Raw genomic sequence first — 72,089 nt, 5'->3', positions numbered from 1 at the left:
CGTAGGATGAAGCGAACGCAGGTGAGAGTCGCAAATTCTTGCATGGCGCTGAGGAATACTGCGATATTGGAGGAACCTGTGGAACCAGAAGACATCTTTATTAGGCGCATCTTGTGAAATAATATTGGCATTGCGTTTTCCCACACCCGCTTTATATACACGGATTCAGCCATATTCATACCATCCCAACGGTAATGGGAGGAAAGCTGAAGTGGGTGAATGCAAATGGAGAGTTTGCTCCCTCTAGTGGCTGATCAACAATTATCTACTTAATCAATGCACTATCAAAAGATAAAACGACACGCATTTAAAAATGTGAAACTAGTGTAAAAAAATTGTATTTGACTGTAAACAATGCAAGAATAAACAAAAGTATGAACTGAAAATACAGCATGCTGCTCTGTATACCACCCTTTGTCGCAGTTATGTTGCACTTGTTATTGCTTTATTTTGCAAAACAGCTCTAGGTACTAGTCTATGGAGTATTTTCTGTATTGTATTATACTTAAATAAATCAACTATGCACTAGGGCAGACCGTATGTTATTGCTAAGCCAAAGCTGCCACTGAACTAAGCAGTGCAACTGACTGAACTGCAGAGTACAAGACCCTGAAGAGAAGGAAAAGATGAGTGCATGTCTATTAGATTTTAAGCTCCCAGGAGCAGGGCCCTCCTAACCCTCTTGTATTGTTGCTGTATTGTCACTATAGTTAGCACTATATCAATTCTGAATAATAATAATAATAATGTCGTTTGAGCTTCAGAGAGTCTTGTGACCACCTTCATTCAGTATACCACCCTTTTTGTCAGCTATTTTCCACTTATTGCTTTTTTTTTTTTTTTCTAAACAGCTCTATCTTCTAGTCTATGGAACATGTTCTGTATTATTATTATACAGGATTTATATAGCGTCAACAGTTTACACAGCGCTTTACAATATAAAGGGAGACAATACAGCAACAATACAATTTAATACAAGAGGGCCCTGTGCAGCACTTTACAACATCTGCACAGACAGTACGTTTACAATACAATTCAATACAGCAGGAATCTGAGAGCCCTGCTCTTGTATTACACGCCCCATCCTCCCTTGTAATATCTGTCACTGTAGTTTGGCATGGCAGATGATGGCGCTATACACATGCTTTATTATTGTATCAGTTACATCAACTATGCACTATGGGTTAGCATTATACCATTGCTAAGCCAAAGCTGCCACTGAATTAGGCAGTACAACTGGCTAAACTGCACCCTAAAGAGAAAGAGAGGATGACTGTGTACCTTTTGAGCTGCAGAGAGTCTTGTGACCATCCGCTGTAGAAGCTAAACCCCTTTCCTGCACACAGTTATCGTACAATAACCATAAGAACTTACAAAAAAAATAAAATAAATAAATAAAGGAAAATAGACGTTTCATCCAGGTGTTGCCCCTTCTATTCTAGACGCCTGAAATACTGTCTTGTACAGGAGCCGCACACAGGCAAAGAGAGTAGACAAAGCCTTCATGCTCATAGTGTCCTGCTGGGAAATGGCCCCCGGGGCCATAGTACTGCAGATTGATGTTTCATCACGGGAGGAGTCAGAATACTCACTGAAGGCGGAGGAGAGGGTGTCGGGCACGTTCACGAATCCAGTGCTGTTTTTTCTCCATGTGCAGGAGTTGTCGTCACAATTTAAAGCATTGCGTCCGAGATCCACAGCGATGTCTCCTTCATGCAGCAGCGCTTTGCTCTCTACAAACACATAAGACATTTGTATTGCTAACTGGCAGATAAAAAAGCTCAATTCTATTTTTCTGAAAGTCACAATAGGTTAGAAAACAGAAGTGAAAGACAGGACTAAAGCCAACCCCAATTAAAGCTGAACTCCCGGATCAGCAAATATTGTCTAATGACAAGAGCCATGTGTATTCTTCCTTGTATCTCGGTGTACTTTGTGTATTTCTTCCAGTGTGAGACTTCCTGTAATAAAGACCACTCACTGCTGCTCTCTCTCCTTCTGCAGGGTGACTGGTCCTGTCTCCGCCCCCTCCTGCAGTTTTCTGCAGACAGCCCCTCCCACAGCTCTGCTCTCTGCACAGGTTATGTACAGAACGGTGATGATGTCACTGCTACTTTTTACTTTTATCTACTTTTGATAAGGAATTTGGTACACATAAAGTGGGTTTATATTATTTGAGGATCCATGTCTGGTGCAGCTTTAGTTATGGTTTTTAGTTTTAGACAGCATGGGGAATCATTTTCAGATTTTTGTTTGTCACTTCCTGTCTCCATAATGCCTATATGAGAGAAGGAGAGCAAATGGAAGGTGAGTCAGAGCGACTGGTGAGCCCATCCTTAGGCCTCATTTACACTTGTGTTTGTTGGGGAGGGGAAATGGGAAAGATGTGCGTCTACCGCCACCCCAACTCTTCTTACCTTATGCTGCAAAGGCGGGGGGGGGGGTAAATTTGCCACATGGAAACAATTATTCCTACTGTGATGTTCATCGGGCTGTCACATGAGCCATTTAACTAAATGGGGGCACCCCACAACCTTGTGTGATGCATGAGGTTGCGGTACGCTAGTGCCGGTTCAAGTGTTTAAAGCAGATAAAAAAGGCAAAAAGAGCCAAGGAGACAGAAGGAATAACGAGCAGAGGAGGAAGGAAAGACATGCGGAAAGAGCAGTATGCCATCGATTGGTGCAAGTATCAGAGAAGCTGCAAAGAGAAAAGAAAGAAGGCGGCATAGAGGAGGAAGGAAAGACAAATTTGTGGGAGTAGTGGAGAGGGAGCCAAAAAGAAATAAGGAACAAGGAGACAGAAGGGACTAGGAGTAGAAGAATTAGGAAAGATGTGGAGAGTATAGTAGGTCATAGAGTGGTGGGAGTAGCAATTACAGAAAGAAGAACCATAGAGTAGAGGGGGAAAGACGTAAAGAGTACAGTAATCCATAGAGTTGTGGGAGTAGCAGAGAGGCAGCAAAAGAAACAGAAGGAAGAAGGAGTAGAGGAGGAAGGAAAGACAGAATTGTGGGAGTTGTGTAGAGGGAGCAAAGGAAAATGAAGAAACAAGAAGTAGAGAAGGAAGGAAAGACATGTGAGGAGCACAGTAGGCCAAAGAGTGGAGAAGGAGCCAAGCAGAAAGAAGGAACAAGGAGTAGAGGAGGATGGAAAGGCATGCACACACGCAAAGCACAGTAGGACAGTGAACGGTAGTAGTGGAGAAGAAGTGAAGGAAAAGGAAGGAACAAGAAGTAGAGGAGGAAGGAAAGATGTGAAGAGTACAGTAGGGCTATAGAGTGGTGGAAGTAGTGAGGAGGGAGGGAGACAAATAAAAAGAAGGCACACGGAGTAGAGGAGGAAGGAAAGACATGTGAAGAGCACATGTGAAACTCTCCATTCTGATCTGCACCTCCTCTCGCCCCCTACCCTGCTGATTGGATGACATCATTAGCCAGGTGGGCGGAGGTGCTGGGAGAGGATATGCAGGCATGGCCACACAGCAGGAGATGAGCGGCGACCGCAGTCTGCACGGGTCTAACGCAGTCACCGCTTATCTCCTGCTGTGCAGCCGGTCATCAACAGGCTGTGGACCGTCACAGGTCCGTGGCCGGGGTTCACACTGCCGCGACCATAAGTCGCCCCATGTCGGAGCGACTTTTTACCGCGACTTATATGACAGAAGACTTTGTGTTTGGCCAATCAGAATATGATGTGTTGTAACCTGATTCCCCTTTTCTGTTTTTTTTTACTAATTTCCTCATTGCCCACCAGTGCCATGTATGTGTCCACCAGTGCCACGTATCACTGTCCACCAGTGGCACTGCCCACCAGTGTCACGTATGTGTCCACCAGTGCCACTGCCCACCAGTGCCACGAATCAGTGTCCACCAGTGCCACATGTCAGTGCCATGAATCAGTGTCCACCAGTGCCATGTATCAGTGCCACAAATCAGTGTCCACCAGTGCCACATATCAGTGCCACGTATCAGTGTCCACCAGTGCCACGTATCAGTGCCACGAATCAGTGTCCACCAGTGCCACGAATCAGTGTCCACCAGTGCAACGTATCAGTGCCACATATCAGTATCCACCAGTGCCACAAATCAGTGCCACGTATCAGTGTCCACCAGTGCCACATATCAGTGCCACGTATCAGTGTCCACCAGTGCCACGAATCAGTGTCCACCAGTGCCAACGTATCAGTGCCACCTATCAGTGTCCACCAGTGCCACGTATCAGTGTCCATCAGTGCCACGAATCAGTGTCCACCAGTGCCACGAATCAGTGTCCACCAGTGCCACGTATCAGTGCCACTAATCAGTGTCCACCAGTGCCACGTATCAGTGCCACGTATCAGTGTCCACCAGTGCCACGTATCAGTGTCCACCAGTGCCACGTATCGGAGCCACGAATCAGTGTCCACCAGTGCCACGTATCAGTGCCACGTATCAGTGCCACCAATCAGTGTCCACCAGTGCAACGTATCAGTGCCACCAATCAGTGTCCACCAGTGCCACGTATCAGTGCCACAAATCAGTGTCCACCAGTGCCACATATCAGTGTCCACCAGTGCCACTCACACAGAGCAAGCAGAGATAATGGAATATTTATACCATTACATATATATATATATATATACCATATAGGCATGGCTGCAATGTGGGGAATGCCTGGCTAATCTCTTTCTTCTTCCTGGAAAGTCTGATAACAAGTCGCTTCAATTAAGATAAGGAGGCGACTCCCATTGAAGTATATGGGACAGTCGGATCACAGGTCGCCTCAAAGTAGTACAGGACCCTTTTCTGAAGTCGGAGCGACTTCAGTAGTGCCAATTAAGACGGCACTGATTGATTAACATTGCTTTTGTTATATCAAGCGACCTGGGGCTACACAAGTCGCCTCACAAGTCGTGCTAGTGTGAATGGGCTCTAAATGTTGCATGGGAGTAAACTGTGTGTTGCATGGAAAGTTATGTGTTTTATTGACTTTTTTAATCAATAAAGATTTCTAAATCCGGACTACACTATGAGGCATCTGTACCTTCTTTCTCACATATCCACACACGCCTGAGTCCTCTGGGAGACAAGGAGGAAGGAGAAGGGAGAGGAGTCAGGAGAGGATCACAGGAGGTATTGACCAGCTCCCTGGTGGGGGAGACCACCTTAAGCCTGAATGATCCCCTTTACCGTAAGGCAAGAGGGGATCCATCACATCTGGTGAGTTTTCCTGACACATCCCCCGAGCACATAGTGGTGACCCCGATCTTCATCCTCTACATTCAACCTTCTTTCTCCTGGGAGCTATTTGTGTTTTTTGATCACCAATCCTGCATGACATTGTCTATTTGTATGCGGACTTACTACAGCCTGTGAATAACCTTTTTTGCACTCTTGCACAATAGACGTGCTTGAAAATTTGCTATATATATATATATATATATATGTGGGTCATTATAGTCAATGCAATATTTCCTATTCCTTTTATGTATTTCTTTCTAATCTTAATTTGATGTTTTTTTGGGTATTTATCCACTGATTCATATCAAGTTTCCACCCTACCCCTCTACTTAGATCTATTCCCACCAGTCAGTATTTGAGGCTCAGACGAAACTGTTCAGACCTCAAACTGTTTCAAGCGGCTGCTGACGCACTCCAAAAACGTCTGCTACGTAGGGGTTATTCTAAGAAATCGCTAAAACAAGCGTATCAACGAGCCTTACAATAGTGATAGACATGAACTATTAGCTCCAAAAACACCAGTTAGTCTTAGAAAGGAGGACACAATAAGGATTATAACTCCTTACAACCAACAACATCAAAAAGTTAGGCGCATTGTATCCAAACACTGGCACCTATTGACCTCAGATCCTATATTGGGCCAATACGTGTCAGATTCACCCGATTTCACCTACAAAAGGGCTCCAGCATTGAGAGACAAAGTTGTTCGCAGTGAGTTTCGCGACACCGATATGTCCACCTGTTGCAAATACAGAGGGACATATATGTGTGACAATTGCAAATATTGTGGCTACATGTTCACACAAAGATCCCCTATATTGCCCAATGGAACTGTCCACCGACCTAGGCATTTTGCCAATTGCCGCACGATGGGCGTGGTTTATCTCCTACTTTGTTCTTGCCAGTGTTTTTACATTGGCAAGACCAAACAGGAATTCTGGCAACGCGCCTATCGCCATCTTTTAAGCATGAGGAAAGCAGACCCTGAATTACCTCTGGGCAGGCATGTGGCCACAACACACGCCGGCAAAATGCCTAAGGTGAAGTTCTTGATCCTTGATCGAGTCCATCCTGCCCCTAGAGGAGGGGACTGGAATAAGTCCCTCCTCCAACTTGAATTAAGGTGGATCTATTCGCTCAGGGCCACTGAGCCCCCAGGGCTTAATGGATCCCTATCGTTTAAGCCCTTCCTTGAGGGTTTTAACTCTGGAGGAATGGAGATTTAATTCTCCCTCCCAGCCAGACTGCCATCAGTCTATTCACCCTTAGCACAATGGGGCTCTACATACTATTATATTGTATATCGTTGTCTATATGGTTCTATTGCCCTGCTTCCAACTATATATTATATATTGTATAACATGTAATCCTTTAAAGTATAAAGATTATATGTTTGATATGGTCATGTGTAAAAAATACATATATATACTTTTTGATGATTGTTTCATTATCTTATATTGTTCCTTCATTATTGACATATGTTATACGTACATTCTTTCTGTCGCTGATGACCCTATCATTTTTTGTTCTCCTGTGTCTGTAATTGTTTACATCTGTGGGTTGTCTCCTTGCTGACAAGTATATGCAATAATTATAACTATTATTTATACCCTTGATTGTTTCAATCATAGCACATTTTCCGGCATTATAACCAATCCGGTAATATTTTGTTATTGTAAACCTTTTTCAGCATCTTGTTTTGGTTCCGGGTTGTGTCCCTCCTTCACTGGGCGTCCCGGCACGGGGAGATATACACCGCGCTACGTGCGTGGTAGTTTGGTCCTCCTCTTCCATCTTCTGTCCCCCTGTGGTTCAGCCTGGACCAATTATTAGCCGCAGTGTATTCACACTTCCGGCCCTGATCCCCGTGTCGGTGGAGCGCAGATGCCGCTCCCGCCCACATTGTGTCATGTGTGACGCACGTTGTTTGTGGGCGGGTCCGGCACCAGCGTTCCGGGAAGCCCTTCCCCTTTGAAGCCAGCTGACAAACGTCTTTCACTAATCGGCCAGCACTCTTATAGTGTACCTCTCGCAACACACAGCCAACGCATTTGTTTGCTGGCTGTGGTGCAGAGAGGACGCCGTTCACCTTACCACCATTTACCATCCAGGTATTGATCTTCCTTTTTCAATAGACCCGTTTTTCATGCAGTATTCTTAAACGTCCTTTTGGCTTTATACCTAGTCGCTACATTGTTTATCGACCTTATATGCCCTTCTAATGTTGGGCCACTTAGGGCACATTGTTTGTTAAAGTTCCATTAATTAATATATTTTTGCCTTCGTTTATTAATTATATATATATCAACCAATGTAGCCCTGATCTGTCTACTTTTCAGATCGGTGCTACCTATACCCCTGGTATCCTTCTATGCTAAAAGGCTGTCCCTGGCTTCTTCAATTTGAGGACTTCAGACGTCCAGTGATTGTGGGTTACACACCTGACCTCAACAGCCATGGTCTATTGACCAGGATATCCATTTACCATTTCCTTTATTGCATTCTGTCGCAAGGACACTCGCACCCACCAGATGCTTTTAATTTGTGCAGGCTATCTGAGTACAGTTATTTTTCAACCCTGTAAGTACTCGCCAATGTTATTATACTTATCATGCAAACCTCTAGAGTTACGTTGCAATGTTTAAAAAACCTTTAAAATTCATGGTTTTTTATATATCAATTTATCTATTTACTAGAGTACCGTTTGAACCATCCCCTGAAGAAGAAGCAAATTCCCCTGGCTTCGAAACATGTCGGGTTTCAGTTCAGACTGCTGTGGTTGATTTACCTGTCTCTTCTTTTTGCCTGCATTGTTTTTAAACCATTATCATACATGTTTATAATAAAATTATTATTTTTCTAATTAACTTCTTTTCATATAATTTATGTGCCTGTAAAGTCCCAATTAAGGGGAACCCCACTTTTTGCCTATTATCATTAGGGATGTGGCACACATAAAGCGCTAGGCTTAAGCACCCTTCTGATTCATATCACGTGCAGCCTATGTTTAGTTTGCACTGAATGTATGCAGCACATTTTATTGGTTTTTATTGATTTTCTAAGAATGATTATATGCAAATCCTTCCCACCACTCACTTAATCCTTATCCACATTCTACTAATATTTTTAGTACTTAATGGTACTGGTACTCGCAAGCGCTGAACTGGGAGGGTTTTTTTACCCCCTGTTTTTCTCTTTATGTTATCTCCATGGCAGGAGGGGGTTCAGCAGCTGCTTTATATTATATTACATCATTTAGCACTTTTTTAGTAGGTTATACCCACAGAGGTGGTCTGTTGGCGCTGGTGACCCCCCCTTTTTTTAGACACTAAACTCTGGTTAAAAAAAATAAAGATTCTGTTCAGGTATGTGTTCTTAAAGCGTTTGTTACCCCAACACTTCATATTCCTGATATGTCTCCTGTTCTCTTTCTATTGCTTCCTTTATGTGAAATTCCTGATGTTCCTGCCAGTCACTCTGTTTTCCTATTATAAACTGTCCACACTAAGCAGAAAAGCACAGCGTGGCCAGTTCCCTTAGCTGTGCTGAGAACTCAGTGTAATCTTCTCCAATGATCAGACTTGTCCTGACACATCCCCGTCTACATAACAATTCACTGGGAAGCTCAGTGTGCTGTTGTTTCTCCTGCCCCAGCTCATATGAAGCTGAGAACAGAGAGAATGTGATCACTTATAAAAAAAACATTATCTACACAAAAATGTTTTGCCTTTCTTTTTTATTTTCAACTGAATGGGTTGTCTTACTAGGTGATCGTTTATAATCAGTTTAACTTAAAAAAGTCTCTTCTGTTGGTCTCAGCCTCCTATTCTCCAAATTCCTTTGTTTTCCCTGTGATGTCACTTCCTGTTAGAGGGTGGCTATGTTCCTTCTCCATGGTCCTCACAGTAAGCAAGTGCATTGCCTGTGCAATATGAGACTTACAGTGTACACAGAGCACTGTACATGACTGCCAGTAATGTGCACTGCTCATTCCAAACAAACAGATGTGAGAGAGAAAAGGAGAGGTGTCGGAGCTCATGGAGGATGTTACGGATGCAAGGCAGAAAACACAATAAGAAATGACCTCATTGAAAATAAATTACAGAGACATTAGGTAGTGGATGTGTATGGATTATTTAAAAAATATATATATTATTTAACATCACAAAAAAAAACATCCGGCCTCCTCCACCCCTTATAGCCGGCCAATCACACTCCTTTTTTTGTAAGATGTTGAAGTGACACTTAAAGAGGAAGTAAACTCAGCTTTAATAATCATTTGTTTTCTAATGTATGTATAGAACAAACAATGTTAATGAATTGCACCAGAGGCGTAACTAGAACCTTCAGGGCCCTGATGCAAGAAACCATGAAGGGCCCCCCAGACCCCTGGCCGGGGCCCTTACCTTCAAGCCCAGGGCTCTTCCCACTAATCCTGGGGCTCTTTACACTCGTTGCATGGCCTTTTATTACGGTCCCGCAGCAGGATTCTTTCACAGGTTCTGCAGTGGGCCCCCTTCCTGCAATCTTGTGGGCCCCCTTCCTGCAATCTTGGGGCCTCCCCACAGTGGTGCAATGCCAGGGTCCGGTCGCAAGTGTGACCTTTGCGATCCTGGAAGTTCACCCACTGGTTTGCTACCGGGCCCCCTGGAGCATGGGGCCCGGTAGCGATTGCAACCCCTGCAACCCCTGTAGTTACGCCCCTGAATTGCACATTAAATAGTTATATTAAAAAGTTTAGAAAATACCTTTTTGTTGAAGTTTACTTTTAGCTTCTTCCTGGACTCGGCTGCGCCATCTTAGCTGTCTTAGCTGTCGGCTCCCCCTGCGGACGTTTCTGCGATCTGGTGCTTTCCAAGCCTCTTTCTCGACCACCGTTACTACGGCAACCGAGCCCCGCAGTATGGCACTCTGTATTGCTAAAGCTGATGCTTCCCTGATTCACTCCCCCTGTGTGACGTTTCACAGTCACAAGGGGAGAACCAGGAAGCTGAGGAGAAAGGCACAGTATCTTCCTAGCTGTGCCGTTTTCGGACTAACTGAGACCAGTCATGCTGTTGTTATGGAAACGGCACACATATTGTGCCATGAATTGAAAGACAAACTGAGCATGCGCCGATGACGTCATAAATGTTTTCTGGATGAATTGCAGGAAGATTATACAAGTAAGTAATGTTTTATAGGCACCGATCTATAGCTTTGGTTAGGCAGATTAGAATGAGCTAAAGTTGAAATGGGGAGTTTACAACCACTTTAAATTTAGTTTAACCACTTCTGGACCGGAAAGATTTGCCCCTTAATGACCAGGCCACTTTTTTCAAATTGGCACTGTGTGACTTTAACTGACAATTGCACGGTCATGCATTGCTGTACCCAAACGAAATTTACGTCCTTTTTTTTCCACAAATAGAGCTTTCTTTTGTTGGTATTTGATCACCTCTGCGCTTTTTATTTTTTGCGATATTAATAAAAAAAAAGCGAAAATATTGAGAAAAAATGACATTTTCTAATTTTTCTTATAAAAAATATCCAATAAACTAAATTTTTGTGATATATTTAGGCCAACATGTATTTAGCTACATGTCTTTGACAAAAAGAAATCTCAATAAGCGTATTTTTATTGGTTTGCGCAAAAGTTATAGCGTCTACAAACAATGGTGTTTATACTGGAATTTACGCAGCTTTTACTTTCTGACTGCCTATCTCATTTCTTGAAGTGCTAAAATGGCAGGGCAGTACAAAACCCCCCCCGAATTACCCCTTTTTGGAAAGTAGACATCCTAAGGAATGTCCTGAAAGGTCCGTTAAGCCCATTGAATATTTTATTTTTTTGTCACAGGTGTTTGAAAAATGACAAAAAAAAAAAATGTTTGTTTTTACACAAAATGTAATAGAAAACGCATTCAGTGCTACAATCAATAAAATGGAGTAAAAGCTGCTGAACACCAGTACAGGTCAAATCTATCAAATCCCAGTTGAACATAAAATACAAAAGAGGGTGCAGCGCTACAATAAAATAAAAATCAAATATAAATATAAATGTACACTCAAAGGTAAGGATGTGAAAGAGTCCTTGAAAACAATCCAATCACAGATACTGTGTATACATAAATATAAGGAAGAGTCTTTAGATGTCACAAAGCCAAGCTTGAGGATTAAGGGAGACCAATGCTGTAAAGGATGAAAATATTGCACCTCTTCATATGTGACTCCATCACCAGAATATGTGCTAGCCTCTCACCTCAATTACCAGACCTCTAGGGTCATTGCGCAGTGTATTGCCAAACACCGAATGGGCTCCCAATCTCCACAGCAATGCCTCCAATCTCAGACCGTTCATACAGTATTGTATTCCACCATGGAGAGGAAGGAACAAAAGACATCTAGTGCTCTCCGTTTGGTCAAAAAGTTTAATGCATATTAAAAGGTATTGTACTTACAAACATAGCACTTTCCAAGTGCATAACGAACAGCTATTAGCAGAGATACACAGCCGGCTATGCGCTCGATGTGAGATCCCTTCGGAGCGTCGCGGGTGATGTCACAGCTCCTCCCCCGTACGCGTTGCGTCAGTGGGTGTGACTTCTTCAGCGGGGTACCGCAAAGTTGTCATTGAAATGACATATTGCTCACACATGCCATGGGTATATGTGTAATTACACCCCAAAATACATTCTGCTGCTTCTCCTGAGTACAGAGATACCACATGTGTGAGACTTTTAGGGAGCCTAGCTGTGTACAGGACTCCAAAAAACAATCACCGCCTTCAAGCTCTCTAAGGGTGTAAATTGCACATTCTACTTCGTCATCGCCTATCACAGTTTCGGAGGCTCTATAATTTCAAGATAGCACACAACTCTCCCCCAAATGGCCCAATTTTGCAAAGTAGACACTCCAAGCTATTTGCTGACAGGCATGTGAGTCCATGGAATATTTTATATTTTGCCACAGGTTTCGGGAAAATCATTATTTTATTTTTTTACACAAAGTTGTCCCTAAATGATATATTGTTCACACATGCCATGGGTATATGTGAAATGACACCCCAAAATACATTCTGCTGCTTCTCCTGAGTATGTGTGAGATTTTTTGGCAGTCTAGCCGCGTACAGGACCCTGAAAACCAATCACCACCTTCAGGCTTTCCAAGGAGCGTAAATTGTTGATTTCACTCCTCACTACCTATCACAGTTTCGGAGGCCATGAAATGCCAAAACAGCACAACCACCCCCCCACCCAAATGACCCCTTTTTGGAAAGTAGACACCCTAAGCTATTTGCTGAGAGGCATGTTGAGTGTTTTGCAGATCTCACTTTTTGTCACAAAGTTTTGAAAATGGAAAAAAAAAAAAGGAAAAAAATGCATTTTCCTTTTTTCTTTTCTTATTTTCCAAAATAAATGAGAGCTGCAAAATACTCCCCATGCATCTTAGCAAATACCTTGGGGTGTCTACTTTTCAAAAAGGGGTAATTTGGGGAGTGGGGGTTGTGCTATCCTGGAATTTCATGGCCTCCAAAACTGTGATAGGTAGTGAGGAGTGAAATCAACAATTTATGCCCTTAGAAAGCCTGAAGGTGGTGATTGGTTTTCGGTAGCCTGTGTGCGGCTAGACTGCCAAAAGGTCTCACACATGTGGTATCTCCATACTTGGAAGAAGCAGCAGAATGTATTTTGGGGTGGCATTTCGAATATATTCATGGCATGTGTAAGTAATATATCATTTAGTGACAACTTTGTGTAAAAAAATAAAATAAATAATAATAATTTTTCCGAAACTTGTGGCAAAATATAAAATATTCCATGGACTCACCATGCCTCTCAGCAAATAGCTTGGGGTGTCTACTTTGCAAAATGGGGTCATTTGGGGGGGGGGGGGGGTTGTGCTGTCTTGAAATATCAGGACAATTTACGGCATTAGAAAACCTGAAGCTGGTGATTGGTTTTAAGGGTTCCGTACACAGCTAGGCTCCCAAAAAGTCTCACACATGTGGTATCCCTGTACTCAGGAAAAGCAGCAGAATGTATTTTGGGGTGTCATTTCACATATACCCATGGCATGCGTGAGCAATATATCATTTAGTGACTACTCTGTTTAAAAAAAAAATTGTAATTTTCCCGAAACTTAGAGCAAAATATAAAATACTCCATGGACTCAACATGCCTCTCAGCAAATAGCTTTGGGTGTCTACTTTCCAAAATGGGGTCATTTTGGGGGGGGGGGGGTGTTTGAACTGCCCTGGCACTTGCCGACTGCTGTCCGACTCTATATGGCGGCAGTCAGCCCCTCACAGGTAAAGTGACATAGGGGTACGTCACTAGCCTGTGAGGCTATAAGGAGCGAGCGTGCGGCGCCGGATGCGCGCTCCCGCTCGGTCACGGACCCCCCCCGCGCGTGTGCTCGGCGGACCCGATGCTCGTAGCTTCCGGTATCTTAGGCCATAGAGATGATTGGAGCCATTCTCGTCTCCAATCGGCTCTATGGTCAGATAATGGAACCACTGGCTGCACTCTCCGGATGCCCGGTGGGACAGGAGATCCCGAGAAATACCACGGAAGGCAGTGGGGGGGGGGGGGGGTTGTAAAAGCAACTAGCCGCTAGACTGTAAAAGCAGTCTAGCGGCTAGTTACCTGCTAGGATCGCTTTTACATGTAAGCCGACCACTGGCTGTAAAAAACGATACCAAGATGATGCCTAAATCTGCGTGCATCATCCTGGTATAACCACTCAAAGTCCAGTGACGTACCAGTACATTGCTGGTCTTATTTCGGCATATATTGTAGGTTTTTTTTTTTTACATGCAGCCTGTGGGCTGAACGAAAAAAGAGAACCTAACAGATTCCTCCATCCACATCGATCGATGTGGATAAAGAAATCTCTGCCAGAAAATGTGTGGTATACCCATTATTAGACCGCCCAACATCCACCCACTTCTAAGGATGGGCATACATGATGAAAGCCATGTATGCCTTTTTTTTTAAACTGCGGTGGTTAAATCTCCTCCTACAGTGCTGCCATCGTAGATTTACATATATGCTGAGTGCAAACGCTGTTGCTGTCAGAATATATAAATCAGTGTGGCAGCTGATGGGCGTACCTGCAAGGCAAACAATGGTTAACAATAAAAATAAAACATTACATTATAATAGCATGGAATGTTGGTATCTGAAAAATAAAAAATGGTTAACAATGAAAAGCAGCAACAATAAAGTACAGTAAAAGTAGAAAGAGTAGAAGTAAAAGAGCAGAGTAAGAACAGAAAATTAACTCAATAAAAATACAACTATTTTTGGCTTTTTTTATTTAATTTTTTTTTTGTAACTTTAAAACGTTCCAGGTTAGGGTCTCTCAAAATGCGATCGCCATCGAACATCTTTGGAGACCCTGTGTAAGTTTGCCCTAGACTGTGCCGTGCTGTACCCTATAGTAATAATCCACTAGTGTGTGGTAGCGATGGAAACATTCATGCAGAGACCAGGTTGGCCAGGACAGGAGGGACAATAATAACGGGTGTCACGCCTAAATCCGTGTTTCCTACAGACACGACATCTTCTTTGGGGGTATCTTTGGGTAGGAGTTGGGTCGGGAGGACATACGGAAAATGCCTCTTGAAATATCAGGACAATTTACGGCATTAGAAAACCTGAAGCTGGTGATTAGTTTAAGGGTACCGTACACAGCTAGGCTCCCAAAAAGTCTCACACATGTGGTATCCCTGTACTCAGGAAAAGCAGCAGAATGTATTTTGGGGTGTCATTTCACATATACCCATGGTATGCGTGAGCAATATATAATTTAGTGACTACTCTGTTTAAAAAAAAAATTTAATTTTCCTGAAACTTAGAGCAAAAATATAAAATACTCCATGGACTCACTATGCCTCTCAGCAAATAGCTTTGGGTGTCTACTTTCCAAAATGGGGTCATTTGGGGGGGGGGGGGGTGTTTGAACTGCCCTGGCATTTTATGCTCAATCTTAGCCACACATCACCCACTCTTCTAACCACTTGAAGACCAAGCCTTTTCTGTGACTTTTGTTTACCTGAAAACATATTTTATTTTTAACCACTTGCCGACTGCCGTCCGACTATATACGGCGGCAGTCAGCGCCTCACAGGCAAAGTGACGTAGGGGTACATCACTAGCCTGTGAGGCTCTGGGGAGCAAGCGCGCGCCGCCGGACGCGCGCTCCCGCTCGGTCACGGACCCCCCCCGCGCGCGTGCCCGGCGGACTCGATGCTCGTAGCTTCCGGTATCTTAGGCCATAGAGATGATTGGAGCCATTCTCGTCTCTGATCAGCTCTATGGTCAGATAATGGAACCACCGGCTGCACTCTCAGATTGCCCGGTGGGACAGGAGATCCCGAGAAAAACCACGGAAGGCAGTGGGGTGGGGGGGGGGGTAAAAGCAACTAGCCGCTAGACTGTAAAAGCAGTCTAGCGGCTAGTTACCTGCTAGGATCGCTTTTACATGTAAGCCGACCACTGGCTGTAAAAAACTATACCAAGATGATGCCTAAATCTGCATGCATCATCCTGGTATAACCACTCAAAGTCCAGCGACGTACCAATACATTGCTGGTCTTAGTTCGGCATATATTGTAGGTTTTTTTTTTTACATGCTCTGATGCCATTTTTTCCAGGCTTCATTTGCCTATCTGTGAACCCAGAACCTGCATGGTGGGTGCCAATGGGTGGAGAGGAAGAGTTGTGAACATTTGTGTGCTTATCATGGGTCTTTTAGACCCGTAATGTCTTGGTAAAGAGAACATGTCACCAAAGATTCATCACATAGGGGATTCTTTGTCCCCATTTAGAAGAAAATGTAAAAAAGTGTAAGTGTAAGTTATACCCCCGGAAAATGCTGATCCCCCTCAGATGCTCCTTCTCCATTTTTTCCGGGCTCTGTGCGCCCATCAGTAAACCAAGAACCTGCATGGTGGGGTTTTTTTTTCTTTTTCTTAAAATACTAAAGATTATATACCAGGGTTGTATCAGCATTATAGTAGCTCCAAAAGGGCCGGTTTTATCTGTAAGACTAGATATCCAGATCCCCCCCCCACCTTTACATCAGATGTGAAGAGTCTGCTCATCCTCTCATCATGAGACAAGTGTCCCCCACCCACCCTTACATCACATTGCACCCCCTTACCATGTGCTGCTTCCAAGAAGAAGCTGGGGCAGAGCTGGGAAGCAGAAAGTGCAGGGCCTGGAGGAGGAACAGAGATGGGCTATCAGCTGCTGAAGTCTGCTAAATGCTGAGACCATGGGAGGGTGCAGTGGCTGCACAGAGAGGTGCAGGATCTGTAGGAAGACTCTATCCAACTCTAAGCTGCTGACTGCTAACATGTGGGGCCAGAGACAAGCCTGTCCACAGCTGCACAGAGAAGCACAGGATCTGGCAGAGGAGTTCTTTCCTCCTTTTGTTGCCAACTGTTGAGACAAGGTGCGCGCCAGGACCATGGAGGTGTCATAGCTGCAGGAGAAGTGAGAGGGCCACATATTTTGGCCTGGTGGGCTGGATTTGGCCCACAGGCCTTGTGTTTGATACATGTATGTTATACTTATCTTCTCTTTGCAATGGTATTGCATAGATTGTCCCTAAATCTTCTCTTCTGGGGTCCCACGCCAGCAATCTTGGCTTCTCATCCACCGGATTTCTAGACTCCACGACCATCGAAAAAACCTGAGACCAGCATGGTGGGTGCCAATGGGTAGATAGGAGGGAGATCAGTGAACATCCATTTGCTGATCTTCCCTTCCTGGTAATGACCCAGAAATGACATGTAAAATGTCACTTTCGGGTCTTTATGTCACTTTTCCAAGCCAATATAGCTAGAGAAAAAAACAAAAAACAAATAGAATGCAATCTGCACTCTTTTATTTAATTGGAGGAAATGTGTCTTTTAGACCAGCCTTTTTCAATCTGGTTCCTGGGCACCCTGGGGGACCTTTTAAGTTCTTCAGGAGTGCCTTGGCAAAATGCCCAAAAATTGCCATCAAGGAAGCTTTTTTGTTACTCAAAGCCACAGGTTTTATAGTGCAGCATTATAACTTTAAGCACCATATGGACCAGCCACTGGCATCCTAACAACAACATCATATGATAAGGATGGACATCGGGCACCTGCACAGCATCCTTGTTTGCCCCTCTCTGTCAGCACGTTGGTCACATTGGCAAAGAGAAGGAGAGAAAGTGAGGGAGAAGATAAATACTAGAATACTAGCCAGTACCAGCTTGCAAAGGTGGAGGAATAAATCCCCTCTAATGTTGGGTGGCCCATATGTGTAGATGTTGCTGCGATTTGTAAAACGTAGTTTCGTTTTTTACATTTTAGAACGGGATGCCTCGAGATTGTGCAAAATTTTAAAGTGTGTATTGACTGAAAAAAGCTTGAGAAGCACTGTTTTAGACACCTGATGTCTCCTTAAAGAGAACCTGTCATCAAAAATGTATCACAAAGGGAACTTTTTGTCCCCATGGGATGAAATAAAAAGTTTTGAAAAAAAATGTTTAGAAAAAAAATGTAGTGTCAAAAAAAAAAAGAAGTGCGCCTGCCAGATTGCTTCTGCATACCCCAGAAAATGCTGGTCATTCCACCCTGAATCAAGGGACCATCTTTTGAAATCTGCCACGAAGTCCTCAACAGGTCTCCTTCCTTGTTTTAAAGCCCTCAATTGGGTATCAGCAGTACTCTGCTTATTGGGGTCTTCATATAAACTAGCGAGTTGCGCTAGGAATAAAGGATAGGAGTTAAGGAGTGGGTCATCTTTCTCAAAGAGAGAGTCTGCCCAGGCCCGGGGGTCACCCGTCAAATAGGAAATAGCGGTACAGACTTTGATTTGGTCGGTGAGATAGGTATGAGGTTTCAACAAGAAAAGCAATCGACATGCGTTTTTAAATTCACGAAATTTACTCCGATCACCAGTAAACACTAGAGGAGGGTTTACCTTAGGTTCACGGGGCTGGGCAGCAGAGAGCTGCGCAAGACGGCCAACCTGCTGTCTTAAAGCCTGATTTTCATTTTTTACCTCTGTAAGAGCAAGTATCAATGCATCTACTTGTTGTTTTAGTTGCATTACTTGAGTGGACAAATCTGCTGAATCCATATTTTTTTTTTTTTTTTAAGGCTCGATCAATCTGTAACGCTCATGCGTTTTTTTTGTTAATGAATGGATTTGCAGCTGCAGAATTGTTACACTCAGTAGTCGTGTAGAGATTCTGTTGAACAACATATCCAACTCTCAGGACTTCATCACCGTGCACAGCCTGTTATGCAATATACAGTACATACACTCAATATGATGTTCCTGGAGTGATAGAATATATGATAGTATAGAGGTGAGAGACAGGCGATAGTATGGTGAGCACTCAGTAATAGTATTCAGGAGAGTGGTAGGTGATGGTAGTATGCAGATAGGTTCTAGCAATCATGTATAGTACAGATGGTAGGGGACAGCAGAATGTATACAAGATAGAGTAACCTAGTGCAATGATAGATGATGGTAGTCCCAAGAGCTAACAATCTATGCAGATGATAGGAATAGATTAGATAGTAATAGTCTTTGTAATATGCAGTAGATGATAGTGAAAGTATAGGTTAGGAAGGAATCCCCTGCGGGGTACTTATCACTAGATAGTTAGTAGTAGCAAGGTCCAGTAGTAAGGAGTGATCCGGTAGCGAGATACGGGATCGGCAGCGAAGTTCCGGTTCAGTTCAGGCAAAGGGTATAGCTAGAAGCTCCGGCAGCACAAGACAAGGTAAGGTGAACATGCGGTTTGATCGAGCAATGAGTGAGAGCAAACCGGCGATTGAAATAGCCGCTCATAGCGGCGCTCGGCGATGATGTCATTGCCCTTAAAGGTGTATGCGTTCCATTTGGATAGCAAGATGGGACGCAATGTTAGGAGAGAAATTAAAATAAGGGTACCATAGGTACCAGAACATTACAACCACCAGCTGAAACAAAAACCACTAAGATGATGCCTACACCTGAATGCATCATCCCGGTATAACCACTCAAAGTCCAGAGACGTAGCAGTACGTTGCTGGATCTTGTTGGGCATACATGCAATATTTTTTTTTTTTTTGTATGTTTTTTTTATTGCAATCTGTGCAAAAAAGAGTAAAACATATATGCCAAAGCATAGGGGCGATCCACCCTCTGACCACCCCAGCCCCCATGCTTCGGCATATACGCTCTTTTTTAACTGCGGTGGTGAAATCACCTCCTACAGCGCTACAGTCACTGATTTATGTATTCTGAAATCAAACCCTGTTGCTGTCAGAATAAACAGATGAGTGCTGCGGCTGAATGGCGTTCCTGCAAAGCAAACAATACAACACAGTAACAACAATAAGAGCAGAACATAAACTCAATAAATCGAATACCCTAGAAAATCCCCCCCCCCCCCACATGCTCTGTGGCTATTTTTCCCGGGCTCCATATGGCCATCCGTGAACCCAGAACCTGCATGGTGGGTGCCACCGGGTAAAGGGGAAGCAGGTCAATGAACATTTGTTTGCTTACCATGGGTTTTAGACCAGTGATGTCTTGTTAACCGCTTGCCGACCGCCGCACGACTATTTACTGCGGCGGTCAGCCCCTCACAGGCAAAGCGACGTAGTAGTACGTAGCTAGCCTGTGAGGGTCTAGGGAGCGAGCGCGCGCTGCCGGAGGTGTGCTCCCGGGCCCCCCCGCGCGTGTGACCGGCGGACCCGATGTCCACCGGTCACTCGCGATCGTCGGGTGGAGAGGGAGAAAGGCAGGCGGCTAATGTAAACAAGCCGCCTGTCATTCTCCCCTGTGTAGGAATAGTGATCATACAGTTCTACTATGTAGGACCGTTGATCACTGTTCCTACACCTCAAGCCACAACCAATCACAGTTAGAATCACACCCCTAGGGACACACATAACCCCTCCCTCTCAAAAAGTTAACCCCTTCACTGCCAGTGTCATTTTACAGTAACAGTGCATATGTATAGCATATAGCATTCTGTGGGTGTGTCATTTTTAAAACGTAACATGTTGGGTATCTATCTACTCGGCGTGACATCATCTTTCATAATATACAAAAAAATGGGCTAACTTTACTGTTCAGTTTTTTTAAATGCATTGAAATATAATTTTTCTGAATTTTTTTTAAAAAAAATGTCTTTTGAAAGACCGCTGCGCAAATACCGCGTGACAAAAAATATTGCAATGACCGCCATTTTATTCTCCAGAGTCTTTGCAAAAAAATATATATAATGTTTGGGGTTTTAAGTAGTTTTCTAGCAAAAAATACTGATTTTAACTTGTGAACAAAATGTGTCAAAAATGGGCTGGGCTTGGGGCTAAAGTGGTTAAGGTTAAACCGCTTCTCTTCTAATTTTAGCGAATGGCCACGAGTCCTTTTGTATTCCCTTTCACTGAATAGTTTGTTCCCTTTGCTAGGGTCACCGGTACAGAATTTGTACATTGTTATCATATCCCCTCTCAAGCATCTCTTCTCCAGAGGGAATAAGTTCAAAGCTTGCAGTCTTTCCTCATAGCTGAGAAACTCCAGTCACTTTATTAGCTTTGTTGCCCTTCTCTAAACTCTCTCCAGATCCAGCACATCCTTCCTGAGGACCGGTGCCCAGAACTGGATGGCATACTCCAGATGTGGCCGGACCAGAGTCTTGTAGAGTTGTAGAATTATCGTTTTATCTCTGGAGTGAATCCCCTTTTTAATATATGCCAATATTCTGTTGGCTTTGCTTGCAGCAGCTTGACATTGCATGCCATTGCTGAGCTTGTCGTCTACTAGGACCCCAAGGTCCTTTTCCATCTTAGATTTCCCGAAAGGCTCTCCCCCTAGTGAGTAATTTGCGTTCATATTTCTGCCACCTAAATGCATTACCTTACATTTTTCAACTTTAAACCTCATTTGCCATATAGATGCCCACCCCATTATTTTGTTTAGGTCTTCTTGTAAGGTTTCCACATCCTCATGATCCCCTCCCTTTGGAGACTGGGCAGCAGGGCAGTATTCCAACATGATCATGGCCCCAAACACACCTCCAAGACCACAACTAACCTGCTAATGAAGTTGAGGGTAAAGGTGATGGACTGGCCAAGCATGTCTCCAGACCTAAATCCTATTGAGCATTTGTGGAACATACTCAAACAGAAGGTGGAGGAGTGCAAGGTGTCCGACATCCACCGGCTCTGTGATGTCTTCATGGAGGAGTTGAAGAGGACTCCATTCGCCACCTGTGAAGCTCTGGTGAACTCCATGCTCAAGAGGGTTAAGGCGGTGCTGGAAAATAATGGTGGCCACACAAAATATTGACACTTTGGGCCCAGTTTGGACATTTTCACTTAGGGGTGTACTCAATTTTGTTGCCTGCGGTTTAGACATTAATGGCTGTGTGTTGAGTTATTTTGAGGGGACAGGACATTTACACTGTTATACAAGCTGTACACTCACTACTTTATATTGCAGCAAAGTGTAATTTATTTAGTGTTGCCACATGAAAAAAGATATAATAAAAGTTTAACAAAAATGTAAAGGGGTGTACTCACTTTTGTGAGATACTGTAGATACCAACCACGACATGCTTTAAAATTGGGCATGCCCATGCAGCGGCAACAAACTACGTACATTTTTTAAAGGTTTACAGGTTACCACTTCAGATTGACAGAGGTGGTCTAATGCTAGATCTACTGCCCTCAATCTGATGTTTGCAGTGATACCTTGCATGTATGGTGCAATTGCTGTTTACATACGAAACGAGATCGATGCTTGCGTTCACCTTTGTGCGCGCCTTTGTTTTTTAAATGTATTTATTATTTTTACACTGTACCTTTCTTTTTTTAGGTAGTGACAGGTACACTTTTTTTGAAAAATGTGGGGTCTATTAGACTCTAGACCTCTCTTCTGCCCTTAAAGCATCTGACCATACCAAGATCGGTGTGATAACATGCTTTCACAATTTTAAAATGGTGCTGTTTATATCGGGCTAAACTGAAGTGATGAAATGCTTGTAGCTTCCGGTTTCTTAGGCCACAAAGATGATTGGAGCCATTCCGGTTTCCCTTCAGCTCTATGGTCAGCTGGTAGAACCACCGGCTGCTTTCTAAGGTTCCCCGGTGGGACAGGAGAGCCCGAGAGAACAGTGGAAGGTGGCCTGAGGGGGGGGGGGGGAGAAGGAATGTCCCCTCCCACTGCTTGTAAAAGCAGTCTAGCGGCTGATTAAACGCTAGTATTGCTTTTACACGAAAGCCAACCACCAGCTGAAAAAAAAACACCAAGATGATGCCTACACCTGCATGCATCATCCTGGTATAACCACTCAAAGTCCATAGACCTAGCAGTACGTTGTTGGTTCTTGTTGGGCATACATGCAATGTTTTTTTTTTTTTTTTTTTTATTGCAATCGGTGCAAAAAAAGAGTAAAAAATATATGCTAAAGCATAGGGGCGATCCGCCCTCTGACCACCCCAGCCCCCATGCTTCGGCATATACGCTCTTTTTTAACTGCGGTGGTAAAATCACCTCCTACAGCGCTACAGTCACTGATTTATGTATTCTGAAATCAAACCCTGTTGCTGTCAGAATAAACAGATCAGTGCTGCAGCTGAATGGCGTTCCTGCAAAGCAAACAATGGTTAACAATACAGCACAGTAACAACAGTAAGAGCAGAACATAAACTCAATTAACCACTTAAGCCCCGGAGGATTTGGCTGCTAAAGGACCAGGGGTTTTTTTGCGATTTTTTACTGCGTGACTTTAACGGACAATTGCGCGGTCGTGCGACGCTGTACCTAAACGAATTTGACGTCCTTTTTTTCCCACAAACAGAGCTTTCTTTTGGTGGTATTTGATCACCTGTGCGATTTTTTGATCACGCGCTATAAACAAAAAAAGAGCGTAAATTTTGCAAAAATAACAATATTTTTCACATTTTTTTATATGAAATTCCCCAAAAAAAAAAGTAAAAATCAAAATTTTTTAACATTTTTCGGCCAATTTGTTTTATGCTACCTATGTTTGGTAAAAAAAAATCGCAAAAAGCGTATTTTGATTGGTTTGCGCAAAAGTTATCGCGTTTACTAACAAAGAGAAAGATTTTTGTCATTTTTGGTGTTTTTTTTTTTAACGCGTAATGGCGGCGATCTGCGATTTTTTTTTCGGTACTGCGACATTGCGGCGGACAGATCGGACCCTTGACTGACATTTTTGACACTTTTGGGGTTACCAGTGACATTACTGCAGTAATCAGTGCTATACATATGCACTGTTACTGCAAAAATGACACTGGCAGGGAAGGGGTTAACTTTATTGGACAGGGAGGGGTTAAGTGTGTCCTAGGGGCGTGCTTTCTACTGTGTAGGGACATTCCTATTGGTGTAAAAGCAAAGATCAACCGTTCTACATAGTAGAACGGTCAGATCTTCACTTTTACACAGGGAGAACTGACAGGCAGCTTGTTTACACAAGCTGCTCTGTCTTTCTCCCTTCACAGGAGCGATCGCAGTGTGACTGGCGGACATCGAGTCCGCCGGTCACACGCACTGACTTGCCTGTGAACGAGCCGCGGCGGGCGCGCGCCTCGGCGGGCGCGCGCCCGCCCGCGATAGGCTCGCAAGTCAGTGACAGGCGAGTGACGTACCGATACGTCACTCTGCCTGGCCGGGGCTGACCGCCGCAGTATATAGTCGTGCGGCGGTCGGCAACCGGTTAATCGAATACCCTAGAAACCCCCCCCCCCCCCCACATGCTCTGTCGCTTTTTTTTCCCGGGCTCCATATGCCCATCCGTGAACCCAGAACCTGCATGGTGGGTGCCACCGGTTAAAGGGGAAGAAGGTCAATGAACATTTGTTTGCTTATCATGGGTTTTAGACCAGTGATGTTTTGTTAAAGAGAACATGTCACCAAATATGTATTGCATAGGGGACTTCCTGTCCCCATATGATGGAAAAAGAAAAAGTTTAGAAAAAAAAATTTAGGTGTAAACAATTAAACTTAAACCCAAGCGCTTCAGTCGCATCACCTCCACATACCCCGGTACCTGCCGTTTTCCCCCATGGTTTTGTCATTTTTTTCAAGTCTCCATTGTCCATCATTAAACCCAGGACAGGCACAATGGATGCCACTGGGTGGGGGGATCAGCGAACGTCGCTTTACTAATTTCCCTTTCCTATTAAATATCTGGAAGTGACAACTGACAAGTAAAGCGCTACTTCTGGGTCCTGGTATCTCTTTCCCTAGCCAGTATGACTGGGAAAGAAGCTAGTGAAGCACAATCTGCACCCTATTTGTTTTATTGGGGGAGGGTGGGGACAGGTAAGACATTAGGGGTCTTTTAGACCCCTAAAGTCTCATTATAGAGAACCTGTCACCAAAAATGCATCACATAGGAGACTTTGCCTGCATGTGATGAAAAAAAGTTTAGAAAAAAAATTAGCTACACCAAAGTGCTTCCGCCGAATCATATCCAGATACTCCGTAGAATGCCGGTGCCCCTTCACAGGCACTGTTTCCATTTTTCAAGGCTTCAAGTGCTTATCAGTGAACCCAGTACCTGCATTGTGGGTGCCACCATGAAGATGAGAAGAAGATCAGCGAATGTCTATTTGCTTATCTTCCTTTCCTGTTAAGGCGGCTGTAAAGTTTGTTTTTTTTTAATTAAAATAACAAACATGTTATACTAACCTTCTGCGTGCAATGGTATGGCACTGAGCGGCCCTGAACCACCTCATTTGGGGTCCCTCACTGGTTATCTGGGGTCATCCTACACCAGGTTTCCAGGCTCCATGCCCATCAGAAACCCTGGGACCAGGTAGATGAGGGAGATCGGCAATGTCCTGGTGTCACTTTTCCTGGCAAATATGGTTAGAGTGCAATCTTTCATTGAAGAATAGGTGAGACATCAGGGCTCTATATGACTCCTGATGTGTCATTAAAGAGAACCAGTCACCAAAAATACATGACATAGGGCACTTTTTGTATAAAAAGTTCATTAAAAAAATGTAAAAAATTAAAGTTACACCCAAGCTCTTCCACTGGATCGCTTTCACATGCATCAGAAAAGTCCCCCCCCCCCCCCCTATACATGTTCCGTTTTTTCTGGGCTCCATGTGCCTATTGGTGATCCCAGAACCTGCATGATGGTTGCCACTGGGTAGAGGAAAATAAAATCATTGATGGTAGGTGAGACCCCTAATGTCTCATTAAAGAGAACCTGTCACCAAAAATGCATCACCTAGGGGACTTTTGTCCCCATGTGATGGAAAAATAAAAAGTTTAATAAAGAACTGTAAAAGAAAAAACTTTACACCCAAGCACCTCTGCCAGTTCGTGTCCGCATACCCCAGAAAATGCCCCCTCTCTCCCACATGCTCTGATGACATTTTTTCCAGGCTTCATTTGCCTATCTGCTGTGAACCCAGAACCTGCATGGCGGGTGCCATTGGGTAGAGAGGAAGAGTTGTGAACATTTGTGTGCTTATCATGGGTCTTTTTGACCCGTAATGTCTTGGTAAAGAGAACATGTCACCAAAGATTCATCACATAGGGGATTTTTTGTCTCCATTTAGAAGAAAATGTAAAAAAGTGTAAGTGTAAGTTATACCCAAGCGCTTCCATCACATCACTTACACATACCCCCGGAAAATGCTGGTCCCCCTCAGATGCTCCTTTTCCATTTTTTCCGGGCTCTGTGCACCCATCAGTAAACCAAGAACCTGCATGGTGGGTTTTTTTTTTTTCTTTTTCTTAAAATACTAAAGATGTTATACCAGGGTTGTATCAGAATTATAGTTGCTCCAAAAGGGCCGGTTGTATCTGTAAGACTAGATATCCAGAGCACCTCACCCCCCGCCACACTTTTACATCAGATGTTAGGAGTCTGCTCATCCTCCCATTATAAGACAAGTGTCCCCCACCCTCCCTTACATCACATTGCACCCCCTTACCATGTGCTGCTGCCAAGAAGAAGCTGGGGCAGAGCTGGGAAGCAGAAAGTGCAGGGTCTGGAGGAGGAACAGAGAAGGGCTATCAGCTGCTGAAGTCTGCTAAATACTGAGACCAAGGGAGGCTATAGGGTGCAGTGGCTGCACAGAGAGGTGCAGGATCTGTAGAAAGGCTCTTTCCTCCTCTAAGCTGCTGACTGCTGATATGTGGGGGCAGAGACAAGCCTGTCCACAGCTGCACAGAGAAGCACAGGATCTGGCAGAGGAGATGCGGGCCAGGACAAGGGAAGTGTCATAGCTGCAGGAGAAGTGTGAGGGCCACATATCTTGGCCTGGTGGGCTGGATTTGGCCCACAGGCCTTGTGTTTGGCACATGTATGTTATACTTAACTTCTCTGTGCAATGGTATGGCATAGATTGTCCCTAAATCTTCTCTTCTGGGGTCCCACACCAGCAATCTTGGCTCCTCATCCTCCGGATTTCTAGACTCCATGACCATCGAAAAACCAGCTGATCTTCCCTTCCTGTTAATGACCCAGAAATTACATGTAAAATGTCACTTTCTGGTCCTTATGTCACTTTCCCTAGCCAATATAGCTAGAGAAAAAAAACAAAAAACAAATAGAATGCAATCTGCACTCTTTTATTTCATTGGAGGACATGTGTCTTTTAGACCAGCCTTTTTAAATCTGGTTCCATGGCACCCTGGTGTGCCTTTTGGGTTCTTCAGAATCAGGAGTGCCTTGGCAAAATGCCTAAAAATTGCCATCAAGGAAGCTTTTTTGTGACTCAAAGCCACAGGTTTGATTGTGCAGCATTATAACTTTGAGCACCATACGGACCAGCCACTGGCATCCTAACAACAACATCATATGATAAGGATGGACATCGGCACCTGCACAGCATCCTTGTTTGCCCCTCTCTGTCAGCACTTTGGTCATGTTGGCAAAGAGAAGGAGAGAAAGTGAGGAAGAAGATAAATACTAGAATACTAGCCAGCAGAGGTGTAACTAGAACCTTCAGGGCCCCGGTACAAGAAGCCATGAAGGGCCCCACCCGGACCCCTGGCTGGGGCCCTTCCCTTCAAGCCTGGGGCTCTTCCCACTGATCCTGGGGCCCTTTACTCTCCTTGCGGGGCCATTTATTATGGTCCTGCAGAGGAGCCCTTTCACAAGTTCTGCAGTGTGCCCCCTTCCTGCCATCTTGGGGCCTCCCCACGGTGGTGGAATACCAGGGCCCGGTCGCAAGTGTGACCTTTGCGATCCTGGAAGTTCACCCACTGGTGTCAGTAGTTTTTATTTTTTGCTATTTTAATTGTATTATTTTTTATCATTTTATTTAATTTTTTTTACAATGTCACTGACTATGACTCTGTCCATTCAGAAAAGGAAGGAGCTGGCAAATTACATATTTACCGACCCCCTTCCTGGTTCCCTATTGTGACACATCCCCTGCAGCAGCCGGAAGGAGAGGGAGGGAGCACAGTGGGGGGGGGGGGGGCAGGGGAGCACACAGGGGCCCAGAGACAGCAGGACACAAATGAACTGGATAGGAGGAGTGGTAGGGGCAGCATACAGAGGAACCAATCTCCTTCATTTTCCTCCTGTAGCTACAGGAGGAAAAAGGAGCACAGTGATTTCTCATGCTGCCCCCACCGCCCCTCCTATCCAGGTGTACAGGGAAACCACACAGGCCCCCTAGAGCATGGGGCCCAGTTGCAATTGCAACCCCTGTAGTTACGCCCCTGCTAGCCAGTACCAGCTTGCAAAGGTGGAGGAATAAATCCCCTCTAATGTTGGGTGGCCCATATGTGCATATGGTAATGCGATTTGTAAATCTTAGTTTCGTTTTTTACATTTTAGAACGGGATGCCTCGAGATTGTGCAAAAATTTAAAGTGTGCATTGACTGAAAAAAGGTTGAGAAGCACTGTTTTAGACACCTGATGTCTCCTTAAAGAGAACCTGTCATCAAAAATGTATCACAAAGGGAACTTTTTGTCCCCATGGGATGAAATAAAAAGTTTTGAAAAAAAATGTTTAGAAAAAAAATGTAGTGTCAAAAAAAAAAAGAAGTGCGCCTGCCAGATTGCTTCTGCATACTCCAGAAAATGCTGGTCCCCCACATGTTCTGAAGCCATTTTTTCCAGGTTCCATGTACCCATTAATGAACCCAGAATCTGCATGGTGGGTTGCCACCCAGTAGAAGGGAAATGTGTCCTTCCCACAGGACTTCCTGTGGGGGCTCTAGCTTGCTCGGCGCCAACTGGGTTCCACCCGGCACATGTAGCCCCTTCTCTTGTGGGTTGGGGCTTGGAGGTGTCATTTCGGTGAGTTTCCTATTTTCCGGTCTTCCCTTTGGGGCTACCGGATACCTGTGTCTGCGCTAGTGTTTTTCCCATCCCTCTGCCCTCTTCTAACATGGACGCCCGGCTCCTCTTCCCGCCCTTCTGGGCGGATGTCACTGAACGCATCATCGGCCACGTCAACGGCCGTTCCCCCGGCGTTGTTTTCCAGCCGCGGGTGCCCGTCCCTCTGAGCGGCGTTGTTCTTTGCCATGGATGCCCTATGTCGGCGGCCCCGCAATGTGATGGGTTAACACTGCGGGGGGCAGGTGGAGTTCTTTGCTCCATTACAGGCACCTGGATAGGAGTCTCCCATTCATTGGAGACACTGTGGGGATTGGTCCACTTCCTGTGGGGGTAACCTCCCCCTTCCCTATATACCTCCACACCTGACAGGTAGGGCCATTCCCTTGCTTCAGCTGGGAGGTACGCTTGCTGTGTGACGGTGTGGAGGTAATTATATGATACCTTAGATAGCCCTTATCCTTTTTTATCTGCTATGCTACCCCTATTTAATGGAATTCATTTTACTTTAATACATCACTAATAGTTCCTTTTTTTCCCCTGTTTGGGGACTATTGTTTCTCTTTTTTATCTGCAGAAAGGAGAATTGGTTACAGCTATCTTTTGTGCCAGCAGCCACAATTGCCGCCGGGCACCCACGATCGCTCCCCGTGAAGAGAGAATGGTGGTCTGCTGTTGAGAAAAACACAGCAGAACGTTGTTCTCTCTACTATCAACACAGAGCCCCTGTGTTCCTGCTACTTAGGAGCTCAGGTCTCTGTGTTGATATTACCCCCCCCCCCCACAGTTAGAAAACACTCCCTAGGCTCACACTTAACCCTTTGATCGCCCCTGGGTTAACCCCTTCCCTGCAAGTGTCATTATTACAGTAAAAGTGCATATTTTTAGCACTGATTACTGTAGTAATGTCAGTTTGGGGTCCGATCTGTCCGCTGCAATGTCGCAGTCCCGCTAAAAATCGCTGATCACCGCCATTACTATTTAAAAAAAAAAAAAATGACATAAATCTTTCCCCTGGTTTGTAGACGCGATAACCTTTGCGCAGTCCAATCAAAATACGCTTATTGGACCTTTTTTTACCAAAAATATGTAGCAGAATTAAAATTGGCTTAAAATGATGAAAAAATTAGATTTTTAATTTTTTTTTGGGGGGGGGGGGGGGGATGTTATACAGCAGAAAGTGAAAAATATTTTTTTTTTTTTCAGAATTTGGGGGGAATGTTATATAGCAGAAAGTGAAAAATATTGTTTTTTTTTTTCAGAATTGTCGCTCTTTTTTTGTTTATAGCGCAAAAAAAAGAAAAAAAAAATCGCACAGGTGATCAAATACCACCAAAAGAAATCTCTATTTGTGTGGAAAAAGGGACATCAATTTTATTTGGGTACAGCGTCGCACGACCGCGCAATTGTTCGTTAAAGTAATACCGTGCTGAATCGTCTTGTTTAAGATACGTCATACATTTAACATTTTTATAATTTTTTTTTTTTAACCATAAACCATTACTACTACTACAAGCATACTGTATAAAAAGAAAATATATGTTATACATATATACTTCTATATTATTATAATTTTTTTTTTTTTAATCATAAACCATTACTACTACTACAAGCATACTGTATAAAAAGAAAATATATGTTATGTTATACATATATACTTCTATATTTATCCAATTTTTTTGGGGGGGGGGGGATGGGGTTTTTTCAAAACTACTACAAGCATAAACTCTATCATTACTATAACTACTACAAGTACCCTGTATAGAAAAAAAGATCTGTTATACTATACATTTATACTTATATATTTACACATTTTTTTTTTTTTTTTTTTGGGGGGGGGGGTTTAAATAACTACTATGAAACTACTACATACATGCTGTATAAAGAGAAGAAACATGTTAAATAATTACATTTATACATTGAAAAAAAAAATGTAAAGCATAAACCATTTCCACTACTACAAGCATCCTGTATAAAGAGAAAATATCTGTTATATTATACATTTATGCTTCTATATTTATACAATTTTTTTGTTTGTTTGTTTTTTTTTTTTTAAACTACTTTAAGCCCCGGTTCACACTAGGGCGACCTGTGAGGCGACCTGGTCGCCTCACAGGTCGCAGTAGGTCGCCTCCCATAGGGAAGCTGCGGACCCGTTCTAATAGGAGCGACACAAGTCGCTCCGACTTAGAAAAAGGGTCCGGAGCTTCTTTGGGGCGACCAGGAGGCGACCGCCATAGATTTCAATGCTATGAAGTCCGGAGGTCGCGGTGCGAGGTAGCGTCGCCTGCATGTGAATGGGGGCTAAGGGCTCTTTCACACGGGCGATCCGATCAGATCCGCCTGTCAGTTTTTTAGGCGGATCTGATCGGATCCTTCATGCGGCTCTATGGGGCAGCGGATGTCAGCGGAGACACCTCCGCTGACACCCGCTGCCATCTGCATCCGATCCTGTGCGTGAAATCTAGACGGATGGAAACCCTATTTTTCCATCCGTTCAGTAATCGGATCGGATCGGATCTGATGAGAGCGGACAGGCGGTCCTCTCTCATCCGATCCCCCATAGAGGGCAGCGGGGGCTGAGACACCTCCCTCTCCGCTCTGCTAGCGGAGACAGAGCTGTCATCCGCCGGCTCAGCGGGGATCGCGGATCGATCCCCGCTGAGCAACACGGATCCGCCTACGGAGGCGGACTGTGTGAAAGAGCCCTTAAACTACTTAAAGCATCCTGTATAAAAAAGAAATATATGTTATACATTTTTTGTCAAACATAAATCAATGCCAATATTACAACTATTATAAATGTCATGTATAAAAAAGAAAAGATTGGTTATACTATACATTATATATTTAAACTATTTTTTTTTTTTTTTTTTTAATATCAACTACTATAAAACTACTATAAGCATGCTGTATAAAGAGAAAATACATGTTATATAATTACATTTATACATTTAAAAAAAAAAAAAAACATTTCAAAGCATAAACCATTGCCACTACTACTACAAGCATCCTGTATAAAAAGAAAAGATCTGTTATACTATACATTAATATACTTCTATATTTATACAATTTTAAAAATATGTTACTCTACAGGGAGAGAAGCAGATACAGATCACCATTTTCATCAACCTCAGACACAACCCTGTACTCGATCTCCTCTTCAATGTCAGAGTGATATACATTACCGTTTTCATCACCCTCAACATCAAAGTCAAACCAGTTATTGATCTGATCTTCAATGTCAAAGGGTAATTGGTGGGGCTGTTGCGGGATAGGAAAAGCAGCCCGGCACAGTGGACAGGTTGCGCTTTCCTGAAGCCAATGTTGGATGCAGCTGGCGTGGAACTGGTGAGCGCAGGTCAGAATCCTGGTGTCTTCTCCATCTTCATATCCTGAAAGACAAATGGTACAAATCACCTGCTCCTCACCGCGCCGCTCCATGGCCGGTGGTGGTGGTGGTGCTGGGTGGTGTTCATCGGCCCTGTTGCGGTCTCTTGGCGAACGACTCCTGTCGATGGGCACGTCCTCCTGTCTCCGCTGATGTTGCGCTCGGGACCGTGTCCGATGGGCGATTGGTGACTCTTCGCCTTCCTGACGGGAGCGCCTGTGACGGGATCTGGGACGAGAAGGTCGGGGCATCCTGTTGGTATTGGATGCCCGTGTACCTGAAAACGGCTAAAAAATATATAATATTAATAACAATATTATAGATTATATAATAGTAATAGCGATAAATATCAATAAAAAAGATAAGAATCGCAGTTATTCGCAGTCAGTCGCAGTAAATTGCAGTGAATCGCAGGAGCAAAGCTCAGGCAATGTCACTCCATCAACTCGCAGAGGAGAAGTGACTGAGGACAGCCTCTGCCTTAGGTAAACAACAGCGGGTGACACCAACTGTCATACAACACAGGACCCATATACATTTTATATCATTTTATTGATTTGACATAGAATTATACAGTACTGGGTTATTTTAATGGTTATTCTTAAATTCGGCCCCCAGATGGCAATATGTTGTACAGCTGTAATACCGCTCATCACCATAGATGTCTCCCTTCCCTGCCAACGGTTGCTATGCTCCGGCGGCCATCTTTGCTCTATGAATTCCTATGAGAGTTTGGCCTACAGACTGTCTGTGTGGGGGGAGTGAGAGAAACGGCCCCAGGGCAGCAGAAAAGGCGGCCGGGGAGAGCACAGCTGTGCAGGTGAGGAGGACAGAGAGAAGGAGAGTCGGGGGTGGTGAGGAAAGGCCTCATTCTACCCCCCCCCAGTCTGTGTCTACCAGCCCCCCCCCCTTCAAGCAGGCCACAGCTGAGAGCCCCCCCCCCCTCAGGCCACAGCTGAGAGCCCCCTCTATCTCTTTCTCCCCCCATCATCTCCCCCCCCTCCAGCAGGCCACAGCTGAGTTCCCCCCCCTCCCTCCTCCATCAGGCCGCAGCTGAGAGCCCCCTCCATCTATCCCCCCATCATCTTTCCCCCCCTCTCATCTCCCCCCCTCTCATCTTTCCCTCACCCCCCCATCATCTGCTCCCCCCTCATCTTTCCCCCCTCATCTCACCCCCCCATCTTCCCCCCCCCCTCATCATCTTCCCCCGTCATCTGCTCCCCCCTCATCTCCCCCCCTCATCATCTTCCCCCCCCCTCTTCTTCCCCCCCTCATCATCTTCCCCCATCATCTGCTCCCCCCTCATCTTCTCTCCCCCTCCCTCATCTTTCCCCCTCCCTCATCTTTCCCCCCCTCATCTTTCCCCCCCTCATCTTCCCCCCCCATCTTTCCCCCCCCTCATCCTTCCCCCATCATCTGCTCCCCCCTCATCTTCTCTCCCCCCCTCATCTTCTCTCCCCCCCCTCATCTTCTCTCCCCCTCCCTCATCTCCCCCCCCTCCCTCATCTTTCCCCCCCTCATCTTTCCCCCCCTCATCTTCCCCCCCCCTCATCTTCCCCCCCCTCATCTTCCCCCCCCTCATCTTTCCCCCCCTCATCTTCCCCCCCATCATCCCCCCTCCCCCATCATCTTTCACTCCCCCCCCATCATCTTTCTTATCTTTCCCCCATCTCATCTTCTCCCCCCCCCCATATAATCTGAATGAATCCAGTGTTAGGACCCCCCTATATATACAATCAGGGTACAGCTCATAGTTTTCCTGTCTTGTGGGACAGGCGGGGGGGGGGGGGGGGGGGTGCTGCCAGTGTGGCGATGATGTCACTCACATCTGGTGATTTTGGGTTTGTGGGTGGAATTGGCGCTTTTCTAAATTGCACCGCCATCCTGGCAAAGCGCACCGCGCGTCTTCCTAAGCCATTCATTTCTAATGTCACCTCAAACGCCGTGCAGTTTTGCCGCGCAAAAGAAACGCACGTCAATCTGCTTGTCGCTAAAAAAGGAACAATGGCTTCTCGTGGGTGACAAGCTGCACACAATGCGGTTTGCCGAGTGACAATCTCAGCCAATCGGCTCGTTTTTCCTTTTGCCAGGATTGCAGTGCGATTTAGAATTGCGGTGATTCCACCCGCGACCCCAAATAGCCAGATGTCAGCGGGACCAATCAGCGAATGGCAAGCTTTAACCGCTTCCAGACCGCCCCACGTACATATACTGCGGCAGGGCCAAATCACTTACCTGTATTTCATCTCTATGCCCGGGTCTAGGGTGCGCATGCACGCCACCGGCAACCCGCTCTCACTGAGCCTATCAGCGGGTCTGGCGGCACCCGGCGATCGTTCTCCAGGGGCAGAACGGCAATCTGCAAATGTAAACAAGGCAGATCACTGCTCTGTGAGAGGGGAAGACGGAGATCCTGTGTTTCTACTAAGCAGATCTGTCTTCTCCATTCGAAGCTCCTCCCCCACACAGTTAGCAAGCACTCCCAGGGAACACATTTAACCCTTTGATCGCCCCTGATGTTGCCAGTGTCATTGCATCTTTTTTAACATTGTCACTGTGTCACTAAGTATCTCTAAAGTATTACTAAGTGTCCGATTTGGCCGCCACAATGTAACACAGTGGCGTATCGCAAAAACGGCCTGGCCATGAAGGGGGGTAAACCTTCTGGACCCGAAGTGGTTAAAGTCTTTTCACTGCCACAGATCATTAATACGGGGGGGAGGGGTTACATCACACTTCTATGACCAATGGGGGTAATTTTAATGCCACTGAGTACTAACGTGGTGGGGGGTTATATTTTACTGCCATTGTGGGGAGAGGGGTTTACTAATACTGAGTTCAATCCTGCTCAGTTATTGCATCCGCTGAGACCAATGCTGCGCAGTCATTGCATCCGCTGAGACCAATGCTGCGCAGGTTTTATTGCGTCCGCTGAGACCAGTGCAGCGCAGTTTTTATTGCGTCCGCTCAGACCACTACAGCGCAGTTTTTATTGCGTCCGCTGAGACCAATGCTGCACAGGTTTTATTGTGTCTACTGAGACCAATGCTCCACAGGTTTTATTGCGTCTGCGGAGACCAATGCTGCTCAAGTTTCATTGCAACTGCGGAGACGAATGCTGCGCAGGTTTTATTGCGTCTGCGGAAACCAATGCTGCTCAGGTTTCATTGCATCTGCGGAGATCAATGCTGCGCAGGTTTTATTCCGTCCGCTCAGACCACTACAGCGCAGTTTTTATTGCGTCCGCTCAGACCAATGCTGCGCAGGTTTTATTGCGTCTGCTGAGACCAATGCTGCGCAGGTTTTATTGCGTCTGCTGAGACCAATGCTGCGCAGGTTTTATTGCGTCTGCTGAGACCAATGCTGCGCAGGTATTATTGCGTCTGCTGAGACCAATGCTGCACAGGTTTTATTGCGTCTGCTGAGACCAATGCTGCGCAGGTTTTATTGCGTCTGCTAAGACCAATGCTGCGCAGGTTTTATTGCGTCTGCTGAGACCAATGCTGCGCAGGTTTTATTGCGTCTGCTGAGACCAGTGCAGCGCAGTTTTTATTGCGTCCACTCAGACCACTACAGCGCAGTTTTTATTGCGTCCGCTCAGACCAATGCTGCGCAGGTTTTATTGCGTCTGCTGAGACCAATGCTGCACAGGTTTTATTGCGTCTGCTGAGACCAGTGCAGCGCAGTTTTTATTGCGTCCGCTCAGACCACTAGAGGGCAGTTTTTATTGCGTCCGCTCAGACCAATGCTGCGCAGGTTTTATTGCGTCTGCTGAGACCAATGCTGCGCAGGTTTTATTGCGTCTGCTGAGACCAATGCTGCGCAGGTTTTATTGCGTCTGCTGAAACCAATGCTGCGCAGGTTTTATTGCGTCTGCTGAGACCAGTGCAGCGCAGTTTTTATTGCGTCCGCTCAGACCACTACAGCGCAGTTTTTATTGCGTCTGCCGAGACCAATGCTGCGCAGGTTTTATTGCGTCTGCTGAGACCAATGCTGCACAGGTTTTATTGCGTCTGCTGAGACCAATGCTGCGCAGGTTTTATTGCGTCTGCTGAGACCAGTGCAGCGCAGTTTTTATTGCGTCCGCTCAGACCACTACAGCGCAGTTTTTATTGCGTCCGGTCAGACCAATGCTGCGCAGGTTTTATTGCGTCTGCTGAGACCAATGCTGCACAGGTTTTATTGCGTCTGCTGAGACCAATGCTGCGCAGGTTTTATTGCGTCTGCTGAGACAATGCTGCGCAGGTTTTATTGCGTCTGCTGAGACCAGTGCAGCGCAGTTTTTATTGCGTCCGCTCAGACCACTACAGCGCAGTTTTTATTGCGTCCGCTCAGACCAATGCTGCGCAGGTTTTATTGCGTCTGCTGAGACCAAGGCTGCGCAGGTTTTATTGCGTCTGCTGAGACCAATGCTGCACAGGTTTTATTGCGTCTGCTGAGACCAATGCTGCGCAGGTTTTATTGCGTCTGCTGAGACCAATGCTGCGCAGGTTTTTTTGCGTCTGCTGAGACCAGTGCACCGCAGTTTTTATTGCGTCCACTCAGACCACTACAGCGCAGTTTTTATTGCGTCCGCTCAGACCAATGCTGCGCAGGTTTTATTGCGTCTGCGGAGACCAATGCTGCTCAGGTTTCATTGCAACTGCGGAGACAAATGCTGCGCAGGTTTTATTGCGTCTGCGGAAACCAATGCTGCTCAGGTTTCATTGCATCTGCGGAGATCAATGCTGCGCAGGTTTTATTCCGTCCACTCAGACCCCTACAGCGCAGTTTTTATTGCGTCCGCTCAGACCAATGCTGCGCAGGTTTTATTGCATCTGCTGAGACCAATGCTGCGCAGGTTTTATTGCGTCTGCTGAGACCAATGCTGCACAGGTTTTATTGCGTCTGCTGAGACCAATGCTGCGCAGGTTTTATTGCGTCTGCTGAGACCAATGCTGCGCAGGTTTTATTGCGTCTGCTGAGACCAGTGCACCGCAGTTTTTATTGCGTCCATTAAGACCACTACAGCGCAGTTTTTATTGCGTCCGCTCAGACCAATGCTGCGCAGGTTTTATTGCGTCTGCTGAGACCAATGCTGCACAGGTTTTATTGCGTCTGCTGAGACCAATGCTGCGCAGGTTTTATTGCGTCTGCTGAGACCAGTGCAGCGCAGTTTTTATTGCGTCCGCTCAGACCAATGCTGCGCAGGTTTTATTGCGTCTGCTGAGACCAATGCTGCGCAGGATTTATTGCGTCTGCTGAGACCAATGCTGCACAGGTTTTATTGCGTCTGCTGAGACCAATGCTGCGCAGGTTTTATTGCGTCTGCTGAGACCAATGCTGCGCAGGTTTTATTGCGTCTGCTGAGACCAGTGCAGCGCAGTTTTTATTGCGTCCGCTCAGACCACTACAGCGCAGTTTTTATTGCGTCCGCTCAGACCAATGCTGCGCAGGTTTTATTGTGTCTACTGAGACCAATGCTCCACAGGTTTTATTGCGTCTGCGGAGACCAATGCTGCTCAGGTTTCATTGCAACTGCGGAGACGAATGCTGCGCAGGTTTTATTGCGTCTGCGGAAACCAATGCTGCTCAGGTTTCATTGCATCTGCGGAGATCAATGCTGCGCAGGTTTTATTCCGTCCGCTCAGACCACTACAGCGCAGTTTTTATTGCGTCCGCTCAGACCAATGCTGCGCAGGTTTTATTGCGTCTGCTGAGACCAATGCTGCGCAGGTTTTATTGCGTCTGCTGAGACCAATGCTGCGCAGGTATTATTGCGTCTGCTGAGACCAATGCTGCACAGGTTTTATTGCGTCTGCTGAGACCAATGCTGCGCAGGTTTTATTGCGTCTGCTGAGACCAATGTTGCGCAGGTTTTATTGCGTCTGCTGAGACCAGTGCAGCACAGTTTTTATTGCGTCCACTCAGACCACTACAGCGCAGTTTTTATTGCGTCCGCTCAGACCAATGCTGCGCAGGTTTTATTGCGTCTGCTGAGACCAATGCTGCACAGGTTTTATTGCGTCTGCTGAGACCAATGCTGCGCAGGTTTTATTGCGTCTGCTGAGACCAGTGCAGCGCAGTTTTTATTGCGTCCGCTCAGACCACTACAGCGCAGTTTTTATTGCGTCCGGTCAGACCAATGCTGCGCAGGTTTTATTGCGTCTGCTGAGACCAATGCTGCACAGGTTTTATTGCGTCTGCTGAGACCAATGCTGCGCAGGTTTTATTGCGTCTGCTGAGACAATGCTGCGCAGGTTTTATTGCGTCTGCTGAGACCAGTGCAGCGCAGTTTTTATTGCGTCCGCTCAGACCACTACAGCGCAGTTTTTATTGCGTCCGCTCAGACCAATGCTGCGCAGGTTTTATTGCGTCTGCTGAGACCAAGGCTGCGCAGGTTTTATTGCGTCTGCTGAGACCAATGCTGCACAGGTTTTATTGCGTCTGCTGAGACCAATGCTGCGCAGGTTTTATTGCGTCTGCTGAGACCAATGCTGCGCAGGTTTTATTGCGTCTGCTGAGACCAGTGTACCGCAGTTTTTATTGCGTCCACTCAGACCACTACAGCGCAGTTTTTATTGCGTCCGCTCAGACCAATGCTGCGCAGGTTTTATTGCGTCTGCGGAGACCAATGCTGCTCAGGTTTCATTGCAACTGCGGAGACAAATGCTGCGCAGGTTTTATTGCGTCTGCGGGAACCAATGCTGCTCAGGTTTCATTGCATCTGCGGAGATCAATGCTGCGCAGGTTTTATTCCGTCCACTCAGACCCCTACAGCGCAGTTTTTATTGCGTCCGCTCAGACCAATGCTGCGCAGGTTTTATTGCATCTGCTGAGACCAATGCTGCGCAGGTTTTATTGCGTCTGCTGAGACCAATGCTGCACAGGTTTTATTGCGTCTGCTGAGACCAATGCTGCGCAGGTTTTATTGCGTCTGCTGAGACCAATGCTGCGCAGGTTTTATTGCGTCTGCTGAGACCAGTGCACCGCAGTTTTTATTGCGTCCATTAAGACCACTACAGCGCAGTTTTTATTGCGTCCGCTCAGACCAATGCTGCGCAGGTTTTATTGCGTCTGCTGAGACCAATGCTGCACAGGTTTTATTGCGTCTGCTGAGACCAATGCTGCGCAGGTTTTATTGCGTCTGCTGAGACCAGTGCAGCGCAGTTTTTATTGCGTCCGCTCAGACCAATGCTGCGCAGGTTTTATTGCGTCTGCTGAGACCAATGCTGCGCAGGTTTTATTGCGTCTGCTGAGACCAATGCTGCACAGGTTTTATTGCGTCTGCTGAGACCAATGCTGCGCAGGTTTTATTGCGTCTGCTGAGACCAATGCTGCGCAGGTTTTATTGCGTCTGCTGAGACCAGTGCAGCGCAGTTTTTATTGCGTCCGCTCAGACCACTACAGCGCAGTTTTTATTGCGTCCGCTCAGACCAATGCTGCGCAGGTTTTATTGTGTCTACTGAGACCAATGCTCCACAGGTTTTATTGCGTCTGCGGAGACCAATGCTGCTCAGGTTTCATTGCAACTGCGGAGACGAATGCTGCGCAGGTTTTATTGCGTCTGCGGAAACCAATGCTGCTCAGGTTTCATTGCATCTGCGGAGATCAATGCTGCGCAGGTTTTATTCCGTCTGCTCAGACCACTACAGCGCAGTTTTTATTGCGTCCGCTCAGACCAATGCTGCGCAGGTTTTATTGCGTCTGCTGAGACCAATGCTGCGCAGGTTTTATTGCGTCTGCTGAGACCAATGCTGCGCAGGTATTATTGCGTCTGCTGAGACCAATGCTGCACAGGTTATATTGCGTCTGCTGAGACCAATGCTGCGCAGGTTTTATTGCGTCTGCTGAGACCAATGCTGCGCAGGTTTTATTGCGTCTGCTGAGACCAGTGCAGCGCAGTTTTTATTGCGTCCACTCAGACCACTACAGCGCAGTTTTTATTGCGTCCGCTCAGACCAATGCTGCGCAGGTTTTATTGCGTCTGCTGAGACCAATGCTGCACAGGTTTTATTGCGTCTGCTGAGACCAATGCTGCGCAGGTTTTATTGCGTCTGCTGAGACCAGTGCAGCGCAGTTTTTATTGCGTCCGCTCAGACCACTAGAGGGCAGTTTTTATTGCGTCCGCTCAGACCAATGCTGCGCAGGTTTTATTGCGTCTGCTGAGACCAATGCTGCGCAGGTTTTATTGCGTCTGCTGAGACCAATGCTGCGCAGGTTTTATTGCGTCTGCTGAAACCAATGCTGCGCAGGTTTTATTGCGTCTGCTGAGACCAGTGCAGCGCAGTTTTTATTGCGTCCGCTCAGACCACTACAGCGCAGTTTTTATTGCGTCTGCCGAGACCAATGCTGCGCAGGTTTTATTGCGTCTGCTGAGACCAATGCTGCACAGGTTTTATTGCGTCTGCTGAGACCAATGCTGCGCAGGTTTTATTGCGTCTGCTGAGACCAGTGCAGCGCAGTTTTTATTGCGTCCGCTCAGACCACTACAGCGCAGTTTTTATTGCGTCCGGTCAGACCAATGCTGCGCAGGTTTTATTGCGTCTGCTGAGACCAATGCTGCACAGGTTTTATTGCGTCTGCTGAGACCAATGCTGCGCAGGTTTTATTGCGTCTGCTGAGACAATGCTGCGCAGGTTTTATTGCGTCTGCTGAGACCAGTGCAGCGCAGGTTTTATTGCGTCCACTCAGACCACTACAGCGCAGTTTTTATTGCGTCCGCTCAGACCAATGCTGCGCAGGTTTTATTGCGTCTGCGGAGACCAATGCTGCTCAGGTTTCATTGCAACTGCGGAGACAAATGCTGCGCAGGTTTTATTGCGTCTGCGGGAACCAATGCTGCTCAGGTTTCATTGCATCTGCGGAGATCAATGCTGCGCAGGTTTTATTCCGTCCACTCAGACCCCTACAGCGCAGTTTTTATTGCGTCCGCTCAGACCAATGCTGCGCAGGTTTTATTGCATCTGCTGAGACCAATGCTGCGCAGGTTTTATTGCGTCTGCTGAGACCAATGCTGCACAGGTTTTATTGCGTCTGCTGAGACCAATGCTGCGCAGGTTTTATTGCGTCTGCTGAGACCAATGCTGCGCAGGTTTTATTGCGTCTGCTGAGACCAGTGCACCGCAGTTTTTATTGCGTCCATTAAGACCACTACAGCGCAGTTTTTATTGCGTCCGCTCAGACCAATGCTGCGCAGGTTTTATTGCGTCTGCTGAGACCAATGCTGCACAGGTTTTATTGCGTCTGCTGAGACCAATGCTGCGCAGGTTTTATTGCGTCTGCTGAGACCAGTGCAGCGCAGTTTTTATTGCGTCCGCTCAGACCAATGCTGCGCAGGTTTTATTGCGTCTGCTGAGACCAATGCTGCGCAGGTTTTGCTGCACAGGTTTTATTGCGTCTGCTGAGACCAATGCTGCGCAGGTTTTATTGCGTCTGCTGAGACCAATGCTGCGCAGGTTTTATTGCGTCTGCTGAGACCAGTGCAGCGCAGTTTTTATTGCGTCCGCTCAGACCACTACAGCGCAGTTTTTATTGCGTCCGCTCAGACCAATGCTGCGCAGGTTTTATTGCGTCTGCTGAGACCAATGCTGCACAGGTTTTATTGCGTCTGCTGAGACCAATGCTGCGCAGGTTTTATTGCGTCTGCTGAGACCAGTGCAGCGCAGTTTTTATTGCGTCCGCTCAGACCACTAGAGGGCAGTTTTTATTGCGTCCGCTCAGACCAATGCTGCGCAGGTTTTATTGCGTCTGCTGAGACCAATGCTGCGCAGGTTTTATTGCGTCTGCTGAGACCAATGCTGCGCAGGTTTTATTGCGTCTGCTGAAACCAATGCTGCGCAGGTTTTATTGCGTCTGCTGAGACCAGTGCAGCGCAGTTTTTATTGCGTCCGCTCAGACCACTACAGCGCAGTTTTTATTGCGTCTGCCGAGACCAATGCTGCGCAGGTTTTATTGCGTCTGCTGAGACCAATGCTGCACAGGTTTTATTGCGTCTGCTGAGACCAATGCTGCGCAGGTTTTATTGCGTCTGCTGAGACCAGTGCAGCGCAGTTTTTATTGCGTCCGCTCAGACCACTACAGCGCAGTTTTTATTGCGTCCGGTCAGACCAATGCTGCGCAGGTTTTATTGCGTCTGCTGAGACCAATGCTGCACAGGTTTTATTGCGTCTGCTGAGACCAATGCTGCGCAGGTTTTATTGCGTCTGCTGAGACAATGCTGCGCAGGTTTTATTGCGTCTGCTGAGACCAGTGCAGCGCAGGTTTTATTGCGTCCACTCAGACCACTACAGCGCAGTTTTTATTGCGTCCGCTCAGACCAATGCTGCGCAGGTTTTATTGCGTCTGCGGAGACCAATGCTGCTCAGGTTTCATTGCAACTGCGGAGACAAATGCTGCGCAGGTTTTATTGCGTCTGCGGGAACCAATGCTGCTCAGGTTTCATTGCATCTGCGGAGATCAATGCTGCGCAGGTTTTATTCCGTCCACTCAGACCCCTACAGCGCAGTTTTTATTGCGTCCGCTCAGACCAATGCTGCGCAGGTTTTATTGCGTCTGCTGAGACCAATGCTGCGCAGGTTTTATTGCGTCTGCTGAGACCAGTGCACCGCAGTTTTTATTGCGTCCATTAAGACCACTACAGCGCAGTTTTTATTGCGTCCGCTCAGACCAATGCTGCGCAGGTTTTATTGCGTCTGCTGAGACCAATGCTGCACAGGTTTTATTGCGTCTGCTGAGACCAATGCTGCGCAGGTTTTATTGCGTCTGCTGAGACCAGTGCAGCGCAGTTTTTATTGCGTCCGCTCAGACCAATGCTGCGCAGGTTTTATTGCGTCTGCTGAGACCAATGCTGCGCAGGTTTTGCTGCACAGGTTTTATTGCGTCTGCTGAGACCAATGCTGCGCAGGTTTTATTGCGTCTGCTGAGACCAATGCTGCGCAGGTTTTATTGCGTCTGCTGAGACCAGTGCAGCGCAGTTTTTATTGCGTCCGCTCAGACCACTACAGCGCAGTTTTTATTGCGTCCGCTCAGACCAATGCTGCGCAGGTTTTATTGCGTCTGCTGAGACCAATGCTGCACAGGTTTTATTGCGTCTGCTGAGACCAATGCTGCGCAGGTTTTATTGCGTCTGCTGAGACCAGTGCTGCGCAGGTTTTATTGCGTCTGCTGAGACCAGTGCTGCGGAAGTTTTATTACGTCTGCTGAGACCAGTGCTGCGCAAGTTTTATTGCGTCTGCTGAGACCAGTGCTGCGCAGGTTTTATTGCATCTGCTGAGACCAATGCTGCGCAGGTTTTATTGAGTCTGCTGTGACCAATGCTGCACAGGTTTTATTGCTTCTGCTGAGATCAGTGCTGTGCAGGTTTTATCGCGTCCGCTGAGACCAGTGCTGCGCAGATTTTATTGCATCCGCTGAGACCAATGCTGCTCAGGTTTTATTGCATCCGCTGAGACCAATGTTGCCCAGGTTTTATTGCGTCTGTTGAGACCAGTGCAGCGCAGTTTTTATTGCGTCCACTCAGACCACTACAGCGCAGTTTTTATTGCGTCCGCTGAGACCAATGCTGCACAGGTTTTATTGCATCCGCCGAGACCAATGCTGCGCAGGTTTTATTGCGTCTACGGAGACAAATGCTGCGCAGGTTTTATTGCGCCTGCGGAAACCAATGCTGCGCAGGTTTTATTGCGTCTGCGGAGACCAATGCTGCTCAGGTTTCATTGCATCTGCGGAGACAAATGCTGCGCAGGTTTTATTGCGTCTGCGGAAACCAATGCTGCGCAGGTTTTATTGCGTCTGCGGAGACCAATGCTGCTCAGGTTTCATTGCATCTGCGGAGATCAATGCTGCGCAGGTTTTATTGCGTCTGCGGAGACCAATGCTGCGCAGGTTTTATTGCGTCTGCTGAGACCAATGCTGCGCAGGTTTTATTGCTTCTGCTGAGACCAATGCTGCGCAGGTTTTATTGCTTCTGCTGAGACCAGTGCAGCGCAGTTTTTATTGCGTCCGCTCAGACCACTACAGCGCAGTTTTTATTGCGTCCGCTCAGACCAGTGCTGCGCAGGTTTTATTGCGTCTGCTGAGACCAATGCTGCACAGGTTTTATTGCGTATGCTGAGACCAATGCTGTGCAGGTTTTATTGCGTCTGCTGAGACCAATGCTGCGCAGGTTTTATTGCGTCTGCTGAGACCAGTGCAGCGCAGTTTTTATTGCGTCCGCTCAGACCACTACAGCGCAGTTTTTATTGCGTCCGCTCAGACCAATGCTGCGCAGGTTTTATTGCATCTGCTGAGACCAATGCTGCACAGGTTTTATTGCGTCTGCTGAGACCAGTGCAGCGCAGTTTTTATTGCGTCCGCTCAGACCACTACAGCGCAGTTTTTATTGCGTCCGCTCAGACCAATGCTGCGCAGGTTTTATTGCGTCTGCTGAGACCAAGGCTGCGCAGGTTTTATTGCGTCTGCTGAGACCAATGCTGCACAGGTTTTATTGCGTCTGCTGAGACCAATGCTGCGCAGGTTTTATTGCGTCTGCTGAGACCAATGCTGCGCAGGTTTTATTGCGTCTGCTGAGACCAGTGCACCGCAGTTTTTATTGCGTCCACTCAGACCACTACAGCGCAGTTTTTATTGCGTCTGCGGAGACCAATGCTGCGCAGGTTTTATTGCGTCTGCGGAGACCAATGCTGCTCAGGTTTCATTGCAACTGCGGAGACAAATGCTGCGCAGGTTTTATTGCGTCTGCGGAAACCAATGCTGCTCAGGTTTCATTGCATCTGCGGAGATCAATGCTGCGCAGGTTTTATTCCGTCCGCTCAGACCACTACAGCGCAGTTTTTATTGCGTCCGCTCAGACCAATGCTGCGCAGGTTTTATTGCATCTGCTGAGACCAATGCTGCGCAGGTTTTATTGCGTCTGCTGAGACCAATGCTGCACAGGTTTTATTGCGTCTGCTGAGACCAATGCTGCGCAGGTTTTATTGCGTCTGCTGAGACCAATGCTGCGCAGGTTTTATTGCGTCTGCTGAGACCAGTGCACCGCAGTTTTTATTGCGTCCATTAAGACCACTACAGCGCAGTTTTTATTGCGTCCGCTCAGACCAATGCTGCGCAGGTTTTATTGCGTCTGCTGAGACCAATGCTGCACAGGTTTTATTGCGTCTGCTGAGACCAATGCTGCGCAGGTTTTATTGCGTCTGCTGAGACCAGTGCAGCGCAGTTTTTATTGCGTCCGCTCAGACCAATGCTGCGCAGATTTTATTGCGTCTGCTGAGACCAATGCTGCGCAGGTTTTATTGCGTCTGCTGAGACCAATGCTGCGCAGGTTTTATTGCGTCTGCTGAGACCAATGCTGCGCAGGTTTTATTGCGTCTGCTGAGACCAGTGCAGCGCAGTTTTTATTGCGTCCGCTCAGACCACTACAGCGCAGTTTTTATTGCGTCCGCTCAGACCAATGCTGCGCAGGTTTTATTGCGTCTGCTGAGACCAATGCTGCACAGGTTTTATTGCGTCTGCTGAGACCAATGCTGCGCAGGTTTTATTGTGTCTGCTGAGACCAGTGCTGCGCAGGTTTTATTGCGTCTGCTGAGACCAGTGCTGCGGAAGTTTTATTACGTCTGCTGAGACCAGTGCTGCGCAAGTTTTATTGCGTCTGCTGAGACCAGTGCTGCGCAGGTTTTATTGCATCTGCTGTGACCAATGCTGCACAGGTTTTATTGCTTCTGCTGAGATCAGTGCTGTGCAGGTTTTATCGCGTCCGCTGAGACCAGTGCTGCGCAGATTTTATTGCATCCGCTGAGACCAATGCTGCGCAGGTTTTATTGCATCCGCTGAGACCAATGTTGCCCAGGTTTTATTGCGTCTGTTGAGACCAGTGCAGCGCAGTTTTTATTGCGTCCACTCAGACCACTACAGCGCAGTTTTTATTGCGTCCGCTGAGACCAATGCTGCACAGGTTTTATTGCATCCGCCGAGACCAATGCTGCGCAGGTTTTATTGCGTCTACAGAGACAATTGCTGCGCAGGTTTTATTGCGCCTGCGGAAACCAATGCTGCGCAGGTTTTATTGCGTCTGCGGAGACCAATGCTGCTCAGGTTTCATTGCATCTGCGGAGACAAATGCTGCGCAGGTTTTATTGCGTCTGCGGAAACCAATGCTGCGCAGGTTTTATTGCGTCTGCGGAGACCAATGCTGCGCAGGTTTCATTGCATCTGCGGAGATCAATGCTGCGCAGGTTTTATTGCGTCTGCGGAGACCAATGCTGCGCAGGTTTTATTGCGTCTGCTGAGACCAATTCTGCGCAGGTTTTATTGCGTCTGCTGAGACCAATGCTGCGCAGGTTTTATTGCTTCTGCTGAGACCAATGCTGCGCAGGTTTTATTGCTTCTGCTGAGACCAGTGCAGCGCAGTTTTTATTGCGTCCGCTCAGACCACTACAGCGCAGTTTTTATTGCGTCCGCTCAGACCAATGCTGCGCAGGTTTTATTGCGTCTGCTGAGACCAATGCTGCGCAGGTTTTATTGCTTCTGCTGAGACCAATGCTGCGCAGGTTTTATTGCTTCTGCTGAGACCAGTGCAGCGCAGTTTTTATTGCGTCCGCTCAGACCACTACAGCGCAGTTTTTATTGCGTCCGCTGAGACCAATGCTGCGCAGATTTTATTGCATCCGCTGAGACCAATGCTGCGCAGGTTTTATTGCATCCGCTGAGACCAATGTTGCCCAGGTTTTATTGCGTCTGTTGAGACCAGTGCAGCGCAGTTTTTATTGCGTCCACTCAGACCACTACAGCGCAGTTTTTATTGCGTCCGCTGAGACCAATGCTGCACAGGTTTTATTGCATCCGCCGAGACCAATGCTGCGCAGGTTTTATTGCGTCTACAGAGACAATTGCTGCGCAGGTTTTATTGCGCCTGCGGAAACCAATGCTGCGCAGGTTTTATTGCGTCTGCGGAGACCAATGCTGCTCAGGTTTCATTGCATCTGCGGAGACAAATGCTGCGCAGGTTTTATTGCGTCTGCGGAAACCAATGCTGCGCAGGTTTTATTGCGTCTGCGGAGACCAATGCTGCGCAGGTTTCATTGCATCTGCGGAGATCAATGCTGCGCAGGTTTTATTGCGTCTGCGGAGACCAATGCTGCGCAGGTTTTATTGCGTCTGCTGAGACCAATTCTGCGCAGGTTTTATTGCGTCTGCTGAGACCAATGCTGCGCAGGTTTTATTGCTTCTGCTGAGACCAATGCTGCGCAGGTTTTATTGCTTCTGCTGAGACCAGTGCAGCGCAGTTTTTATTGCGTCCGCTCAGACCACTACAGCGCAGTTTTTATTGCGTCCGCTCAGACCAATGCTGCGCAGGTTTTATTGCGTCTGCTGAGACCAATGCTGCGCAGGTTTTATTGCTTCTGCTGAGACCAATGCTGCGCAGGTTTTATTGCTTCTGCTGAGACCAGTGCAGCGCAGTTTTTATTGCGTCCGCTCAGACCACTACAGCGCAGTTTTTATTGCGTCCGCTGAGACCAATGCTGCACAGGTTTTATTGCATCCGCCGAGACCAATGCTGCGCAGGTTTTATTGCGTCTACAGAGACAATTGCTGCGCAGGTTTTATTGCGCCTGCGGAAACCAATGCTGCGCAGGTTTTATTGCGTCTGCGGAGACCAATGCTGCTCAGGTTTCATTGCATCTGCGGAGACAAATGCTGCGCAGGTTTTATTGCGTCTGCGGAAACCAATGCTGCGCAGGTTTTATTGCGTCTGCGGAGACCAATGCTGCGCAGGTTTCATTGCATCTGCGGAGATCAATGCTGCGCAGGTTTTATTGCGTCTGCGGAGACCAATGCTGCGCAGGTTTTATTGCGTCTGCTGAGACCAATTCTGCGCAGGTTTTATTGCGTCTGCTGAGACCAATGCTGCGCAGGTTTTATTGCTTCTGCTGAGACCAATGCTGCGCAGGTTTTATTGCTTCTGCTGAGACCAGTGCAGCGCAGTTTTTATTGCGTCCGCTCAGACCACTACAGCGCAGTTTTTATTGCGTCCGCTCAGACCAATGCTGCGCAGGTTTTATTGCGTCTGCTGAGACCAATGCTGCGCAGGTTTTATTGCTTCTGCTGAGACCAATGCTGCGCAGGTTTTATTGCTTCTGCTGAGACCAGTGCAGCGCAGTTTTTATTGCGTCCGCTCAGACCACTACAGCGCAGTTTTTATTGCGTCCGCTCAGACCAATGCTGCGCAGGTTTTATTGCGTCTGCTGAGACCAATGCTGCACAGGTTTTATTGCGTATGCTGAGACCAATGCTGTGCAGGTTTTATTGCGTCTGCTGAGACCAATGCTGCGCAGGTTTTATTGCGTCTGCTGAGACCAGTGCAGCGCAGTTTTTATTGCGTCCGCTCAGACCACTACAGCGCAGTTTTTATTGCGTCCGCTCAGACCAATGCTGCGCAGGTTTTATTGCATCTGCTGAGACCAATGCTGCACAGGTTTTATTGCATCTGCTGAGACCAATGCTGCCCAGGTTTTATTGCGTCTGCTGAGACCAGTGCTGCGCAGGTTTTATTGCGTCTGCTGAGACCAGTGCTGCGCAAGTTTTATTACGTCTGCTGAGACCAGTGCTGCGCAAGTTTTATTGCGTCTGCGGAGACCAGTGCTGCGCAGGTTTTATTGCATCTGCTGAGACCAATGCTGCGCAGGTTTTATTGCATCTGCTGAGACCAAGGCTGCACAGGTTTTATTGCTTCTGCTGAGATCAGTGCTGTGCAGGTTTTATCGCGTCCGCTGAGACCAGTGCTGCGCAGATTTTATTGCATCCGCTGAGACTAATGCTGCGCAGGTTTTATTGCATCCACTGAGACCAATGTTGCCCAGGTTTTATTGCGTCCGCTGAGACCAGTGCAGCGCAGTTTTTATTGCGTCCGCTTAGACCACTACAGCGCAGTTTTTATTGCGTCCGCTGAGACCAATGCTGCACAGGTTTTATTGCATCCGCCGAGACCAATGCTGCGCAGGTTTTATTGTGTCTGCGGAGACAAATGCTGCGCAGGTTTTATTGCGCCTGCGGAAACCAATGCTGCACAGGTTTTATTGCGTCTGCGGAGACCAATGCTGCTCAGGTTTCATTGCATCTGCGGAGACAAATGCTGCGCAGGTTTTATTGCGTCTGCGGAAACCAATGCTGCGCAGGTTTTATTGCGTCTGCAGAGACCAATGCTGCTCAGGTTTCATTGCATCTGCGGAGATCAATGCTGCACAGGTTTTATTGCGTCTGCGGAGACCAATGCTGCGCAGGTTTTATTGTGTCTGCTGAGACCAATGCTGCGCAGGTTTTATTGCTTCTGCTGAGACAAATGCTGCGCAGGTTTTATTGCGCCTGCGGAAACCAATGCTGCACAGGTTTTATTGCGTCTGCGGAGACCAATGCTGCTCAGGTTTCATTGCATCTGCGGAGACAAATGCTGCGCAGGTTTTATTTGCGTCTGCGGAAACCAATGCTGCGCAGGTTTTATTGCGTCTGCGGAGACCAATGCTGCTCAGGTTTCATTGCATCTGCGGAGATCAATGCTGCACAGGTTTTATTGCGTCTGCGGACACCAATTCTGCGCAGGTTTTATTGCTTTTGCTGAGACCAATGCTGCACAGGTTTTATTGCTTCTGCTGAGACCAGTACTGCGCAGGTCTTATTGCTTCTGCTGAGACCAATGCTGTGCAGGTTTTATTGAGTCTGCTGTGACCAATGCTGCACAGGTTTTATTGCTTCTGCTGAGACCAGTAATGCGCAGGTCTTATTGCTTCTGCTGAGATCAGTGCTGTGCAGGTTTTATCGCGTCCGCTGAGACCAGTGCTGCGCAGATTTTATTGCATCCGCTGGGACCAATGTGGAGGGATTATTGTCTATTGACACCAATGCTGCTGGTCATTTTACTCCAACTTCTTCTAGTGTGCATTGTAATACGCTGCAGCAAATAAAGTTGGACCAAAGTTTTTGGGCAGTGATTTGAGAAAATTTGCTGCTATTGTGCGTTCCTCTGGAAGCGTCCGGCCACACTTCAGGCCTTCTTACCTTATTTTTGCATTGATGACCACTGTTTGATTATAGCTAATCCCGAATGTAATATATTCCTGCAGTATCACACTTCTATACCGCACTACATATACAAAGAGGAGGCCATCTGTAAAATGCTATTAAGGCCGGTTCACACCACATGCAGTCCAGTGCGTGGTTTTTATGCATCAAAAACACATAGACAGTAGGTTACATGGATTCCAATGGCATATTTCTCACCAGTGCAGTACGTTCCAGTGCAGGGAACAAAAGTACAACATGCTACATTTTGTTTTCTAGGTGGAATGCGGCAAAACACATAAAAAAATGCACTGGAGCCACTAATTAGGCCCCCTAAGGTCCAGTTCACACCACAGGAACACGGCCCGGATGCTTTCTGGGTGCGTTTCTGCATGTGCCTTCTAAATGCGTTTTCAGTGCATTCCATTGTGGTTTTTCCCCTCTCTTGGTTTTTTTTTTCAAACTTACCTGGGGGTTTTTCTACTGTAAAGCATTCTGGGTGTTTTCGATGCATTTTCCTGAGTTCCAGTGCAGTTCCTTGCAGAAAAAAATGCAGAATGTTCCACTTTTTTTTTGACTGTACGAGAATGCACTGCAATGGTGTAAATTTTTCCATTGGAATCCACGTAACCTTCTGTCCATGCGCTTTTGATGCAGGAAATTAAAGCACTAGACTGCATGTGGTGTGAATCAGCCCTCACACTAGTCTTACTTCTGATGGACTTGGGTCGCACAGAATCGCATGACAAGGGAAATCGCATTGTTTGCAATAGTTACTTGCTATTTCAGCCATGTAGACCTTTATATTAACTCACAGAAGTTGCATCAGTGGTAGATACTAAGCAATTCCTATGCGACTTTGGCAAAATAAGTGTTTTTGTGTTGTTTTTTTTTTCCTTTAACCTTGCCTGCTGTGGGGGCACTCGACAGGAGGGAGGGGCCAGAAGAGGAGAATTTGGGCTGCACAGAGGAGGTAAGTATAAGAGCCGGTTCACACTGAGGCGACACGACTTCGGGGGGCGACCTGTGAAGTCGCTTGCACCGCTGTGCACCGTGACTTCGGCGCGACTTGCAGGGACTTCACATAATGGAAGTCTATGCAAGTCGCTCCGAGGTCGCCCCAAAGTAGTACAGGACCCTTTTTCTAAGTCGGAGCGGCAGGTTCGGGGCATCCACTCCTACTCAAGCTTGATCGGTCGTGGTGCTATAAGGCACACATGACCCTCGCCATCCGGTAAGTGATTGAATCTTACCATTGTTACGGTGACATTATAGCTATATGGATTACTACTGAGTGGATTGAGTAATCATCGCACTGAGCACTTGCAGTTTTCGTTTGGAATCCGGCACTGTTTGCACAAAAGACTCACTTTATACTGCATTATTTATTGGACTTTTAACCTTGGAGTGTCCACATTCATAACTTTCATTGTTATATGAAATAAGGTTTATATATATGGAATATATTATTTGCACTCATTATTATATTTGTCACTAATATTTTTTATGAAATTTATTATATTCACCTATATTAATTTATATATTGCAATTATTTAAAGCAAGCGCTATAGGTAGCCACTCAGACTACTTACCTGCATACAGTATAAGGGTCCATGCACACTGGGAGCACAGAAAATGCCAGAACCTCTGGCAGAAAAAGCAGTTTGTGGCTCGTATTGCACAAGAGTTTATGGGCATTTGCTATTCAGTTTCTGTTCCCAAAACATTCCTCTCTGCCCTCTGCATTTATGAGCGTTTAGCATCTTTTCTGCCTAAAAGCTCCTTTCAAAAACACACTTGTGATGGGGCTCTTTTCTGCCTGTTGAAATACGCCTCTAAACGCTCTAATGTGCATGGACACATAGGATAACATTAAGCTGCTTCTAAAGGCAGGAGAAAAAAAACAAAAAGAAAAACTCCTATAGAAGCCGTGTTTTCTAAGTTCAGATGGACTATGCTGCAAGCAGCCTGTATGAATGGTCATCAGTCGTATATCTTCTTAGACTGTATAAATAGATATATACTGTATATATAAGCCCTGGGTGTCAGTGGTCATTTGTTTGTGTTAAAAGCTTAGGCCTGGTTAACACCCAAATGTTTACTTCATTCTGCAGAAACGCACTACAGTCCATTTGACCACTTCTGGACCGGAAGATTTTCCCCCTTAATGACCAGGCCATTTTTTGCGATTGGCACTGCGTTACTTTAACGGACAATTGCCCGGTGGTGCGATGCTGTATCCAAATAAAATTGATGTCCTTTTTTCCCCACAAATAGAGCTTTCTTTTGGTGGTATTTGATCACCTGTGCAATTTTTATTTTTTGCGCTATAAACAAAAAAAGCGGGACAATTCTGAAAAAAAATATATATATATATTTTTAACTTTCTGCTATATAACATTACACCCCCCCCCCCCAAAAAAAAAAATAAATGTAAAAAATCAAATTTTTTTACCCTCTTAGGCCAATTTGTATTCTGCTACATATTTTTGGTAAAAAAAAAAAAAAATCCCAATAAGTGTATTTTGATTGGTTTGCGCAAACGTTATTGCGTCTACAAACTAGAGGAAAGATTTATGTCATTTTTATCTATTTATTTTTTTTACTAGTAATGGCGGCGATCTGCAATTTTTAGCGGGATTGTGACATTGCGGCGGACAGATCGGACCCCTAACTGACATTTTTGACACTTTTGGCGGGACCAGTGATATTACTACAGTAATCAGTGCTAAAAATATGCACTGTTACTGTACTAATGACACTGGCAGGGAAGGGGTTAACATTAGGGGCGATCAAAGGGTTACATGTGTCCCTAGGGGGTGCTTTCTAACTGTGAGGGGATGGAATTTTTTGAATCAACACAGAGACCCGTGTTTCTAAATAGGAGGAACACAGGAGATCTATATTGATTCCTGAGAGAACAATGGTCTGCTGTGTTTATGACAACAGACTGCCGTTCTCTCTTCACGGGCAGCGATCGCGGGTGCCCAGCGACAAGCACGGCCGCATGAATGAGCAGCCCACAGCTTTCTAGTATTTGTATAGAGAAGAGAAGGATTGGAACCTCGGTCACCTTAAGGCCCCTTTCACACAGGCGGACCATTCAGATGTCAGTTTTTCAGGCGGATCCGAACGGTCACCCCATGCATCTCTATGGGGCATTGGAGACATGTCCGCTGACATCCGGATGGATGCAAACCCTATTTTCCATTCGTCCAGAGGATCACATGGGGTCGGATGAGAACGGACAGACGGTCCATTCCCATCCGATTCCCCCATAGAGAGCAGCGGGGACCTGACAGCTCTGTCTCTGCACACAGAGCGGAGACAGAGCTGCCATCCGCCTGCTCAGCGGGGGATCGGCGTTTGGTACCCCCCGCTGAGAAAAACGGAGTCTGCCGACGGACTCCTCTGTGTGAAAGGGGCCTAATACTTCTATCCAGGAGTCTGGACTCCCCCTCCTGTAGGACACATTCACACTGCTGGCTGTGTAAATGTATGTACAATATTCTGTACATTACAATAAGCTAACCCTTTCTTTTCAATGGGCTGTCTAACCCACCAATAAAAGGTACAGGGAATATTTCTGTAACACAGCACACTACAATGTAATGTAGAGCATCATTGTATGTTGTGGTGCCTCTAATTACCCTAATGGGCATGGACACATAGGATAGCATTGAGTTGCTTCCACAGGCACTGCCATGTTGCAGATTTTCCTGAGGCTGCCGGCTGACAAAATCCACGATCAGCGGCTGCATCTGATTTCCTGTCCAGCTTCTGCAATCTAAGCATGTCGGACAGGAGGGGGCAGAGAGGGCAATCCACTGAATGAACTTCAACCACTTCATTAAACCCAAAACCAAAAAAGTAATATATTACAGCTTACAATCATTAGATGTGGTGGCTGCATTCGTTTTCTTTTTTAAAGTGATTGTAAAGTCTTGTTTATTTATTTTTTAATAACAAACATGTAAGCGCCAATTCACACTACCGCGACGCTACTTCCCGGGGCGACCTCCGAGATCGCGGGTCACCACGGACTTCATAACATTGAAGTCTATGGCGCCCCCAGTTGAAGTCAGGAAGTGACGAAATGCGTCGGGGCATGGCCAGACGACGCACCCAATCATGGATTACGGCGGCGAAGGACTTCCGGGACTACCCGATCTGGCGTGGAGCCAAATCAGAGTAGGAGTGGATGCCCCGAACCTGCCGTCTATGTGAGATGAGCCTATTGTTATGCTATTACAAGTGAGTGTGATGTATGTTGTTTTTTTTTTAATAAAGTCAGTATCAGACATATTGCACTAGTGGAGATATCTCTTATTTTCCACATTTATGGGAGGAATAGTGGAAGAGGGCTACTGAGCTGGACCTTGAACCATCCCTTGCTGGTACCTGCTTATCCTGTGGCTACGTTTGACAACGTGTGGATTTGTTGTTTGCATGCGAGGTGTGCTCATTTATGAGAATAAGTGAGCAGTGTGATCCGGTGAGTGGCCATTTCTTACTTTCCCCCTGCACTTGGTGGTGGATTAGCGGTGACCCTACCAGACTACACGGAACATTGGCGTTTCTGCAGTGTGTGCCTATATGTTATTATGAGGAACGCTTAGACCCTTGATGTTATCGATGATCTGGAGTTAAAGGGGACTGATGTTCATTATACCGTTTTCACAATAAGCCTGTGGGACTATTCACTGAATGCTGTGAGGATTGAGTCACTAACCACACTGTCATTTAGGGGATTTCTACAGTTTATTTTAAGAGACTTTTTTATACTGTTTCAGCGCTACTATCATTCTTTCTATGGTAGCTGTAACTATGTGAGCCTTCACTTCCTTGTCAGCGGGAGACAATGAGCATGAATGAACTGACACTCCGGGCGGGGGGAGCGGCCGCTAATAACTATACCTATGTGAGCTTCACTTCCTTGTCAGCGGGGGACGATGAGCATGAATGGAATGAACTGACCTGACACCGGGCGGGAGGAGCGGCCGCTAATAGATATAACTATGAGCTTCACTTCCCTGTCAGAGGAGATACCCGTCTGATAGGGAAGTGAAGCGCTCACATAGTTATATCTATTAGCGGCCGCTCCCCCCGCCCGGTCTGTCAGTCCATTCATGCTCATCGTCCCCCGCTGACAAGGAAGTGAAGCTCACATAGGTATAGTTATTAGTGGCCGCTCCTCCCGCCCGGAGTGTCAGTTCATTCATGCTCATCGTCCCCCGCTGACAAGGAAGTGAAGGCTCACATAGTTACAGCTACCGTATTAGCGTCCGCTCGCCCGCCCTCCCGCCCGGTATGTCACTTCATTCATACACAGATCGTAGTAGTAGTAGTGACATCACCAGGAGGCAGCCGGCCAGAGGCGGGACTTTTGAATGAAGGGCACCGGAGGAGCACTCAGCAGAGTGACACTACAGTAAGGAGATTGAATCGCTGGGATGGGGAGGGACGCTGAGGCAGAGGGGGGGAGGGTGTGCTGCCGAGGGGGACGCTGAGGCAGTGGGGGGGGGGGGGGTTAGCTGAGGCAGCTTACCAATTGTATTAGTATTATGCAGCACGAGGGGGTTAATGTATTGTCACTGCTGGTCACTGATGCATTAGTGACTGACAAGTGGCGGTTAATTAACCCCTTTGTGCTGCATTAGTGCAACCAGTGTTAATTAACACTGATACTGGTTGCACTAATGCAGCACAAAGGGGTTAATTAACTGCCACTGGTCGGTCACTAATAGATGAGTGACCAGCAGTATTATCAATATATTAACCCCCTCATGCTGCATAATACTAATACCATTGGTAATTAAATTAACCACTTGCCAACCCATCATAGTACATATACTGTGGCAGCTACAGGTGTACGTTGCTGCCTATTTTTGGTGTATGCCCCTCTTCTATCTAATTTAAAATTATTTGGGGGAAAAAAGTCGTTTTCGGCCAAGGGCATCCTGCATTTTCGATTTCGGCCCAAAATGTTCATTTCGTTGCATCCCTAGGTCGAGTCCATAAGCAGTCTGTAGGATCGATATTGCCCCTGTTGAAGACTTCTCAAAAAGTTGTAACGCGTAGGGGTCTGCATCCTGAACCAATAAACTTTGTCCCTATCAGCGAACCTGGGACCAGCAATGCAGGTGCCATCAGGTAGATGGAATTTGTGCGTTTTTTTATTTTTTTGTATTAAAATAACAAACATGGTATACTTACCTTCTCTTTTTTACAGAGCGGCCCCCAACCTCCTCTTCTGAGGTTCCACGCTGACAATCTCCTGGACATGTAAAACATAATTTCCAGGGCCTGGTGTCCCTCGTCTGCGTCCACTCGCCAGCAGGGAAGCCGAGGCACGGGGCCAGCAGCCAGAATTGCTGCCGAGCACCCATGATCGCTACCTGTGAAGAGCGAACGGTGGTCTGCTGTTTCCATTCTAAAATGGTGCTGTTTATATCGGGCTAAACTGAAGTGATGAAATGCTTGTAGCTTCTGGTTTCTTAGGCCACGAAGATGATTGTAGCCATTCCGGTTTCCCATCAGCTCTATGGTCAGCTGGTAGAACCACCGGCTGCTTTCTCGGGTTCCCTGGTGGGACAGGAAAGCCAGAGAGAACCGTGGAATGTGGCCCGAGGGGGGGAGGAATGTCCCCTCCCACTGCTTGTAAAAGCAGTCTAGTGGCTAATTAAATGCTAGTATTGCTTTTACACGAAAGCCAACCACCAGCTGAAAAAAACCCACCAAGATGATGCCTACACCTGCATGCATCATCCTGGTATAACCATTCAAAGTCCATAGACGTAGCAGTACGTTGCTGGTTCGTGTTCAGCATACATGCAATGTTTTTTTTTTGTTTTTGTTTTTTATTGCAATCGGTGCAAAAAAAGTATATGCCAAAGCATAGGGGCGATCCGCCCTCTGACCACCCCAGCCCCCATGCTTCAGCATATACGCTCTTTTTTAACTGCGGTGGTGAAATCATCTCCTACAGCGCTACAGTCACTGATTTAGGTATCCTGAAATCAAACCCTGTTGCTGTCAGAATAAACAGATCAGTGCTGCAGCTGAATGGCGTTCCTGCAAAGCAAACAATGGTTAACAATACAACACAGTAACAACAGTAAGAGCATAACATAAACTCAATAAATTGAATACCCTAGAAAATGCACCGAGTGCTGGGTAGAGGAGTGCATAAAACACAGCGCACTGGGCATAGGACTGCATAATGCACAGAGTCCTGAGCACAGGCCTACCTAATACACAGACCGCCGGGCACAGGACTGCATAAAAAACAGAGCGCTGAAAACAGGACGGCACGGCATAATACACAGCGCTGGGCACAGGACGGCATAATACACAGAGCGCTGTGCACAGGACTGCATAATACATAGAGCACTGGGCACCGGACTGCATTTCTATGCCCAATGCTCTGTGTATTATGTCCAGCCTTCTGTGTATTATGCAGTCCTGTGCCCAGCGCTCTGTTTATAATACAGTCCTGTGCCCAGCGCTGTGTATTATGCAGTCCTGTGCCCAGCGCTCTTTGTATAATGTATTTATATGCCCAGGACAATGTGTAATATGTAGTTCTGTGCCCAGCATTCTGTGCATTATGCAGTCCTGTGCCCAGCACTCTATGTATTATGCAGTCCTGTGCCCAGCACTATGTGTATTATACAGTCCTTTATCCAGCGCTCTGTGTATTATGCAGTCCTGTGCCCAGAGCTCTGTGTATTATGTAGTCCGGTGCCCCGCAGTCTGTGTATTTTGTAGTCTTGTACCCAGCCCTCTGTATTATGTAGTCCTTTTCCCAGCGCTATGTGTATTATGCAGTCCTGTGCCTAGCTCTGTGTGTATTATGCAGTCCTGTACTCAGCCCTCGGTGTGTTTTGCAGTCCTGTGCCCAGCGCTCTGTGCATTATTCAGTCCTGTGCCCAGTGTTCTGTGTATTATGCAGTCCTGTGCCCACCTGCTGGGGGGTACTTAACCACTTGCCGACCGCCGCAAGTACATTTACTGCGGCAGTCAGCCACTCCTGGGCAAAGTGACGTAGTACTACGTCGCCAGCCCAGGAGCCTGTAGGGGGCGAGCGCATGCCGCCGGAAGCGTGCTCCCGCCTCCGCTCGTTCCCCTGCATCCCTGCGCATGTGACCGGCGGCTCCGATGTCCGCCGGTCATTCGCGATCTCCCGCTGGAGAGTGAGAAAGGCAGGTGGGTAATGTAAACAAAGCCGTCTGTCATTCTCCCTGGTGTAACTGCAGAGATCATACGGTCCTGCTATGTAGGATCGTATGTCTCTGTGGTTACATCAAAAGCCGCACCCCTTTACAGTTAGAATCACGCCCCTAGGGACACATTTAACCCCTTGCTCTCTAATAAAGTTAACCCCTTCCCTGCCAGTGTCATTTTTACAGTAACAGTGCATATGTATAGCACTGATTACTGTAGTAATGTCACTGGTACCCCCAAAAGTGTCAAAAATGTCAGTCAAGGGTCTGATCTGTCCACGGCAATGTCGCAGTCCCGCAAAAAAAATCGCAGATTACTCGTTAAAAAAAAAAACAATAAAAATTACATAAATCTTTCCCTTAGTTAGTAAACGCAATAACCTTTGCGCAAACCAATCAAAATACGCTTATTGTGATTTTTTTTTTTACCAAAAATATGTAGCAGAAAACAAATTGGCCTAAAATGTTAAAAAATATTTATTTTTTTAATTTTTTTGGGGGGGGGGGGGGAATTTCATATACAAAAATGTGAAAAATATTGTTATTTTTTCAAAAATTTTCGCTCTTTTTTTGTTTATAGCGCAAAAACATAAAATCGCACAGGTGATCAAATACCACCAAAAGAAAGCTCTTGTTTGTGTTTGTGGGAAAAAAAGGACGTCAATTTCATTTGGGTACAGCGTCGCACGACCACGCAATTGTCCATTAAAGTCACGCAGTGCCGAATCGCAAAATAGGCTCTGGTCTTTGAGCAGCCAAATCCTCCGGGGCTTAAGTGGTTAAGGACTGGAGTTGAGAAACGTTGCCAAAGATGACCTCATTGTTCCAAATGAGGGACAGTCCTTCAAAATCAGGGACAGCTGGGAACAAAGTTCCTCTGTCCTCATTTGTCCCTCATTTTGGTCTAATCTATATAGCTGTATATAAAGTGCACTATTTATATATCAAAAATTATTTTACAGGGCTAAACCTTTTATCCAGTTTCTAAATTGCTGCATTTGTACATTTCAGAAGCAAATATAAAGGAAAAGTAGTGCTAAAAAAAATATACACTTGTGGGTTTACTTTAGGCTACATTCACATGTGGGCGTAGCGGATCACGGGCAGAATCACCGCGATTCTGCCCGCGATCCGGAATCATTTCAAATCGCGGGGCGTCTGTGCGATGCCCGTGATTTGCAATGGCACTCCAAACGCTGTGCGATGTTGCCGCGATTTCCGCCGTGCCCAATCGCGGTAACATCGCGCAAACAGAATCACGGGATGCATGACACCCAAAAAAGGTACAGGAGCTTCTCTTGGGCGTCATGCGTCCCGCAATTCTGTTTGCGCGATGTTACCGCGATTCAGCAGGCGGAAATCGCGGCAACATCGCACAGCGTTTGGGGTGCCTTTGCAAATCACGGGCATCGCACAGGCGTCCCACGATTTGCAATGATTCCAGATCGCGGGCAGAATCGCGGTGATTCTGCCCGTGATCCGCTACGCCCACATGTGAACGTAGCCTTAAACAATCTTTTTTTTGTATAATTCTCCTTTTAAGGGGGCGTGTCCTATGCCTACATCTTTTTTCTAATAGGTGTCACTTGTTCCTATTTTAGAAAGCTGGGAGATATGGTTAAAGCGGTAATAATCTCCGCATTTTGACTTTTACCTACAGGTAAGCCTATAATGCGGCCTATAATAAGGCTTACCTGTATGTAAAATGAATATCTCCTAAACCTGCACGATATAGGAGATATTTGCCCTGCAGGCAGCCGCTGACACCAGCGGCACATGAGCTCCTTGCCGGAAAGTGAACTCCTGCGCATTTGGGCAGGATTGACGTGATTGCGGCTCCGCCCACTCGCAGCACCAGAGCCGTCGAACCCGGAAGAGACGCAGAGGAAAGATGTTAGCTGCCTCAGCGGTGTGGGTGCGGAGATGAGGGGGGTGCGCCGCAGCAGCAGGAGAGGAGCGAGGGCCACATGAAATGGCCTGGCGGGGCCACATTTGGTTTTTGACACCTGTGCCTTAATCTATGCATTAGGGTGAAAAACCTTGTGTGCTGCAGCGCCCCCTGCTGATCTGTCAGGGGAGAAGATAGAGATCTTTTGTTCTTGCTAACCAGGAACACCGATTTCTGTCATCCTCCTGTCAGACCATCCCCCCACATGGTAACCCTTTGCTTGCCCCTGATGTTAACCCCTTCCCTGCCAGTGTCATTCGTACAGTAACAGTGCTTTCTTTTTTTTAGCACTGATCACTGTAATAACGTCACTGGTCCCCAAAAAAGTGTCCAATTTGTCTGCCGCAATCCCACTAAAAATCGCTGATCGCCGCAATTACTAGTAAAAATAAATATCCCATAGATTGTAGAACTGATAACCGTTGAGCAAACCAATCAATATAAATTTATTTTACCAAAAATATATAGCCGAATACATATTGGCCTAATCTGATGGAAAAATTAGACATTATATTTTTTTTGTTTTTTCTTTTTATTGGATATGTGGTTTAGCAGCAAGTTAAACATATTATTATTATTTTTTTTTTTTTTTTCAAAATTGTCGCTCTTTTTTTGGTTATAGTGCAAAAAATAAAAACTGCAGAGGTGACTAGATACCTCCAAAAGAAAGTTCTATTTGTGGGGGGAAAAATGCATCAATTTTATTTGGGTACAGCATCGCATGACCGCACAATTGTCCAGGGCAGAAGTGGTTAACGACACCCCAAGGGCTCTTTCACACGAACGATCCGATCTGAGGTCAGTTTTTTAGGCGGATCTGATCGGATCCTCCCTGCATCCCTAGGGGCAGCGGATGTCAGCGGTGACACCTCCACTGACACCCGCTGCCATCCGCATCCGAACCTGTCCATGAAATCCGAACGGATGGAAACCCTATTTTCCATCCTTCCAGGGGATCGGATAGGATGGGATTGGATGAGAGCGGACAGGCGGTCCGCTCTCATCCGATTCCCCCATAGAGAGCAGCGGGGGCTCTGACACCTCCCTCTCCGCACACAGAGCAGAGAGGGAGCTGTCACCTGCCTGCTCAGCGGGGATCTGTGTATCGATCCCCCCTCTGAGAAGCACGGATCCGCCGACGGAGGCGGACCGTGTGAAAGGAGCCCATAACACAGTGCGAACCCCACAGTGAACACCCATGCAATGTGATTCACGTACAAGGGTTTTGTATCATTTTGGTGCAGATGCGATGCGATTTGAGCCATACAAAATGTATAGCTCAAATCGCACCACACAGATATTGCACGTGATGTGCACAGGAACGCGGTGTGAATCACATGCGGTGTTCCGCATGCACTAGTGTGAGCCCTGGCTCAGTATTCTAATGAGAAAAGCTGCATCCCCTTAGAAGTGATTACACATTTAGGAGCTTCTCACCAAAAATGAAATTTTTGTTGCAGGAGATGCCTAAAATCCGACTTGTGTCTTAGTTCAATCTTCTGGGAAAATCAGTGAGCCAATCACACAAGCAGAAATGACATTTCATACACCAACTATGTACAGTAGCCTGCGGGTTGCATTTGAATTTTACTAAATATTACAGCGCTGCAGATTGAAAAAAAAAAGGGAAGGTCAATTTTCATAACATTCAATTATATTATGGCTTGTGTAGCTAGATTATTATTATTGTATATTATTTTTATATAATTATTATTATTATTGTATATGCTAGATTATGTCTTTTTATTTGCTATGTTTTTCCCATAAAAGTGGAGTTACCCTTTAACTCTTACATTGATCCTCTGGTTTTCTGTGTGTAGCAGGAGAATCCAATCACAATCATAAACCCAGAACGAATTAAATCCAAAAGATGAAATATAGCGATCGTTTGGTCAGGGCAAATATCCTGACAATCGGTACAGGAGACGCATGGAAAGCTCCCTCTGGTTGTCTCAGAATCATTTCTAGTTGGTAAAGAAAAATGACATGAGATGAATCTATCGTGAAGGGAGGGGCCTGTCTATATGTCACATGGGGGTGTGATGGTCCTGGAAATTTTGGGATCTGATGTTAGGAGGTGACAATATCTCTGGATGAACCCCCAACATCCGCGTGCTGCCCATACTTTGTTGCCGTCCTTCTGTGTGGAGGATTATCCGATCTATTGGACAATTTTTTGCAATCATACCAGTGATTTTCTCTCCATTTTTTGTCATTGTATAGCAGGGGTCCCCACAATTTCTAATCAATGGACTGGTTTACTGCCCTTCAAACTTTCCGGGGGCCTGACTGTGGCCAGTGGGAGTAGAAAATGCGCTACCATTGGTGAGTCCAAAACATTACACCGGCGGTGTCAATGGAAGGAATAGTGCCCCATCATTGTGCCCCATCATTGGTGTCAGTGGGAGGAATAGTGCCCCATCATTGGTGTCAGTGGGAGGAATAGTGCCCCATCATTGGTGTCAGTGAGAGGAATAGTGCCCCATCTTTGGTGTCAGTGGGAGGAATAGTGCCCCATCCTTGGTGTCAGTTTGAGAATTAGTTCCCTATCTCTGGTATCAGTGGCAAAAATAGTACCCCATCTCTATTGTCAGTGGGAGGAATTATACCTCATCATTGGTGTCAGTGGGAAGAATTGTACCCCATCATTGGTGTCAGTGGGAAGAATTGTACCCCATCATTGGTGTCAGTGGGAAGAATTGCACCCCATCATTGGTGTCAGTGGGAAGAATAGTGCTCCATCATTGGTGTCAGTGGGAGGAATAGTGCCCCATCGTAGGTGTCAGTGGGAATAATTGTACCCCATCATTGGTGTCAGTGGGAAGAATAGTGCTCCATCATTGGTATCAGTGGGAGGAATAGTGCCCCATCATTGGTATCAGTGGGAGGAATAGTGCCCCATCATTGGTGTCAGTGGGAGGAATAGTGCCCCATCATTGGTGTCAGTGGGAGGAATAGTTCTCCATCATTGGTATCAGTGGGAGGAATAGTGCCCCATCATTGGTATCAGTGGGAGGAATAGTGCCCCATCATTGGTGTCAGTGGGAGGAATAGTTCTCCATCATTGGTATCAGTGGGAGGAATAGTGCCCCATCATTGGTGTCAGTGGGAGGAATAGTGCCCCATCATTGGTGTCAGTGGGAGGAATAGTTCTCCATCATTGGTATCAGTGGGAGGAATAGTGCCCCATCATTGGTGTCAGTGGGAGGAATAGTGCCCCATCATTGGTGTCAGTGGGAGGAATAGTTCTCCATCATTGGTATCAGTGGGAGGAATAGTGCCCCATCATTGGTGTCAGTGGGAGGAATAGTGCCCCATCATTGGTGTCAGTGGGAGGAATAGTTCTCCATCATTGGTATCAGTGGGAGGAATAGTGCCCCATCATTGGTGTTAGTGGGAGGAAAAGTGCCCCAAGGCCTGGATAAAGGCAAGCAAAGAGCCACATCCAGCCCACAGGCCACATTTTGGAGACACTGCTGTATAGGAAGCCATTGTTGGCCATCTTTTGAGGTGTCCCCTATGGGTATATTTGATCTTTCTGGATTCAATCCTTTCTGGGTTTGGTTTTAATTGGATTCTCCTGATAGCTGCAGAATACTAAGTGTAATATTCAGATGCGCGTTGTGTGGTCCACCAGCGCCGACGAACACACAGGAAGGGGCACGGAAGTACAACCAGGACAAAGCCAGGTAGGCTGTTGTCCGGGCAACTTACCAACCGCCACGAGGGGAGGAGCCCCGTCTCCCCTACATGTGCCGGGGGGGAGAAGATTCCCACAGGTAAAGACCATCCCACGCCGCCGCAGCCAAGCCTTCAGAGAGATGAGAAGAGAATCAGGGATGAAGACAAAAACATTGCAATGAGGAAAAAGAACAAAAGATAGAGATAATAAATCATCTGCACATTACAATTGTACTATAGCATATAAGTGACCACATCACATATCAGACATCAATGGGTGACACCATGAACTTGCCATGTATATAATACATCAAATATCTTCCATAAAGTCCATCCATCCATCTATGGATGTATTATGCAGAGTTTGTGGTGTCACCCATTGATGTCTGATTTGTGATGTGGTCACTTATATGCTATATATAGTACACTTGGGTATTTTTACCCGAAAGGCATCGGGCCATTTCTGACTATATATTCTTCGCTGTATCGCCAGCTATATCCGCCATTCCTCCTTCACCAGGAGCCGCATTGCTCTGTTTTTCTGTATCTTTTGTTGATATGCAACTATTTCAATGTATACATAATAAAATAATTTCTTTCTTCTATATATTATACTTCCTATTCTGCTGTTTTGGATGAGGGATTGCCTTTATCTTCTTTAATTTGGATTTAGGTCCCTGATAAAGTGGAATTTTCTATGGACAATTCTAAAGGGGTGAAGAAATGTCCAATTTATTGTATTGATATTCCTGGCTTATGTAGGACATTGATTGTTTTTCTACCTTTTATTTTGTATATCCAGCCATATACACATATACAGCCATGAGTCCATGCTGGGCTTCCCTATGTGGGTGCGAGGCGGATGATGCCCATAATCCACAATTACAGAAAATACCCCGCCCCCTCTTCCCCCTGCTGCAGCTGTAGGCATCTGATGTTGGAGGTGACAATATCTCTGGATGAACCCAGATATTAGCGGCACTTAGTGCGCATGCGCGACCCACAAATCCCGCGCATGCGCAGATCGGGCGGGATTTTAGCGGCACTTAGTGCGCATGCGCGACCCGCGTATCCCGCGCATGCGCAGATCGGGCGGGATTTTCGCGGCACTTAGTGCGCATGCGCGGCCAGCGAAACCCGCGCATGCACAGATCGGGCGGGATTTTAGCGGCACTTAGTGCGCATGCGCGACCCGCGGATCCCGCGCATGCACAGATCGGGCGGGATTTTATCGGCACTTAGTGCGCATGCGCGACCCGCAGATCGGGCGGGATTTTATCGGCACTTAGTGCGCATGCGCGGCCGTCGGCCTTCTTCTGCAAATAAATAAATATTCACATTTCTCTCCTCCATCTGTTCAAATCTATTGTTTGTTAGAAAAACCCCTAAACATTGTATATCTGCCGAGTACACAAATATATAATATATATTTTATATGTTATGCTGAGTACACTGATATATTATCTATTATATGCGGAGTACACGGATATATTATATATTATATATGTTATGCGGAGTACACGGATATATTATATATGTTATGCTGAGTACACTGATATATTATATATTATATATGTTATGCTGAGTACACGGATATATTATATATTATATATGTTATGCGGAGTACACGGATATATTATATATGTTATGCTGAGTACACTGATATATTATATATTATATATGTTATGCTGAGTACACGGATATATTATATATTATATATGTTATGCTGAGTACACGGATATATTATATATTATATATGTTATGCTGAGTACACTGATATATTATATATTATATATGTTATGCGGAGTACACGGATATATTATATATTATATATGTTATGCTGAGTACACGGATATATATATTATATATGTTATGCTGAGTACACGGATGTATATATTATATATGTTATGCTGAGTACACGGATATATATATTGTATATTATATATGTTATGCTGAGTACACGGATATATTATATATTATATATGTTATGCTGAGTACACTGATATATTATCTATTATATGCGGAGTACACGGATATATTATATATTATATATGTTTTGCCGAGTACACGGCTATATATATTATATATTATATATGTTATGCTGAGTACACGGATATATTATATATTATATATGTTATGCTGAGTACACGGATATATATATTATATATTATATATGTTATGCTGAGTACACGGATGTATATATTATATATGTTATGCTGAGTACACGGATATATTATATATGTTATGTGGAGTACACGGATATATTATATATGTTATGCTGAGTACACGGATATATATATTGTATATTATATATGTTATGCTGAGTACACGGATATATTATATATTATATATGTTATGCGGAGTACACGGATATATTATATATGTTATGCGGAGTACACGGATATATTATCTATTATATGCGGAGTACACGGATATATTATATATGTTATGCTGAGTACACTGATATATTATCTATTATATGCGGAGTACACGGATATATTATATATTATATATGTTATGCTGAGTACACTGATATATTATCTATTATATGCGGAGTACACGGATATATTATATATTATATATGTTATGCTGAGTACACGGATATATTATCTATTATATGCGGAGTACACGGATATATTATATATTATATATGTTATGCTGAGTACACGGATATATTATATATTATATATGTTATGCGGAGTACACGGATATATTATATATTATATATGTTATGCTGAGTACACGGATATATATATTATATATGTTATGCTGAGTACACGGATATATATATTATATATGTTATGCTGAGTACACGGATGTATATATTATATATTATATATGTTATGCTGAGTACACGGATATATATATTGTATATTATATATGTTATGCTGAGTACACGGATATATTATATATTATATATGTTATGCTGAGTACACTGATATATTATCTATTATATGCGGAGTACACGGATATATTATATATTATATATGTTTTGCCGAGTACACGGCTATATATATTATATATTATATATGTTATGCTGAGTACACGGATATATTATATATTATATATGTTATGCTGAGTACACGGATATATATATTATATATTATATATGTTATGCTGAGTACACGGATGTATATATTATATATGTTATGCTGAGTACACGGATATATTATATATGTTATGTGGAGTACACGGATATATTATATATGTTATGCTGAGTACACGGATATATATATTGTATATTATATATGTTATGCTGAGTACACGGATATATTATATATTATATATGTTATGCGGAGTACACGGATATATTATATATGTTATGCGGAGTACACAGATATATATATTATATATTATATATGTTATGCTGAGTACACGGATATATTATATATTATATATGTTATGCTGAGTACACGGATATATTATATATTATATATGTTATGCGGAGTACACGGATATATTATATATGTTATGCGGAGTACACGGATATATTATCTATTATATGCGGAGTACACGGATATATTATATATGTTATGCTGAGTACACTGATATATTATCTATTATATGCGGAGTACACGGATATATTATATATTATATATGTTATGCTGAGTAGACTGATATATTATCTATTATATGCGGAGTACACGGATATATTATATATTATATATGTTATGCTGAGTACACGGATATATTATCTATTATATGCGGAGTACACGGATATATTATATATTATATATGTTATGCTGAGTACACGGATATATTATCTATTATATGCGGAGTACACGGATATATTATATATTATATATGTTATGCTGAGTACACGGATATATTATATATGTTATGCTGAGTACACGGAAGATTACGTCTCATGCTTTAAACTTGCACACGAACATGGAATGGCGACAAAACGCGATACTTAAAAAGTTTGTATAGGTTAGGGGAGGAGGAGAGGAGTAGAGGAGGAGGAGGAGAGGAGGAGGAGGAGAGGAGTAGAGGAGGAGGAGGAGAGGAGTAGAGGAGGAGGAGAGGAGGAGGAGTAGAGGAGGAGAGGAGAGTAGGAGGAGGAGAGGAGGAGGAGGAGTACACGGATATATTATCTATTATATGCGGAGTACACAGATATATTATATATGTTATGCTGAGTACACTGATATATTATCTATTATATGCGGATTACACGGATATATTATATATGTTATGCTGAGTATACGGATATATTATATATGTTATGCTGAGTACACGGATATATTATATATTATATATGTTATGCTGAGTACACGGATATATTATATATTATATATGTTATGCTGAGTACACTGATATATTATCTATTATATGCGGAGTACACGGATATATTATATATTATATATGTTATGCTGAGTACACTGATATATTATCTATTATATGCAGAGTACACGGATATATTATATATTATATATGTTATGCTGAGTACACGGATATATTATATATGTTATGCTGAGTACACGGATGATTACGTCTCATGCTTTAAACTTGCACACGAACATGGAATGGCGACAAAACGCGATACTTAAAAAGTTTGTATAGGTTAGGGGAGGAGGAGAGGAGTAGAGGAGGAGGAGGAGAGGAGTAGAGGAAGAGGAGAGGAGGAGTAGAGGAGGAGGAGTAGAGGAGGAGAGGAGGTCTGGCACTACAATTATTGCTACAATTCCAATTAACTTTTGCAGCGATACCGCAATGTGTGCTGCGAACGATGTTTACATGCATGACAATGCATGACGCTTGCAGGGAATGGGGGCGCTTTAACAATGTATTTTAATTTATTTTATTAACCACTTGCTGACCATCCGCCGTCAAAATACAGCGGCAGGTCGGAAGGGTCCCGCAAATCGCTGTACCTGTACGGCGGTTTGCGGGTGTGATCCCATGGGGCGGATCGCCAGAGACGTGCGCCCACCCCCATTCACCACAGGGAAGGCTGATGCACGGGGCCGGTGGCCACGATTACCGCCGGGCACCCATGATCACTCCCTGTGGAAACACAGCAGACCGTTGTTCTCCAAGTAATCAACACAAAACTCCTCTGTTTCTCCTCTTTAGGATCACAGGGTTGATAATACAAGCTCACCCCCCTCAGTTAGAAAGCACCCCTTAGGCTCACATTTAACCCTTTGATCATCCCTGGTGTTAACCCTGCCAGTGTCATTAGTACAGTATCAGTGCATATTTTTAGTAATGTCACTGGTCCCCCCCAAAAGTGTCAAAAATCTCAGCTAGGGGTCCGATCTGTCCGCTGAGATGTCACAGTCCAGCTAAATATGGCAGATCGCCGCCATTGCTGTACCCAACACTGTGTGTATTATGCAGTCCTGGGCCTAGCGCTCTGTGTATTATGCAGTCCTGGGCCTAGCGCTCTGTGTATTATGCAGTCCTGTGCCTAGCGCTCTGTGTACAGGGCCGGACTGGCCTATCGGGATACCGGGAAATTTCCCGTTGGGCAGCTTTAAGACAAGGCCGCCCGGATCGCCGGCGGTGCTGGTGCATGAGGCGAGCTGACTGGCTGTGGCTGGCAGTGGCAGCTGCTGAAGAATGTCTGTCACGGCGCCGACAAGGATGATCCCTCCTCCTGTGACACAGACGAGACGTCACGCACCAGCATGTGATGTGATCGCAGGTGAGGGGGCTTACTGACGGGTCTGTCTGTACTGGGAGGGGGCTTACTAAGGGATCTGTAGACTGTACTGGGAGGGGCTTACTAAGGGGTCTGTAGTGGGAGGGGGCTTACTGGGGGTCTGTACTAGGAGGGGGGCTTAATGAGGGGTCTGTCTGTACTGGGAGGGGGGCTTACTAAGGGGTCTGTACTGGGAGGGGGGCTTACTGAGGGGTCTGTACTGGGAGGGGGGCTTACTGAGGGGTCTGTACTGGTAGGGGGGGTTTACTAAGGGGTCTGTACTGGGAGGGGGGCTTACTAAGGGGTCTGTACTGGGAGGGGGGCTGTACTGGGAGGGGGGCTTACTGAGGGGTCTGTCTGTACTGGGAGGGGGGCTTACTGAGGGGTCTGTCTGTACTGGGAGGGGGGCTTACTAAGGGGTCTGTACTGGGAGAGGGGCTTACTGAGGGGTCTGTACTGGTAGGGGGGGTTTACTAAGGGGTCTGTACTGGGAGGGGGGCTTACTGAGGGGTCTGTACTGGGAGGGGGGCTTACTAAGGGGTCTGTACTGGGAGGGGGCTTACTAAGGGGTCTGTAGACTGTACTGGGAGGGGCTTACTAAGGGGTCTTTACTGGGAGGGGCTTACTAAGGGCTCTGTAGTGGGAGGGGGGCTTACTGGGGGTCTGTACTGGGAGGGGGGCTTACTGAGGGGTCTGTCTGTACTGGGAGGGGGGGCTTACTAAGGGGTCTGTACTGGGAGGGGGGCTTACTGAGGGGTCTGTACTGGGAGGGGGGCTTACTGAGGGGTCTGTACTGGTAGGGGGGCTTACTAAGGGGTCTGTACTGGGAGGGGGGCTTACTGAGGGGTCTGTACTGGGAGGGGGGCTTACTAAGCGGTCTGTACTAGGAGGGGGTCTGTACTGGGAGGGGGGCTTACTAAGGGGTCTGTAGACTGTACTGGGAGGGGCTTACTAAGGGGGTCTGTACTGGGAGGGGCTTACTAAGGGGTCTATACTGGGAGGGGGGCTTACTGAGGGGTCTGTACTGGTAGGGGGCTTACTAAGGGGTCTGTACTGGGAGGGGGGCTTACTAAGGGGTCTGTACTGGGAGGGGGCTTACTGGGGGGTCTGTACTGGGAGGGGGGCTTGCTGAGGGGTCTGTACTGGGAGGGGTCTGTACTGGGAGGGGGGCTTACTGGGGGGTCTGTACTGAGAGGGGGGCTTGCTGAGGGGTCTGTACTGGGAGGGGGGCTTGCTGAGGGGTCTGTACTGGGAGGGGGGCTTACTGAGGGGTCAATACTGGGAGGGGGGCTTGCTGAGGGGTCTGTACTGGTAGGGGGGGTTTACTAAGGGGTCTGTACTGGGAGGGGGGCTTACTAAGGGGTCTGTACTGGGAGGGGGGCTGTACTGGGAGGGGGGCTTACTGAGGGGTCTGTCTGTACTGGGAGGGGGGCTTACTGAGGGGTCTGTCTGTACTGGGAGGGGGGCTTACTAAGGGGTCTGTACTGGGAGAGGGGCTTACTGAGGGGTCTGTACTGGTAGGGGGGGTTTACTAAGGGGTCTGTACTGGGAGGGGGGCTTACTGAGGGGTCTGTACTGGGAGGGGGGCTTACTAAGGGGTCTGTACTGGGAGGGGGCTTACTAAGGGGTCTGTAGACTGTACTGGGAGGGGCTTACTAAGGGGTCTTTACTGGGAGGGGCTTACTAAGGGCTCTGTAGTGGGAGGGGGGCTTACTGGGGGTCTGTACTGGGAGGGGGGCTTACTGAGGGGTCTGTCTGTACTGGGAGGGGGGGCTTACTAAGGGGTCTGTACTGGGAGGGGGGCTTACTGAGGGGTCTGTACTGGGAGGGGGGCTTACTGAGGGGTCTGTACTGGTAGGGGGGCTTACTAAGGGGTCTGTACTGGGAGGGCGGCTTACTGAGGGGTCTGTACTGGGAGGGGGGCTTACTAAGCGGTCTGTACTAGGAGGGGGTCTGTACTGGGAGGGGGGCTTACTAAGGGGTCTGTAGACTGTACTGGGAGGGGCTTACTAAGGGGGTCTGTACTGGGAGGGGCTTACTAAGGGGTCTATACTGGGAGGGGGGCTTACTGAGGGGTCTGTACTGGTAGGGGGCTTACTAAGGGGTCTGTACTGGGAGGGGGGCTTACTAAGGGGTCTGTACTGGGAGGGGGCTTACTGGGGGGGTCTGTACTGGGAGGGGGGCTTGCTGAGGGGTCTGTACTGGGAGGGGTCTGTACTGGGAGGGGGGCTTACTGGGGGGTCTGTACTGAGAGGGGGGCTTGCTGAGGGGTCTGTACTGGGAGGGGGGCTTGCTGAGGGGTCTGTACTGGGAGGGGGGCTTACTGAGGGGTCTATACTGGGAGGGGGGCTTGCTGAGGGGTCTGTACTGGGAGGGGGGCTTGCTGGGGGGTCTGTACTGGGAGGGGGACTTACTGAGGGGTCTGTACTGGGAGGGGGGCTTACTGAGGGGTCTGTACTGGGAGGGGGGCATGCTAAGGGGGTCTGTATTGTATTAGGGATAGGGGGGAAACAGCATTGTATTAGGGGAATGGGGGGTCAGCATTTTATAAGGGGGAGGGGCCGGGGGAACAGCATTGTATTAGGGGGAGAGAGGATCAGCATTGTATTAGGGGGAGGGGGGATCAGCATTG

Source organism: Pelophylax lessonae (genome assembly GCF_965119305.1).
Source record: "Pelophylax lessonae genome assembly, chromosome: 9".
Lineage (NCBI taxonomy): Eukaryota > Metazoa > Chordata > Amphibia > Anura > Ranidae > Pelophylax > Pelophylax lessonae.
The sequence above is the reverse complement of the archived record's forward strand: the minus strand, read 5'-3'. Positions refer to the sequence as shown.